Source organism: Rattus norvegicus, chromosome 8 (assembly GCF_021556685.1).
Source record: "Rattus norvegicus strain SHRSP/BbbUtx chromosome 8, alternate assembly SHRSP_T2T, whole genome shotgun sequence".
NCBI classification, from domain to species: Eukaryota; Metazoa; Chordata; class Mammalia; order Rodentia; family Muridae; genus Rattus; species Rattus norvegicus.
Genome location: NC_141541.1, coordinates 100,483,301 through 100,553,531, shown reverse-complemented (window position 1 = coordinate 100,553,531; position 70,231 = coordinate 100,483,301). Strand labels below are relative to the sequence as shown.

Sequence of the window (70,231 nt, the reverse complement as noted above, 5' to 3'; positions counted from 1 at the left end):
CCACATTTTACCAATTCAAGTTCAAAAATATAGTCCCGGGGATTTTTTTCTGAAAAAAAAAAAAGAAATCTATATAAACATTTTTCTGAAAATACATCTGGGATCTTAATTTCGTATTACTTTCTGTAAGATCTTTATAGCTGCACTGTTACCAGATCTAGCACATGCTTGCTCAAGTATAAATTGCACATTTAAATACTTTGGAGTAGACCTGTGCCTGCCTGTCATTCTGTTATATGTATAACTGAAGAAAATGGCTATCTGTTTTAGGTGATATGACTTCTATGACAGCAGATAAAGTATTTCGACTTTCCTCCCCACTTTTCTACTCTCTCTTCTTTCTGTTTGCACCTCTCCCTTCCTTTTCCTGTGTGATACTTTTATGGCTTGGAACTGAATCATGATTTGAAGCTTCTGAAAATAGATCTGGGATCTTAATTTCATATTACTTTCTGTAAGAACTTTATAGCTGTACTGTTACCAGATCTAGCACATACTTGCTCAAGTATAAATTACACATTTTTACTGGAACTCACTGTGTAGACCAGGATATCCTTGAAGTTAGGGATCAGCTGCTCTTCCTAAAGGTCTGAGTCATCACTCTCTGTGTGTTTTATCTATTTACAACCTGACATAAACCAGAATAAAGCTGCTTCATTTCTTGTTAATTATTGTTCATTTCTACGTTTCTGGTGCATTGGGGAGGGCTATACCTGCTCATCTTTAGCAGGTGACCGAGACTCTCTCAAGTTTCAAGTCTCTCAAGTTCCTGTGAGACCCAGCTCAGCACATTAGTATCTGTAGAAGTGCGTTGCAGTACAGGAAGGAGTAAGACAAGAGATGACATCGCTGCTTGTATTGTTAACTTGTAATTACCTGCTTTATCTGAAATGCAAGTCAAAAGAAAAAAAAAAAAAACAAACCCCAGCTAGCTAGGTATCAGCATAGGGATCCCAGAGTGTCCTGAGTCCACTAAAAAGCCTACCCACTGAAGCTTTAGAATGATAAACACAGAGTTTGCATCAAAACTAAATTTCCATTTTCTGCAATATTGTGTAGGTAGCTGCTATTGCTTATTAGACAAAATTTAGACAGACTTTTCTTATAAAACTATATACAGTGACCAAGAAAATGTGTACAAATCACATTTTAACTGGTCTGCAAATGAGGCCTGGACACTGGCATTTAAGAAATCATCTATCCCTGCAATTAAATACTCAAGGGGTTGAAAAATTGCCTGTACAGGAAAGAGTGGATTTCTCTTTTATTTCCCTTTTCCCTTCTGACACCACATCCTGTTCTGGATGGTATATGCGGCCTGGTTTTGTGCTCATACTAGTTTATGATCTTAGGAGCTTACTTTAACATATATTTACTATCAGACCTACTAATGCTGGCTTGATGATTAAACCACAAGAGGGACGAGATCTGACCTGATGCTGGAGTTGCCCATCATTTAGTAAGTATCTCTGAAAGGGATCATGATCCAGTAGCAATGGTTCTCCTGAAGAGACTTCCTGAAAAATTCTCAGGAACGTTAGATTTTTGGTTAAGGTTGTTTAAGTCTTAGTGACAAACAAAAGTCAGCTTTTGGGAGCCTACTTTTAGTTTTTTGCTGGACTTTTTTTGGTTTTTAACATAGAATTTTGCTGCGGTGTTTTGCTTGCCTTGGTATTCACTCACTGTGCATAAAAGGCTGGCCTTGAACTTTTGACAATGTTCCTGCCTCAACCCTTCTCGTCCTGCATCACAGGAGTAAGCCATCACACCCTGTTTCTAAGCCTGATCTTTTTGGTTGCCCTCACTTGTTAGACTCATGCTAGTCACTTTTCGAGGATACCATAAGGAATATATGTGCTTACAGAATTGATTGAAATTGCATTCTGTCTGTTCTGTCAAAGAAGAAACTACAAAACCTTTGTGGTGTGCATCAGACAGTTAGAAAAGTAGTCTGCTTCTCTGTTGATAAGAGAATGAACATCAAGGTTCACTCTCCTACTAACGAAACTTGCATGCTTTCGCAGATTACAGAAGCACAAAGTGAATTACTAACCGAAATGTGCTTTTCCCAGATTCCTCTTGCCTCGCTCCAGTGTGTCCATGATAGTGTGAAGTACTGCTGCCATCTGCAGCACGGAAAGGTTCTTAGAAACATACATTGCCTTTACCTATCTACGTCAGTAGCTTTTAAATATGTGGCATAATTAAAAACCAGAACTGTCTAACTCTTTATACTCCTCTTCTGTATTCTCTATTACTAACATTCAAGGTGTTTAAAGGCATAGCCTAAAATACACCAAGTACTTGTGAATGAATTATAGGTAATAAAATACTCAGATTATATTTGCTGATTATTAGTTAATGCTATATTTATAATATATAACTATAGAATATAGTTACATATCAACTATACAACTAATTATGGTTAATGCTCAATTAATTTTGAAAAGGCAGCAAAATAGTAAATGAATGTAACATTCATAATGAATTGACATCGAGAATTATGTTTTAAGCTTACTACTATTGCCTAAATATAAATAGTTTTCATTTCTAGCAAAGAGGACTTCTCCAGCTTTTGCATTGGCTGCCTCCGTCTTTTTATGGAGGAGTCACTTCAAAGCCTAACAATAATAGACACTGATAGCATCTGATCAGTACAGGGAAGACTCTTAAGTTCGTCACACACACTGCCTTTCCAGATAAGAATGGCAGGTAGTGTTTAAATCTCAGAGAAAGGAAAATGGCCTTTCTCTGCACTTCCAACTCTAATTCTGTGTGTTTAAAAGCCCCCTCTTTCCTCTGTTTTCTATCCACTCACATTCTTATTCTACAATACACAGAGCTGACCAGCTGTGTAAAATGCTGTCACATTACCCAACATCGAGTATTTAGATTGATTTTTTTTCATTCAAGCCTGTAAGCTTATAGTAATGATTTTGTGATCAACACTAAATAAGATAGGAAATATATATTAAAAAGTCTAGTCTTGTGTTCTCTAATGGTCATTAAGACTAGCTTTTATACCTTTATGGAACAGTTTCAGCCTATTTTTGTTTTCTTTTCGGCGAGACAACAAATCTTAACATTTTAAATCTCTTATACATCCAGCGAGGATGACATTTTTAAAGCAGATATTTGTAAACGGAAACTTCCCAGAATGTGAATTCGATATTATTATGGCACTGACAAAAATGGTCAGCCAGAAAACAGTGGCTCAGTAATCAAAACCCACTTTGTTTTCCTCATTTTCTTTGACAAGATTTCAATCAATTTAATTTGAATTCATATCTGAAATGTCTAGACATCACCTTTTTTTGCAAGTGCTGTAGGAGGGTGTATGTATTTTAAGACAGCATTTTTCCGTGTTGCCCTGGTTATGGGTTAAGGGAACCTGTGACTCCAGTGGTTTCATTTTCCTCACTATTTCTCACACTATGTCTCTGTGCTATGTGTTTGTGTTTAAGTGTAATTCCACACATCAGTTGCTGTTAGGAAGATTCACAATACCCATGATTCAGTACAGTCTTGGTTTGATTTCAGTGGCAAAAATAAATGTCATATAATAAGAATTACATAAATTTCTGTAATGATTTAGATGATTTTTACTTAAGAGCATTCTCCTCCTCCTCCTCCTCCTCCTCTTCCTCCTCTTCCTCCTCCTCCTCCTCCTCCTTCTTCTATGATAGGCCATAGAGTCTCAAAACATATTGGGAAATGCCTTGGCCTTACCCTAGAACCTTACTAAAGCAGCCTGCAGAGATGCCCAGGAGTGATAAACATTACTGGTTCTGTTCTGCTTAGCCACCTGCTTCCAAACCTTGCCCAAACATCCACACAGATAGCAGCTCCTTATATGAATAAGACACTTTCATTCTCCCTATGCCTATACCCATGCCATGAAGGGTAACTGCGACAGCCACAAAGGTGGCTCCAGGTAGAAAGACATTCTTGGACCCAACTGAGTCCCATCCTTTCATTCCAAGGCAGACCAAGAAGCTATGTACAAGGTCAATAGGGGTCAGATACCTCAGACCCTTCCTACTGCTTTTCATGGGACCCTGGCCTTGGAGTCCTCATGTGTCCACTAATAATATCACACAAGACCCCTACATTGTATGCCCCCAGAACCTTGCTCAAGCAAGTGTACATGAAGCAAGTAAGACCTCTGGGATTCTATTAGCCCCTGAACTGGAATCACCCTAGCCACTCCACTTACAAAGAACATTGAGTGATGAAAAGACTGAATTTCAAGCACCCCCCAGCTTTTCCAAAGCCAGTCAAGTCAGGGACAAGAAAGAAAGAAAGAGAAAGAGAGAGAGAGAGAGAGAGAGAGAGAGAGAGAGAGAAAGGAAGGAAGGAAAAGAAAAGAAAACTGCTACTCAACACATGTAGGCAAGAAACTCATGCCAAAAGAAACAACAACCTAATTCTAGTTTCCTAGATCCCTTTATAAAACAACAACAAAAACAAAACAACAATAAAACACCCAACAAGAAATATAAAAGAAATACCAAGCCAATACATGCCCACAAAGATGATCAATTCTATAGAAATATTCTTCAACAATGTAGATGAGTTTCAAGATGCATATTTTAAAAATTGTAAACATGTTCAAAGAATTCAAGTTCAAGAAGGACACGGGTAAGCACCTGAGTGAATTTAAAGAGGACAGAATAAACTCTGATTAAATCTAAGTAAACATAAACAAATGGTTATATATACAATAAAGACAATTCAGGATATGAAGAGTATATTAACTAAATAGAAATACAGAAGAAAACATAAACTGAAATGAAAAATTCTGTAAGTCTATGAAAAAATATCAGTGGAATGTTTCACTGACAGAACAGATTATGTAAAAGACAGAATATCATAGATGGAAGGTTAGGGAGACAAACGGGACCCTGCAATTAAAACAGGGCAGTTATGAAAACCATCACTAAGGTCATATGCAGGATCTTTAGGATGATATGAACTACAGGGTTAGAAGGTGAGGGGAAAATCCTCCTCAATTCATACAAGTATCCTCAAAACATTAAGGGAAGAAAATTATCCAAATCTAGGGAGATAGATGCCCTTATTGGCATAAGAAGCACGCAGAACAGCAAATAGGCCCAGGAAAAAATTTCCTAATCATATCATAATGAAAATATTAAATATATAGACCAAAGTATTGAAAGCCATAAGAGGTGTCACAAGTCATGTATCATAGCTATCATAATAACAGTTATTTTTTCCTCAATGAAAACTTTAAAAGAAGAATTTTTAGCAATGCTCTTCAAGTCCTAAGACCATGTATATCAAACTTTACTGTGATACTTGGCCAAACTATCTGTCATAATTGAGAGGAAAAGAAAACTTACTATAATTAAAAACCTTAAGAACTTTATGTCCATAAAAGTACCCCTACAAAGAATACTGAAAGGGATTCTTCAGATTGAACAGGAAGTATAATCATAGACCAGAAGTTACAGAAAGAAAACAAATGATTGTAGTACAATGAGTAGTGTTCAAATTAGGACTAAGAAAACTAACACTGCAAAAGCAATATGATGACAGCAATCAACATAGAACTTTCAATATAGCTTTTAACAATAATGGCTTCAACTCCCTGATCATAAAAGGTAGGCTAACCAATTGGATTTAGAGGCATGATCTACCCTTTATATTGTCTACATGAAGCATATTTTACCCTCAAGGACAGATACTACTTTTGGAGCAAAAGGATGGGGGAAAGTATTCCAAACAAATGGAACGAGGAAACAAACAGGTATTGACTGCAGGACTAGAATCTTAGAAAATAAAACTAAAACCCAAACTAATTAATAGAGACAGAGAAAACCAGCATTTTCTTCTGATCAAATGAACAATCCACCAAAAGGGCATTACATTCTTAAACACGTGAACCAAACCATGTACAACCAGTTTTACAAAACAAATGCTACCATGTAGTAAACTACACATTAACCTCAAAACAGCAACATTAGGTAGCACCAGCAATCTACTTTCACTAACTGACAGGTCACTCAATTAGTCAGAGAAATATCATAATAAAAGTGACATCAGAGATCAAATCTACCTAATGAATACCAATAGTATTATTCTACCCAGACACTACAGAGTACATATTCTTCTAAGTAGTACATGGAAATTTTTCTAAAATAGAACACATATTTGGACATAAAGTCTCAAGAAGTGGAGAAAAATTGAAATTATTCCTTGTATCTATCTAGCCACAATTGAATACATATTAAAGTCAATAGCAAAATAATCTTTAAAAAAAGACACAAGCTTGTGGAGATTCAGTAATACACTATTGAAAGATGAGTGGGTTATCAAAGAAATAAAGTCACTGAGATGAATGATTTCTCCATGTTAGTTATGCTTCACAGTTCTAGAAGGTACCATGAAGGTTGCTTGGGGGAGAAAAGAAGGTTGCTTGGTTGGTTGGGGGTAGTTGTAAACTCTACAAACTACAGCACCTGTCTGCCAGGTAACTTGTGCCCAATTTGCAATAGTGACATGGCTGTTAAGCTCTCTGATTGGAGTCCATTGGAGGAATTCTATATTTGGTACTGCAATTCTAAGAAATCCATGCCCAGAGAATAGCCTACCAATGTTTAGATAAACGGACACAGTGTCAAAATGCCTTTTAATTATTAATATTTATAGACATAGATTAATGTTACTCTCAGATTAAATCTTAAAAGACTCTTTGCAATGAAAGTCAGTGAATGCAAAAACACACATGACTGATCAAGAAGCTGAGAATGAATGAAGGTTGAACACTTTGCCATAAATGAGACATCTATGTCGCCCCTGCTGAGGCTCGAGAAATATTGCTGAGGAAGATGTGGAAAGAATGTAAGAGCTGGAAGAGAGTTCTGAAGATGGACTAGAAAGTACCACGATAGCGCCATTCCTGTATGGAATTCAATCTGTGCTCGTTTTTGTCCTATCTGTGCAAAAGTGGAGCCGACAACTGTCAGTCATGAAGGAGGGAGGGCTGCAGGGTCTCTGCTCACTCTACTAGTGTGCACTGATGGATTCTGGGAAACGCAGAGTAACTGCCATTACATGTATAACTACTGGTAACCCCAACAGGCTCTAATGCACAGCTCCAAACAGTTGTCCAGATGATGCTGGTTATAAATACATCATGCTTCAAAAACAATAACAACCGCATAGATATGGCAAAGGGACTTGTGGAAAGGAGAGGAGATTAATAGGGAGGCAAGCGAGGATAATCCTGGAGAGAAGTCAATACGTTGTGCAAAAATTTTGATAAAATACAAATTTAATAAAAATTTAAGATGTAATAAAAGATGATAAAAATAAAATTTTAGGCTTCTGGGCAAACATGAAGACCTGAGTCCAATTTCTAGTCTTCTATATAAACAAACAAACAAATAAAACAACAGAAAACTGTGCATATTGAAGGCAATTGCAATGCCATTGCTGAGGAAGCAGAGAGAGTTGGGCACTTAGAGCGTACTGGACTGCAAGCTTAGTCTCATTTGTGAGCTCCAGGCCAGTGAGAGACCCTGCATCAAAAAAAAAGTGGAAAGGTCATGAGAAACATCTTAAAAGTTGGCCTTTATCCCCCACCATGGATACCTAAAAACAAACAAACAAAAAATAAAACAAAAGAAAGACCCACAAAACAAAATAAGAAGTTAAATTTTATGGAAAGGAAAAGGCATGTAACTTGAAAAGTCAAAATATTATAAACAATAATTCAAGCCCCTCTGATTTTAACAGAAAAACAATGGCAGGGCCTTTGAGGTAGAAATATCGCTGGATGGCAGAGATGTCTCAGAGGTGGAGAGCACTGGCTGCTCTTCCACAGGACCCGACTGAGTTCAACTTCAAGTACGCACACGGCAACTCACAATAGTGTACAGCTCCAATTCCGGGGAATCTGATGCTCTCTGCTGACCCTCCTGGGAGCCAGGCACTCAAGTGGTACACAGTATATATATATATATATATATGGAAAATGTCAAAGCACATAAAAATACATAAAAATAGCAATGCTGTCAAATTACGAAAATATTCAACATTTGTTATTTGGTAGTAAAGATTACAAATATAAGAATCCATAGGTGTACTGAGGCTCAGGTGAGGCAGAATTTTAGTGAGCTGTGAATGTGTGCTCCCAGCTGTCACCTGGCTTTTCGGACTGTCTAGTAAATGTTCTGACTTCTTTTCTTAATTTTATTCTCAAATTTCAGTGCTAGTGATCATTGCCCACACCCTTGCGTGTGCTAGGGGAGTACTGTATTCACTACGCTACTACGTTCAGAATGTCCGATTGCATTCCACTGTGTGTTATGGTCCCTGCTTAGGTGATTGACACGGCTTGTCTGTGAGTTTTCTATAATATATTTGCTCTAAACTTCAGGTTCTCCTGTTTCCCAAGCACCAAGATTATAGGAACATATCACTGCACCAGTTAAAATGTCTCCTTCCCAGGAAAATACTGGTGGGTCATAGGAAGGTTTTAGATTTTTGCTTCAAGGTTTTATGGGTTACAAAGAGTACTCTGTTTAACCTATTGGCATTGTATCTCCACTTGATGACTCCAGTCCCGGTCTTCCTGTGTTTATCAGACTTGCCCAGCCTGTTTGACTCACAGACTTTGTGCTTTCTCTTTCAATTGGCAAGAATTCTACTTTCTAAATGCTCTTATCTCTTGTTGACTTCTTTTCCTCTATGTTCGAATGGACAGCTCTGTTTATGTATACCGAATTACTTTCCTTCCTGGGTCTGGAAATACAAAACTCTAGCCCTTCTTGGAGAGATCTGATTGATAACTTATCATTTCTGTCGTTAACAATTAAAACCAGCATTAGTTGTATTTAGTCAAGCAAAGGCTGGTTTTTGAATATCAACAAGACAGTGTGACATATCTTTAATAAAATTGTGAAGATCACATACTGCACACTAATTTCAGTCCAATTAAGAAATTTCTTTTGAAGTGGGGGGGGGGAGATGAAGTTGAGATGGGTCATGATTTTGTGTGGTCTTGAATGCAAATGGTGGTTTGGATGAGAATGTCCCCCATAGGTCCGTGTATTTGAACATTTGTTCCCCAGTTCAACCCTGTTTTGGAATGTTCAGGAGGAGAAGCCTGATTGTAGGGCTTTGGAGGCATATGGAAAAGTGGGGTGGGGGGATCAGGAACGCTCCCCAGCATGGTGTCAATTCTCAACTGGCTACATTTACTGTGTGTCCTTACTTCTGCACTGCCATATGGACTCAGGTCTGACTCTCGTGCTTTTGTTTTTGTTTTCAGTTCGAGAATTGTCCATTTATCATTTTGAAGTCTCAGATCCCTTAACTGGCAGAGACTTTCTAGGCGTTAGATAAAATCCTGGCAAAGAAGACTGCTTTCACTAATTTAGAGTCTATCTATACGGCTATTTAAATTTCTGGCATGAATCTGCTCAGTGTTTTAATTAATTGTCTTACGGAATATGATTGTGCCTCTGCTACTTGAACAAATGGAAGCTATTCATCTTCCTCCAGATCTTTACACATATTGTTTACTCAGTCCCCAACTTTGTCACTATACGTAAAATATATTTACTACAATAAGAAAATTAAAGTAGTCTTGGAAATGGGAGACTCTCAGAGACTATGAACAGTGTGTTATAAAATAACATTTATTCTTTAATTCGTTAAGAATACACGAGACTTTTTTTAAAAAAAAAGAAATAAAATTTAAGAAAGTCAAAAGAAGCTACTTTTGAAAAGATATTTTAGAAATCCGAGCCTTTTGATTAGTAACCACCCGTAGTACCAGCAACACTTCAAAGTGTTCTCTAAACACTGAATTCCCATCAGTGATGCTGCATGCCTTAGCTCTCATCTTTCATGCTTACCATTGCAGTGACTTCAAAAGAATAAAAAGAGAATGGTAATCTCTCACAGTAACCTTGGACTCGCGGTGGTAATTGCATATTTAGCTATCGTGCATTCACAACCAGGTAATTGTCTCATTAAACCGTGTTTTAATAAATATAATAATTAACATTTAGTTATAAAAAAATCAAATCATTCAGACCATTCAGAAGTGAAACTCAGAGCCCAAGGGACATCTAGAAGAAAATGAAAAAGAATTAGATAGTGTCAAACACAGACATCTTCAAAGGAAGATCACTTAAACTTGCCTTTTACTTACTGAAATGCGTTTTGCATATTTTATTGTTTTCGCCATCGTGCTTGTTATAATCCAGCAAGCGAATGTTCAAAGAACATAAAATCCTACAAATAAATAAAGTGAATATGAATAAATTTATAAAAGAGGCAACAATTAGGATCAAGAGCTTGGTATGCCAGCTTTGATGATGTGAGGCTACGATGTTCCCAGTGGTGTTTCAGACATGCATGATTTATTGGAATAAGAAAAACTATAATGTTTTAAGGCTCATGATTCTCACATGTTGACTTTTAAGCATGTAATCAACTTAAATCTAAGTAGTCCTAATAGCACCAATCAAAATTTTGGGTTGGGCAAGACAGTAGAATTCAAATGTAAACATTAGAAGGCAGAGGAAGCAGTTGTAACAGGCATCACCTTCAACATGTTTTTAATTTACTTTAGAGATCCATTTGCAAAGCTGTCTCAAAACGTACATTGGGAAAATTGCAAAGGTATGATAAGGTTATGATTTAACAAAATTAATGGGAGTAGTTTCTATTGATAGTTAAGTTTATGAGTCTCATAGTTGCTGGAGTTTAAAAGTTATCTATTCATATAGATTATTCATGTAGATTAGTCTTTGAGTTTATTGAACACAGAGGACTCATTAAATGCCATGTTCAGGCACTGGCTTTGTGTAGCCAGGTAAGAACTAAGAACATACAGGCTTGCGTGCCGTACAGAGATTGTACAACATACTACATATTGAGTGGAAGCTAATCAAACTGCTATAACACATTAATCTCTAAAAGACTGCGAGGCGAAGATGGGAGGCACAGTTGTCAAATCACAAATATTTAGAGGTTTCTCAAAATAACCGAAAAGAAAAACCACAAAAGGTTTAAGATCCAGAAAATAGCTATTGTTCAATAATACCATCTTGGCAGCAACTTGTTGACAAAATGGGTCAGCAGAGAAGATGACAGATGATAATTTTAATATGAGAACTTAGTGAACAGCTTGATCAGAAAGATCGAGTGAACACCCTCGAGACAGGGTACGTGAACGTGTGTTTGTGTGAGAATGTGTTTTCCTATGTGTGTGCATAAGTGTATGCCTCTGTATGTGCTTGCCTTTGTGTATGTGCTTGTTGTCTCTCTGTGAATGTGTGTGAGTGTGCATATATGTGTGAATGTTTGTGTTCATGTCTGTGCATGGAAAGGTTAATGCTGAAGTGTGGAATGACCAAAAATGGATAATGTAAGTAGGAAGGGATGGATTATTATGAATGAAAGAGAATGGAGAATAGAATAAATACTTTGTGTTTATGCTTAACTCTCTGTGTCCTTTAAAGATAAAACTATGGGATTACTTTTAGCTAATTTTTTCTAAGTAGACAAAATGAATAGGGCTGACTTTATTCAAAAGCAGTATAAATTAAATAATTGTTCAGCTTGAGGTCTGAAATCCTGAATAACAGAAGGAAGAGAAAAGATATTGGTTTGCTTGCGAAGACAAAACCTCTGGATTCTGTGAGTTCAAAATGTTCACAATGGGGGAGACCTTAGGTAGGACCTACTCAAGCAGTTTGGCAAAGATGTTACTTGACTCCTGTATTCCTAGCATGAGCAAAACATAAATTCTGATTTCCAAAGGAGGATGATCATATCTTGAAATGCCCCTGTGTATAAAGCAGCCTCAGGAGGTCAAGACTGTGCGGAGGAGGATCCGCTCTATGCAGTCTGGCTTGTAAGGGCAAAACTCACCCACGCAGCTAAGATCAAACTTACAAAGAGAAAGCAAGCACCAATCATGGCTGCTTTGAGTGTCACATCGAGATCTTCAGGAACATGGATCCCAAAGTTGTCAGCATTTGTGAACACGTCGTTGACAAATCCCGACCAGTACTTGGAGATCTTCCCAATTGTAACCTTTTCATCAACAGTTTTCACCTTTGCAAAATTAATAATAATAAAATAATAACAATATAATAATAATAATAATGATATTTGCAGATGAAAAAGATGGTTGACACTTCTTGCTGTTTTTCTCACGATGACTTTGAACCACAGTATTATTCACCACCGCCAAGTGACCGCTCTGTGTTGTTCTCTCCTGTGTGTGGACATTTACCTCCATAGTAGTCAAAAACGTCAGGATATCACAGTTTCTGGACCATTATAATCTGTTTTCATTTTCATTTTCTATGCAGATGGAGTAAATAATTAAGGCCAGACAGCCACAAGATGGCAGCACATGCATCTCTTAGTTATGTAGCTAAGCATGAAGCTAATGTCTTTACCTATATTCAGATTTTAAACCAGAATTTGCCCTTATAAAATATGTATGGAAAGTACATATATTGTATTTGTACATGTGCTCACATGCACAAAGGTATTTTAAAATTATTTGAGTGAATCATTTCTACGTGTAATTAATAAACTTTAAAAACGTATCAATTATGTAATTATTAAAACTTATAAAAATAATACATTGTCAAAGTATATTTTTATGTTATACTCAGACCCTTTTAACTCACTCAGGTCTAACCAGTCCTGAGTATTATATGTCACTTTGAGCTAGTGTATAAACAGGAGACTGATGCTAGTCTGACATTGAAGTCTACCATGCCTATTAAGTGAGAGATCTGCCTCTGACTTATCAATTTGTTTCTTTATCCTGTTTTTCATTCGGACAGTTATTTAATATGGAGCTTCACTTTCTGTGTGGTGACAGAAAATAGAAAATAGGGATGGTTTCTTAGGACACGGCTATAACGTGAATACGAAACCCGAATGTTAAAAACCTACTCAATCATAGTGTTAGGAAGCTGTGTGACATCCTTCCAGAACACTGAGCCTAGGACAAGTCACCTAACAAAGTCTGTATTCTCCAGGTCTGGAGACCCCTTCAGATGTCTTGAAAACAGACATAGGTGGGATATGTTTGAATAATGAAAACAGGTGCTTTAAATGTAAATTCCCCCTGCCTTTGATGTACAGTTAGCATAATCTGTTGCAAAGCATATGCTGTTACAGGCTAAATGTGAAATGGCTCATGTTACTGTTCGGTTCCCTAAACCTACAGTATTTTATGAAAGAAGCTTAGCAAGTCTTACAAACCCAGCTTTATATAGTGACACTCTAGTGAAGTATGCTTCTGAATGAGACTTGAATGGGGTTCAATGTCCATCCAAGCCAACAGAAAGGGCAAAGATAACATTCACATACACTTTGTCCCACCTGTGCCTTAACTCCCCATGAATCAACCTCATCCAACACAGGACTACTGTGATTTTTAACAATCACAATATATGTTATATAAAAATGATGATATTGTGATGATATTGTCTCTCTATTTTATATATATACATATATATATACATATATATATGTGCCTGATGCATAAGACTTAAGTTAAAAATAACAAGAGATTTACTGTTTTAGGTAAGAGATATAGTAGTTTATCACTGTATTTAGCAAATATACCAAGAATTTTAATTTTATAATTCTCATTTTAATTTGTTAATGCTTCTTTTAATAATATGTGCAGTGATCTATGACAAACAAAATGGCTACGGACTAATCTATTGTCATAGCATTAGCTTTGCAAAACCCAATGGACTTAGAATCTCTGGAGTAATGGTTATTACTGTAAGCATGGATACATGATTTATTATACTAATATGCAATTCTCAAAATATATTTAAGGGGTACTTTATGATATCGATGATTTATAAATTGAATTGCCTTGCAAGAATTCAGGACCTAAGCAATTGTCATTCATACCTCAAAGTCCACATCGCCAAAGCAGCCACAGGTTGTACAAGGACCAACGATTTTCAAAATATCTTCTTTGTTTGCATTTTGGATTGTGAATTTGGGCTGAAAGGGGTCCCACTTCTGTGCAACAAAACCAACTATAGTCCCAGGGGGGGCTTGGATTTCTAGCTGTAACAGAAAATAGTAATAAAATCAGATTTTCTACAATTATAATTCCTTAATCACAGAATACCAACATATATCTATACAATATTTGTTAAGAAATAACTGTTGCATTATAAAAGCCATTATACATATACATTTCTAGGATGTAAAACAGTGTTTTCTTCTGACATTTTGTACTAGGGTGCAAAGTGATGTTTTCGGTTGAGATTTTGTATTTTGTCATGGATTGATAAAGTTCATTTCACTGATATATTTAGCATTTTCCATATATATATATATATATATGTATACATGCACGCATGTGCACTCATGCGTACACATGCGTGTGTGTGTGTGTGTGTGTGTGTGTGTATTCTGCAGAATGAAACCACATTTTCCTAGCTCACAGAGAACTCAGATCAAATTGAGTTAGATGTCTACATCAATGACAGTTATTGTTATAATTCTATTAACAATAACAATCCATTCTGTTTCAAAATAAAATAATTGAGTGATGTCACTCTGTTGCATACCATGGGTTTATTAAATGTGCAATGCTCATTATCATTCTGAGAATAATAACACCCAGAGAGGAGTACACAGTAGACAAGGTTAAGTGTCATGGCCTCTCCTGGCATTGGTACTGTCAAAGATGACTGTATTTGTGTAGTGGTGAGAACTGTAGACATTACAATTATTTGGTTAATATACAAGCCAGGAGGCTATGTCTCATTCCTAGGATGCATGAGCTGTTTTTACCATTTAATCTCATGGTAGCTATCATAGTTTCAGGTTACAAATGGAAAACATGCCTCCCCAAATCTTCATGTTTTCCTTACCCTAAAATGAAAGATACAAATTCAAACAACTGTAAGGTTTACTGTCTTGGAGTTCCAGATGAGTGCTACTTAAAGGAATAATCTTAAAAAGAAAAGGTGCCGAGGGGCAGCGACCAACCTCTTGTAGGTAGCAAGGGCACCAGCAGCTGTTACACCTTAGGGGCCTGTTCACTGTAATCACCTCTCGACCCGAGTTGTCTGTGATCCTCAGGGTGCAGGCTCGCAGCGTGGAGCACACATTACGATTAAAACAGATGCTTTCTTCCACTGCAAAGTAAATTCTTTGTCCCGAGCTGTTTTTGATCTCATATTTGTTGGAGGTCTCAGTGCCGAGTATCACTGTCGTGAACACACATCTTGTGAAGACACGCTTTGATTGGTTTCAGCACTTGTCAAAAGTCAAGGAGTACTAACAGAGCATAGTGTCAGGGCAGAGTGACTGAGCTTATAGTCTCAGCTTCAGACACATCTGTCTCCATGTTCTAAACTTTGATGACATAGCCTGAGGAATCAAAGTCTGGGAACAAAACTAACAACTTAACAAATGTTATTCTAGAGCTATGGACAAGCACGTTCTACCCCCTTTCAGCCGAAGAACAAAATGTGCAAGATGGACTCCTTACTCAGATAATAACCCTATTATTTTTTTCTGCAAGTTATTGAGACAATTCACAGTAGCATTTATTACAATATCTACAACTTCTCCTCACATTCACAACCAGTTTCATTCTGATAGCTATTGCAGTAATATAGGACCTTATAAACAGAAAGCCCTCAAGCAATTTGAAATAAAATCAACCATCCTTACACATATTTCCTATTGATGAATTGTGTGCATATTTTGTTGAGTCAATTGGGAAGCAATAAAGCAGTAGCATTTGTGTTGATGAAATTTTAGTATGCCCTCAACTGTGATTTCCCTTGTTAGAATGTTAAGAAATTTTAGTGATTAATATCCATGGGATATTAATTATTGATTGTAATTTTAAGATTAAATTTATTAGAGTTTAAATGTCACCATTACCAAAGACTTATTTTACACTTATACTTTCTTTAAAATTAATAAATTTAGTTTTGTTTTAAAAATAGGTCAAGAAAACATTTGATCTAATTCTATACATTGTTTATAACATTTTAGATGTAAGGAAACTTCTGAACACCAACGCCTTTTCAGAACTTTAAATAAATGCAGAATCTGATGTACTTACTCCCAAGAAGTTCTACCTGCTGATGGATGATTATCAGGTCCAGCTGAAAAGGATGATACAAAGGAAGTGAAAACCATTCCATCACGGCCCTTACTCTGCCACATGAAGCCTGTCAAATTTATTAAAACATTTTGAACACTCACAATGTATAAGGCAAAGACGTTGCCACAGAAACCAAAGCAAACTCCGAGAACAAAATCAACTTACCTTTTATTCTAGGCCAACGAAAAACTACGCACCGTGTTTCAACTAAAGTACAAATTAGATAAGGAAGACTTCATTACTCAAATCATAACCCTATAATTCTTCTATGAGGCCATGTCTTGTTTATAGGATGCATGAGCTGTCTTCATCAAATGTTACTGTTCAACTAATAATTTACAGAACTCTTAAAGTCCCAAGGCAGAAGAGCCGAGAGTAAGAAGAGCAACAGTGTTTATACTATATGATAATGAAAAGGGGAGTGAGACTATAAGATTTTAAAATAAGGTGTGAGCAACAACATTTTAAAATGTCCTCACATCTCTTCTGAAGTCACAGGATGAGTATTGAATATCCAGCTTCTTCCAGTCCCTGTATGTCCACTGACTCAGGTGGCCCCCTGCTTTCAAGGAATAAATATCTGTTTAAGGTGAAAGATGATGTTTTATAAATAGTCCTAATCCTTATTTTCCTCAGATCAGGGACAACAGGAAACATTCAGACACCAACAGAAAGTGAACTGAAGTAGAGAAAGTGTTCTGCTGTCCAATATCGGCCACAACCTTGGGCCTAGGTAATTAAAAAGGAAGCATGCGGCTCAATTCCAGTTTAGGGATTTATGGGCTATCGTTGGGTGTGTTTGTGCACACAATGTGTGCTGCACGTACCACAGGGCCCATGTCATAGTTAGAGGACACATTTTAGGGGTTGCTTCTGTTCTTCATGTGGACTCTGGGGTTCATGCTGCTAGGCTTACAGTGATGATCATTACCTTCAAGGCATCTGACCAGCCCACATATTACCTTTGCAAATGAAGTATAAAATATTTGTTTTAGAGAAGCCTCATTTGTTTGTATTTGTAGTTTAATCCTCCCCACGCCTAGCTCCATGAAAGCCAAATCGTGAGCCTTTACTGAATTGCTGATCACTGAGTTCTAATGCTTAATTTAAATCCCATCTTGAAGTTGTTTTCCCTGTATTCTCTAGTCATATATGTAAACTCAACAGGAATCTTGAAGACAAGGCAATTTTGGTAACGTATGGTGTTGATTATTAATCCATGACTCCAGGAAATTGGAGGTTGTGGGTTTTTTTTTTCTTTCATTTTCCTTGTATATCACAAGGTAGAACATTTCCTCTTACTGTCTTATCAGAGATGAAAGAATACAATGTGGCCTCTTTTAAAAAGGCAAATATTTCTCCTAGAATTCGTTTATGGTTTGAGACACTCTAAAACCATGTGAACAATAACAAAAAAGGATCTTTAAGTGGAGTACATTTTGACCATACGGCAGTAGTTCTGTTTCCTTGCAGGAAATGGAGTGATGTGAGGAAAGCTGAGGAAAGAAACTTCAGAAAGAATATGGTCATTAGCTCTGAGAAGAATCAAATTAGCAATGGAACCCCAGGGGTCAGGGTTAGTGTCTGAGTTATGGTAAGTACCTTAACTTGGCCACATCTTGGGTGACCAAGAACCTGAGATACATAGCCCAGGGACCGAAGGTAAAACCAAATGCTACTGTTGTTAAATTTAAAAAAGCACACAGCAACAAAGTGACTCATAATGTTGTTCTGCTTCGTTCAGATCAGTTCTTTAACCAGCCATCATTAGAGATGTTTCTTCCTGCAGCAAGTGGGAACGAATATAGCAGAGACCCAGACATGGAGAAAACAAAAGACCTTGGAATACTCCGCCCTAAATGGGATCTCTCCATTAAATCCCTCTGCTCAGGGCTCAGGGATCCCTAAGGAGGAGGAAGCAGAAAGAGTGTAAGAGCCCGAGGAGATGGATGACGCCAAGACACAAGGCCCCTAAATCAATGCGTTTGAGACACATATGAACTCAGAGACCGAAGCAGTGTGCACAGGACCTGCACGGGCCTGCCCAGGTGGTGTCCTAGAGCTCAAAGGAGATTTAAACACATTTCCCCATCCCTAACCTAGCCTAGAAGCATTCTCCAATTGATAACCACTTGCAAATGAAAATCTACTTTTCTCCAAGGGAGTCTCACTGAGGAAACATACTCCTCTCTTAAGGGTGGGCTGCATGCCCAGCAGTAGATGGTCAACAGGAAATGAACTCAGTGACATCTCTGGCGGTTCCTTGTCTAATATGTCATATCAGGGATTTTCCCCCTTTAAAAAGATTTTATCACACACACACACACACACACACACACACACACACACACACTTTGTGTATATACTATGGCTTCCAGTTTAATGTTTGTTATGGGATTCCTGAGTGTGCAAATGTATGAGTGGGTCTCTGTTTCTTGTGCTTTCTCTTAGGCTGTTTACTATTTGTTTTTTTTAAATTCCTATGTATTTTGTTTTTTTATCATATCATATAACATATCATATTATATTATAATCCTTTAGAATGCCATTAGTCTTCTAATGAAGGATATAAACAGGGTAGATATGGAAGGGAGGGGGAATGGAATGGAACTTGGAGGAGTAGAGGGTGGGAAAACCATAACCAGGATATATTTTTGTGAGGAAAAATTATATTCTCAATAGAAATGTTAACACAAAGTCATTTAACAAAATAAGTAAGTTATACCCATTAGAAGTAAAATATTAACAATTTAAGGAATGTTGTGTTTTCTGAAAAATATTAGCAAGGGTATGTTTTAAGAAAATGTACTGCATTTAGAACAGGAGCTCCTGAGGACTTAAGTCTATTTATTGAACGTTAGGACACATATTCATGTCAAGCATCTGGCCAGGGTGTGTCATCCTTCATGGGTGGATGAAGAGTATGTGGTGGCCATATGTGATCATCAAACCCCAGCCCTCTGGCGCTGGTATATCACTTTTATATCTGGCAAAATCTTGTCTGACAACAGTCCCAAACAGCTTGCAGCAGTTAATCAACTCTAGTCAGCTATTACAGCTGATCCTTTTTGCAGATGGAGGATGGTAGGTTAGCTTTTCCAGCTCCGTTTCCTAGCTTCCTGCGCTCACCAGTCTCTATAGAACATTTGTCTGCCAGTGGGTTTCTGGAGAAGGCATCTGCAATTATAAACATTTTCCAAGCAACATATGCTACATGCAGCTTAAACCCTATCAGGCATAACAGAAATCTCTTGTACCTTAAGGGAATTAACACAGAGATTTGATTTTGATAAAAGAGATAGACTTTATGTTTGAAGGAATGCCAAACGGGCAAGTATGGTGGCATATGTGCTGACATTTCAATATTAGTGTAGCAGTCTTTTCAATCTTGAGTAGGAAAATCTGCTAAAACAACAATGTACCCATCTATGAACAGCAATGGCGACTTATTTGCCACGTGACGGAGATATTACAAGGCTCGAAGCACTGTCCATTCTGCTAACGCTACAACAGCAGCTATACTTACTACTGATATGATCATTAAAGCAGGTTGGCCTGGAGATTCACAAACATCAGAAGACAGTAACTCGCTGTCCCTTCAACTTTCGCACTACTTTTGAGATTTGCTGAAAAGTCTCTTTTCAGAAGCCTCCACCACTGCCTTCCCCTGTAGACATGTGTGTTTTCCTGGCGTTGGTATACTGCTTTGCACTTTAAAAATCAACATTCTTTTTTTTTATTTTCTGTTTGTTGGATCACTAACTTACAAAATGTTTGAGTGACAGGGGATAGATGTAATGCTTCTTACGCGCCTTGACCACAGCAACTGTGTAATAAATGTTTAATTTTATAGCCGTTCCTGGTTTGTCTGATAATTCCTTGAGCATATCTATCTCCACACCTTGAGCCATGAACAGAAGGCAGATAAACGTGTGACATGACAAAGTCAAGACTGTTTAGTCTTGTCACTCTGTCAAGTAAACAAGGAGAGGTGGACTAAAACTCTTTCAAAACAATAGAAATCACTAAGTACTTTAGAACTTCACGATTTGCCATGCACTCTGGACTCCATTAAGTTACTGGTTGAACAACAAGAAACTGAGTTTGATTTGCTTTTAAGGAAAACACTCTAGTAGAAACGGGAAGCATGCAAACCTGGCTTAGATACTCTAGACCAGGAGGGAGAATGGCTGTTGGCAGGAAACTGCTTGGCTGAGAGACATGGGGCTGCTGCCTTGTTTGTTTCCCGGGATTGGAAGAAGCCTCTTGAGAGTTTTGATCTGGGTTTGTAGCTCGAGGAAGAAAACCAGGCAGACTTCTAGGCTTTTGGTTCTGGGAATCTGCAAGAGAAAACAAATAACTTGATGTGTGTTTAAAATTTGGCTTGCTTTTGCTTTATGTAATCTCTTTTCTTTCTTTTTCTTTTTCTTTTTTTTTAAATTTGATTTCGATGTCAGTTTGTCCCTTGATTGACATTTTGTTCCATTTTCTTCTATTTTCGCTATTCAATGCTCTCAGTCAGGGAAGAAGGAACACAGAAGAATGCTGCGATTGCTAGGAGAAAAAGTTGAATAACTTGGCTTAAATAATTGACCTGCAGATACATTGTACAAGTAGCATTTAAAAAAAAATGAAGAATCATAGCTCACAAAAGTAAAATAAATGGTAACAGGCCTTTGTTATTCTCTACTCATAAAAACATAGCCTTAGATTTGAATTTTTCTTTTCAATTTTGACTACCAATTTTGACTACATAGTTTCCTTTCTTTGGATATTATGGGGCCGCCTTTTATTTTATGAAGACATGTTCTCTAATTTTTTAGTCTCACTTTGAATGGCACACTTCATCTTTCCATCAGGACCACCTGAAGGACCTATTAAATAGGCATGGGGCCTCTCTCCAGTTATCGATTCAGAAATTAGGGAGGGAGGTTTGCAAAATTGCATCTGGATAAGACCCTAGGTAAAGCTAATAGTCTGAATGGTATAAGGAAAACTCACCGCTAAACTGTTTAAGTTTGAGGAAGCTCACAAATTCTCTGTGTTTTAGCATAGTTATAGAATTGCATGAAGGTCACTTTGTTAGTTTAGAAATATCAACCTATATTAATATATATTAATATTGCTGCCAGTAGATGGGCTTCAATTTTAGTCATTTCACATTGAGACCTGTAAGTTTCCTATTTATTGCGCGTTCGTCAACGTAATATTATGCGTAAGCCCAGAGAGGCAGAATCTGTATCTAAAACTATAAATGATAGCTTTCTATGACTGTTTCCTTGGTTCTTTTTTTTTTTTTTTTTCGGAGCTGGGGACCGAACCCAGGGCCTTGCGCTTCCTAGGTAAGCGCTCTACCACTGAGCTAAATCCCCAGCCCCCTATGACTGTTTCCTTATACAGTTCTCATGAATATCATTTTCTTATTTCCCTCATTAGTACTATACATTTTCCACAGACCAGTGTTTCCCGTTCTCATCCTCACAGAGTGTCAAGGTTTTATAAATGTAAGTGGTTCATCAACATGGTGTTCTTTAAACTTAGCTGTTGGTTCACTGCAAAGTGAGTGACCAAGTTTTTCTTTTTCTTTTCAAATACAATAGGGTTCATCATGAAAGTAAGTACAGTTAAACTTCATGTTGCTTAACAATATGAAAAATTTTGAGAATATATCCATCATTAGGAGTTTCCACTGCTATGGGAAGGTCATGGAGTGTTTTTTAAAAGCTAAATAGACTGCATTATTAGGCAACAACATTTTATGAACCATGGTCAATGTGGTTCATCGCCAATAGAAATAATGTTAGTTCACATGTACATGAACGAGATAAAGGAATTAGATTTGGATACCAAGACTACATTTATAACAGCAGTATAAGATTTGAGTAAGTGTTCTTGATGAACATAGTAAAGTTGGGGTGCCATATAAATACTTAGTAATAAATTATAATAGTCTTATTTCAGCAATGGTGCCAGACTTATGAAATTTTCTGATTTTGAGGTACTTTTGTGCATCTTTAAATCACAAATACAGTTTTAAAATGTACTGGGATTCTTTCTGAGATAATCAATTCCCATCATTAAGAAAACCCAAGCATAGTCTGTACAAGGATGAAGGAACACAGACACCAGACGAACGGCCCTTTGGACAAAGGAATAAATTGATTCTAGTAATGACAAGCTTGTTAAGCTTGTGCATACAGGAAGTGTTAATGAGGGGCAATTGCCAGCTGACTCATTTATTTATTTGCCCCTAAGGTTATAGGAGCTGACTGGGCTTATATTAATATTGATGTCGAGTTGCTAAGTTTGCATTTCTCTGTGGCATTTGAGATCTGTACAGGACTTGCTTGAGGATTAAACAAATGAAGAAACTTGTCCTTTGGCTCCACTGTAATAGAGCTTGTAAGTTATAAGGCAGCAGCAGTTGGCTTCCCACAAGGATCCCCACAGCCCTGACCTCTGGGACAGACACAAAGGGAGGGGATAACACATCTTATTCTTAGGGAAAGAGCCTGGGAGGGAATTCCAAAGGGGAATGCAAGACCAGGAAGATTATGTAAAACTATCTGGAAAGCAGAGGGGAATTTGGGTATTTGGGCTGGAGTCTCACCTGTGTCCCTGGTTACTGCTGACCTTCTGAGATGCTGTAGGGTGTGGGAGGTTATTGATCTCATAGCAGGGGGTTGGGGTGGGGGTAGGAGAGGGGTGGAAGGGGGGACCAAGGCTTGACACTATTACTTTGCTATGATGTGCTTACAGACAGGCACCTAGGATGGCTGTCCTCTGAGAGGCCCTATCAGCAGCTGACTGAGGCAGAAACAGATACTTAAACCATTGGACTGAAGGCAGGGACCTCTATGGTTGAATTAGGGGAAGGATTGAAGAAGCTGAAAGGGAGAGAGACCCCATAGGAAGACCAGCAGTTTTAACTAACCAGGACCCTACAAAGCTCCCAGAGACCGAGCCACCAACCAGGCAGCATACATGAGCTGGTCCAAGGCCCCCAGCAGACATATAGCAGAGGACTGCCTGGTTTGGCCCCAGTGAAAGAAGATGCACCTACTCTTTGAAAGACTTAAAGCCCCAGTGAAGAGGGAGGCCTGGTGGTGGGAGGGAGCACCCTCTCAGAGGTCAGAGGAAAGAGGAATGGGTCTCAACAACTGGAATGCCAATAAAGAAAATAAAAAGAAAATCATAGGGGAACTAATGATATATATATATGTATATATATGTATGTATATATATACATATGTATGTGTGTGTGTGTGTATATATATATATATATATATACACACAAACATCTTGTCCAGCATCAGTGCCAATAGCAACTGTCATCATTTTGCAAAACACAAAACCGAAAACAAACCAGTGGCAAAATCCTGTTCTACAAAAGACACATTTACACATACAATGTGCCTGTGTAGGTCATGTGGAGATGGATGTAGATGCATGAGTATTAGCCAAAAGGGGAACACTGTCAGCTGCGAGGAGCGTTCCCTTTCTTTTTTTTTTTGGTTCTTTTTTTTCAGAGCTGGGGACGAACCCAGGGCCTTGCGCTTCCTAGGTAAGCGCTCTACCACTGAGCTAAATCCCCAGCCCCGAGCGTTCCCTTTCTTGATGTTGGTGGTTGCATAACAGAATCCTCATTTAGCAAATCATGGGACTTACATTACTTCTTGTGAACATGTGAAAATCCCACAATTATATACATTGCTGAAATATTATGTTACCTATTACTGACACTTTCTTTTATAAAAGATCAGTAAATAACTCCACGTTTATCTTGTAAACTATGCCGCTTCAATACAGCACAGTACATGACTCAATGTCTGGAAGGGGACTGTGTATTCCTGACCTGAGCTACTAGGTTTCTGACCTAACAGCGGCCCAGCGGATGCCATTCAGTATATGTATCTTTACCAAGTGAAGAGGTTCCAGATGACACACATTGCTTTGAATCTGCTGGCCTCCAGGTCCGACTGTCTTAGGCTTGTTTCTAAGATGCCTTGTTACTCTGTAGTGTCTGAGGTGATGCTACCCGATAATTCAGTTTCATAGGTCAGATATCATTAGTAAGGCATGGTCATATTGTTAAATATTTTTGAAAAACATACCCTCAGATATATTTTAAGTAACAATGAAGATAAGGCAATTGTCCAAACAAAATTTCCTGTTTAAATGACACCTTCTTGTCACTTTGAGTCTGTAATAAATGTTCTATCCAAGCCACAGACCTAACAATTTTAGCTGGCCATAAGATGTTCATTTTTATCCTGAAGTTTGTCTCTGGGTTTAGTATTAAGTTTTTTTCATTACAGAACATCACTTCTTTTTAGCAGATTAATCATAATATTGCTTTCCAGTCACATTTTCTTCAAAGACTCCGATCACCAGATGAATAAGAAACTCCTTTGAATTGCTATCTGGCTTTGAATTTCTATCTACTCTTTTAAAAATGTATAACTAACCATAAATATTTTACAGACGCTGCAACTCTTTCCCTTACAGGCCACTCTGTTGCTGCTCTCAATTTATAAAATGAGAGGCATCTGGACAGAGCTAATGCCAGTGTTCAAGAAATGTTTGTCAAGGTTTGTGTTTGTTTGTCTTCAAGTAGAGACCCTTATGCACACATACATTAAAATTCAATATTTCTCTCTCTGATAGATTTTATAATTGCTTTATAAGCTTTTTCTAGGATTCTCAGGGATTCACCTGAGAATAAGCATGCAAAACGCAGAGATTACTTAATTTGTTGAGTAGATTTCAGTCAGAGATATGTTTTTATGAAGCAAGGAGGAGTGCATATACATTACATGGATTGAATCATCTCTTTAAATCTTGTAGGATAAGTGTACATTTGTAGAATCATTTTTTTGCATGACTAGTTTTAAATGCTTCCCTCAGTTCTCAAATCAAACTTCTTCATTCTGAAACTTTGTTATAGTAGAGATATTAATAATGATTTCTTTTAACAATTGAATAAAATAGATTATAATTTCAGGTTTGAGAAATATTTTACTGCGATTGTGACTTAGTACCTCAGACAGAACCGTATCTCTTTCTTTTGAAAACTGCTTCATTAAAACATTTCAATACTTTCAGAGTTGAGTAAAGCTGTACCTTTAACCCCCAATATACCTAATTGATCTGCTCACTTAAATTGCATATTGTGACCATTTTGATTGTTTTTTTATATTGAATTCATTACTGAAATGTTTTTGAAATACTTTAAATTTGTAAGCAAAATATTGGTTCTAGTGTATCAAGTCGAGGCTGCTCTGAGATGTTCTGCTCTTCACTGGGCTGTGTATCACATGGTTTTGAATATCAGACGGGCAATTAAAATGTTTAAATAACATTTTAAAATGTTTATGTGGAATTTAATCCCATTGCTGTGTTTAAACTAAATGTCCCCACTCTAATTTTGCTTTACAACATTTCTTCTAAGTTTACCTTCCCTGCAATTAAAACACATTTTATGCCTGAACCTTCACTTTTTGTTGTTGTTGTTGTTGTTGTTTTTTGTTTGTTTTGTTTTGTTTTGTTTTGGACTAACACATATGTGTGCATGTGTTTTAAGTCAGGACAAAATAAATCTTGAGGTAAAATAATTTAAATTCCAGTGTTAAGGGCAATACAAAACAGCTTTTAAAGGACCAGCCTCGCTGATTGTACCCCATTAGTCATGCACTAGTATTTATAGCATAAAGGAGGGCAAATTTAGTTGCTGCCTAGTCGTACCCTTACCTTTAGAAGCCATGGCAGTCTGAGTAGCTCTTCAAAGGCAGCCAGGTGAAAAGGCTTTTCCTGTTGAGACCAGAATGAACAAAACTCCCGATACTTGCTGGCGGCCTCATGTCAGCTTACAGACAGCAGAAACACAGTGCCTTGCGGTTCTAGAGTGTTTGATTTTATCTGTTTGGACAATAGGGGGAGATAAAGCCATCGTGAAACACCTACTTGGAAAAAGTCACATAACTTGGTGGCTGAGAGAGGTCTTTGAAAGTAACACAGAGATAGGTAAGCACGGCATTTATGTTGTCATATTACCATTTAGGTGTGCGATATGTTCTGGAATCTGATGTGGACTGTTAAGTTCTCAGTGTAAATCAACCTATCACTGGCGAGACTGCCATGGCTGTAAACACAATTCTTTTTATGTTCAAATGTTCGAACAACAATCTTCCTTATTTTGCCATGTGATTTCTGTCCAACATACACTCCACAAAACAAGCAAGTAAGCAAGCAAACAAACAAAAGCAAAGGAGGGCTCATTCCAAACCATTTATACACGCAAATCACTTTTTTATTTTATTTTATTTATTTATTTATTTATTTATTTATTTATTTATTTATTTATTTTTTGGTTCTTTTTTTTTCGGAGATGGGGACCGAACCCAGGGCCTTGGGCTTCCTAGGCAAGCGCTCTACCACTGAGCTAAATCCCCAACCCCCACTTTTTCATTTTTATGTGTAAATTAAATGTGATTGATTGATCACAGAAATTGGGAAGCACAAAATCTTGGTAGCTTCAAGAAGCTAATCAAAGCCTGTAGATATTTAATTCATCCTGTACTGAAAATGGAATTTTATCCTTAAAGTGTCAGCTGTGGTTGGGGACACAGCTTCCTATGGGAATGCTGGTGGGATTGCAAACTGGTACAGCCGCTCTGAAAATCAATCTGGAGGTTCCTGAGAAAATTGGAAATAGATCTACCTAAAGTCCCAGGAATACCACTCTTAGGAATATACCCAAAAGATGCCCTACCATGCCAGAGGCACACATGTTCCACTATGTTTATAGCAGCCTTATTTGTGATAACTAGAAGCTAGAAACCACCCAGATGTCCTAGGACAGAAGAATGGATACTGAAAATGTGGTTCATTTACACAGTGGAGTACTACTCAGCTATTAAGAACGAGGACATCCTGAGTCTTGCAGGCAAATAGATGGAACTAGAAAATGTCATGCTGAGTGACGTAACTCAGACCCAAAAGGACATGCATGCCATGTTCTCAATAATAAGTGGGTATTAGCCAAAAAAAAAAAGTACAGAATACCCAAGATACAGTCCATAGAACTCGAAATGGTCAAAGCTGAAGGGCCCAAGTGAGGACTCCTCAGTCCCACTTGGGAGGGAGAAGAAAGCAACCACAAATTGGGGGAACAGGGGAGGGAAAAGGCATGGGGTTTGGGGAGATGGGAGCATGAGCTGGTATTGGGGTAGGAGGCGGACTGAAGCCCTGAGGACCAGCAGAAAGAAAGGAAGCAGGCGACCTTGGGAGGAAGGAGGTTGGGAGGACGCTCTAGAATGTACCAGAGACCTGGGAAGTGAGAAACTCTCAGGACTCAAGGGAGGGGTGGGGGTAGCTAGATAAAATTCCCTACAGAGGGGAGAGGGAACTTACTGAATCCACCTGGACCAGAAAGACAGGGCATCAAGTGAGGGAGGGTGTTGCCATCCCACAGTCAAAGCTCTGACCCGTATTGTCTTGTCTGAAGGACGTGCAGGGATGGAAATGGAGAGCAGCCTGAGGAAAAGAAGGTCCAGCAACAGGCCCAAAGCGGGATCCAGCTCAAAGGGAAGTCCCAACACCTGACACCATTACTGAGGGTATGGGGCATTCACAAAATGGAGATCTATCATGACTGCCCGCCTTCAAGAGACCCAACAAACAGCTGAAAGAGTCCGATGTAGATATGTGCCCCCAACCAATCAACAGAAGCTGCTGACCCCTCTGGTTGAATCAGGGAACAGCTGGAGGAAGCTGAGGAGGAGGGCGACCCTGTAGGAGGACCAGTAGTCTCAATTAACCTGGACCCCTGAGATCTCTCAGGCACTGGGTCACCAAACAGGCAGCATACACCAGCTGAGATGAGGCCTCCAGCACATACACAGCAGAGGTCTCCTGGGTCTGGGTTCAGTCAGAGAAGATGCACCTAACCCTCAAGAGACTGGAGGTCCCAGGAAGTTTAGTGTTCTGGTGGGGTGGCTGGGGTGGAGACATCCTTGTGGAGTCTAGGGGAGGGAGGTGAGTGGGGCGGTATGGGATGTGGAACAGTTGGGGGATGGACTGGGAAAGGAATCAAATCTGGAGGGTAAAAAAAAAAAGAAGTCATGCACAAAGAAGAAGAAGTTAGGTATCCTGACAGCAAAGATCAAACTTGCCTTAAGGAAGTCAGTGCTACTAATCAGCAGAAAGTAGTCTAACGATGTTACCTGCTTCTGAGCCCTGATGTTATCCACGAATCTTTTTCCTTTTCTCTCCATCCTTTCTATCTCCTATCTACTGTTGGGGTGTTAAAAGGGTGAAAGAAAAATTGTGGAGAGGGGTGGAAGAAAGAAGAACCCACAATGTAGAAAAAGGCAACTACAATTATGTTTATTCAATAATAAATCCTCTCGTGAGACACTGCTTGTTATTTAATGGTGAGATACTTGGAATTCATTTTCATCAATGAAATGAGGGACTCGTCAAAATAGTCTCTTTTTACACCAGGGGAGATAATTCATTTAAATCTACATAGTAACAGAGAACAAATACTAGGCGTTAGAAAAATAGAACAACAAGGAAATGCCTCTAATGTTCTCCAAATCATATAGGAAAAAGATGGGAAGTAGAGTTGTACAAAAGACTACAGATTTGGAACATAAACAAGGCTTGGAAGAGATGGCTGTTGTAATTCTTCAGCAGGTTGGCTTTTTTTCCTCTGGTATTCCTGTGAAATCATGTGCTCTTAAGAATTATGTATGTACACATAAACTGGTATTTATATGTATACCTCTATACAAATACTTATAAACACACATGCATACATACAATCTAAATTTATATCAAGAGTCACTTATTTTTCTTACTTTTAAGAATGTTATTTTTCTATGTAATTTTGAACTAATTTATTTTGGCTATTGTCCTTTTCATGGATAGTAATGTCTCCATTATGCAAACAGTGGTTCTACACACATGTCATGCATGCTTTCGTGTTAGCAGACGTAGAAATGGAATTGTTAGTATGGAATATAGAAATCTAGATCTTTAAAAGAAGTACTTCTGGCTGTTTCCACACATTCTTTTCAATATATACATGTTCAGTGTAGTGGACTATTCACTAGGAGATTTACAAATGTTAACCTATGAGCACATAGCATGCAAACATTTTAGCTATAGAATCTTAGAAACATAAGTGCATTCATATGTACCCCTTCTCTCGTCTTCTCTGACCACACTGTCATGTGATAATAATTGATGACTAATTTTCTGACTTTCTGGTAATGACCAGACATGAGAATCTCTATGTAGAAGGACTTACAAGTTATCAATAGAAAAATCTCATTTTAATTTTGCTCACAGCATGATTTTCTATAATGTGAAACCATGGAAGCATCATCCCATCAGTAGGACCTGAAGCATGCCTTTCTACTCATAAGTTAAGTCTTCAATGTCTTTCCATATCCACAAACACAGTCTGGAACCAGACAGGAGATATGTTGCTGTTTGCCAGAGCTGTAAGATACATAGCTATGTGTGAAATAGGAGAAAAGTAACTTTTCAATGTAAACCGAGGCTTCATATCATTAACACTACTATTCATCTAGACAGTTGTGACGAAGACCACACCTACGTGCACTTATTTACTGTCTACTCAAACCTCCTCTTTTGAGATGGCATTTCATGAATGTATGCATTTGAAGACACTCATTAATTTTTCAGTGTTCATAGCATCGTGGAATATACCAACATCTGAGGACATGGCTCCACTCTGGGGAACGTGTACCTCAGTGCAACATCACAACAGAACTCAATAATCTGCTCATTTTTGAAGATTAAACATCAGTTTCCACCTTCTGAAAGTTATATGACAAAACGCATTCTCTTTTGAAAAAAAAAAAAACAATTTGACTAGTATCAACAACGTGTCCTCAAATGAGATGGACGATAAATTGTCTCACACATGCACGTTACATTTCCCCCTTTTCCTGTTACTTTCCAACAGGAGAGTAATGGCTATTGCAATATTCATTTGTGAGTAATGAGAATAGTAAATTGTATCATGCTTGTTTGCTGGCAGTAAGAAACGTTTCAATCTGCTTTCTTTCTGACAGAAATACAAACGGTAATAAGTTAGAGAATGGGAAAGAGAGGAAAAGAGCCCTAGACATCTAGCAGAACATGCCTGACGTGGTACCTCAGCGCGTTTATCTAGAGCCCTCACTGACCCGGATGAAGTAGAAAAGACTGTATTGGAAGCTTGGTGCTCAGTGGCTCCGTTTGTCCATTGGATAAATCATCTCCAGTTGGTAGATTGCACAGCCCATGGAAGAAGTAAATGAACATTTACCTGGCCTATTGTTCTCCCGTTCCTTCACTCTCTCTCACATTTACTTCAGTAAGACTCAGGTGGAATGGTGTTTAGACATAAATCTGTCTGCATGGCCTCGTTCTGCCACTATCTGTCTGCTAGGAACAATAAAACCGTTAGAATCTCTGATGCTGTTTTTCTGAGAGCCTAGGAGGAAAAAAAATAACATTTCGAGACCTTCTTCTGGCTTACATGAATTTTCCAGAAAGAGAAAGAGTGAGGGATGGTAGTGCCTGGAGACGGGAAGCGAACCAAAGGAGAAGCTAGCAAGATATTCACAATCTTCAGAGACCTCACCCTAACCCAAGAAGTACTCCTTTGCCCCTTTAAAAGTTTTTCTTTTGGTCATTATTCGAGTTATATTTACCTTGTGCCTTGCTCACTGAGGCTGCATTTTCCTCTCAACGTATGGTTGCATCTTCACAAATATCACCAAAATACTGCAACGAGTGCTTCGGTCACTGCAGCCTCCAGCCCAGCATCTCTGCACACTGCTATCTTCACTGACTGAAGCTGTACCACGCAGAGCCAGGGCAGCTGCAGCTCAGAGGCAGCTAGCTAGAAACAGTGGTTTTGTGCAGCCCATTTTCTTCCCTTTTCTAGCATTAAAAAGAGCTTTCTTGAGTTCCAATCCCCCAGGAGCAAAGCTCCCATGAAAATGAGATAATTATTGTAATAAATATACATTAAATATAAAGGCAAAACACATTAGAGTCAATTTACATTTAACGGTGCATGTGTATTTATTTTTTTCTACTTCGCGTGCTATTTATAGGTTAAATCGTTGAGAAAAGCACACTTGAAAAGCATGCTTTGTTAAGCAATAGCTAAGAATGAGATGAATCAATCGCCATAAACCACAGAGCTGGGGGTAGTTTTTGCCAAATTGACGCAAACCTAGATGTACCTGAGCATAGGAATCTCAGTTAAGGAATCTCCTTCATCAAAGCGTCCTATGGGCGTGCCTGTGGGGGAATATCATTAACAGATAATTGATGGAAGAAGGCTCAGCCTACTGTGAGGGATGCCGTCCCTGGGCAGATGAGTGTAGGCTGCATAGCGATGCTATCTCAGTAAGTCTGGGAGAACAAACCAGTAAGCAGTGTTCCGCCCTGGTCTCGACTTCATGTTGGGTTTTCTCGACAATGATGCAACCAGTCAGCTAAATAATCCATTTCTTCGCCGCGTTGTTGTTTTCGGTTGCAGTGTTTATTGCAGCCAAGAAAGCAAACCGGGACAACCATATTGACTGATGCCTCGCTAAATAGACCGCCAAGCTTTTTGGGAAAATAAAGGTTTACGTTTGCTTTTGTTTATTTCATTTGCTCATGTTTTTAATTTCATTAAAAATGCTAATACCTTTATTGGCTCACACTTACCTTTCGTGACCTGTGCACCAGAATCAATGAAGTCGTTTCCACAATAGCTTTACTTACGGTTTGGGTCTTCCTCCCTCAGTTATAAGCAAATTCGCGAAAATAGATGAAAACTGATACTTATCCTTACTTTAAATCATAATTAACTATTGCCTTAAAGCAGTTATAAACAAGTGAGTTTGGTTTGTCTACTGTGTTTTTTTGTAAAATGTATTATTGAGGTATTCTTTATAAAATTAAAAAAATCTCTAGTGGTTTATTAAAAAGTTAGGCATGGGGGCTTCTAATTAACAATTCATATTCTGGTGATACTTAGCGTCTTACTCAACGCAGGTGAGTTTTGTGACATGTCACCGTGATCCATAGGCTCTGAAGGAGTAGTCACCAAATGTCAATCCAGACATGCTTAGTCCTTTATGTGCACCAATACTAACCCTTGGTCTAGGCTGAAACAGAACAGTACTGTAGAGAAACTACCTGGGCAGAGCTCTATGGTGCAATACGTGTGATGATTATAACTCCTGGAGATGGTGAACTTCTATAACCGTGTCCTGCTCAACCTTGTTTCTGCTTAGAGTACTTCTGTACGGTGGAAAAAGAAAGGCAGAGTATTATAGATGAGTGAGGATATTGCGAAGACTATGACCATGCAACTGTGGCAGGCTTGGTGTCTGAAGTAACTATATATTTTTTTATTTAAGAAATGATTTACAAATCCTTTCTTCTGTTTCTGTGAAGAAAGACTTTTCTATCTAAGTGTAATTAAAGGCCTTCTAGAGAGCATAGTTAACATACTTTTCAACAGATGAAATTAATTTAAAATATTTTATGTTTTCGATGTAGTACCATGCAGTCCCTACTACTATCTATAGCTTTGTAATATAATCTGAGCTCAGGTATGGTGATTTATATCTCTCACTGTTTTATTTTCAGAATGGTTTGGGCTTGCCTGGACTTGTGATTCCATATGAAATTTGAGACGATTTCCCCCCAATTTTTGTGAATTGCATTAGAAGTTTGATGGGGACTGCATGATCTCTTTAAATTGCCTTTGGTAGAATAACCATTTTTTTCTCCATCTTTATTAAATTGGGTATTTCTTATTTACATTTCAATTGTTATTCCCTTTCCCGGTTTCCAGGCCAACATCCCTCTAACCCCTCCTCCTCCCCTTCTCTATGGGTCCTCCCCTCCTCATCCTCCCCCCAATATCGCCCTCCCCCCAACAATCCCATTCACTGGGGGATTCAGTCTTGGCAGGACCAAGGGCTTCCCCTTCCACTGGTGATCTTACTAGGCTATTCATTGCTACCTATGGGGTCAGAGTCCAGGGTCAGTCCATGTATAGTCTTTGGGTAGTGGCTTAGTCCCTGGAGAATAGCCTTTTTTCTTTTTTTTTCAGAATATTGGTCCTCCCAATCCATGACCAATGGTGAACTTTTCATGTTCTAATACCTTCCTCAATTATCTTCTTTGCTGTCTCAAAATTGTCATGGTAGAAACCTTTCCCTTCCTCAGCTTGAATTGTTCCAGTATTTTATTGGGAAAAAGTGACTTGAATGGTTTCCATGATTCTGTGCTCAGTATGGTTTTTGCTAGTCTATAGGAGGATATCTGATTTGTGTGCATTAATTTTGTATCCTGTTACTTTGCTGCACGGATTTAAATTTAAACACTGTATATGTGTTGAAATTGAAATACCCATAGGAGGCAGGAAATGGGTAAGGAGCTATGGGGTTGTGGCCTCAATGGAATGAGAGAGATGGTATAAAGGGAAGTAGGAAAATAATGGAAAGAGTGCAGGGAGGCTAAATGGAGTAGGGTTTGGGAGGGCAGGATAGAGAAGTGAGTATGGGAAGGAAGAAATAACAGTAAGGACCATTTCAATGTGTTGCATTGAAATGTACTACTGTAGAATCTTCATAAAGTGTACATGTATGCATGTACAAAAGGAGTTCAAATAGAGTTACCCAATACTAGGGAACCACTCCCCACCCAGATACCATAGGCTATCAAATAAATACCTCGCTGCCAATGGGCTACATTTTTTTTTGATTAGTGGTCAGTGAGAGTCAGTAGACACCCATTTCAAGTTATTGCAATTCCTCTAGTTTATCTTATAGAACTTGAGAGCAAGACCCTCTTTCTGAAGATATCACGTTTGAGAGATTAAAAACTAGAAAAATCAAGCTAGTACATCCTGGAATCTTCATTCCTTTTGGCTAGCTTTCTTGTTTCTAGAAAGTAATATGCATGGTGCGGAGGGAGAAGAATAATGAACCGTCTTTCTCAGATGTCAACCCTGCATGTTATAGTCACAACCAGTCTGGAAAAACCTAGCCATTAGTTCAACAATATCACCGATATCACAAGAGTTATCAATCACTACCTCGTTGTGTTTAATGCCTTCTATGCAAGATGGAACCCATGCCTGGCATTGATAACTCAATCATGGTTGGCATGAATGAGAATGACCTCAACAGGCTCACATATTTGAATGCTTGGTCCCACAGCTGTGAGATCATAAATATAAAAGTGAAGTCAGCAAGCCTCATTCTGTATGCATTGTACATGTTTCCGTGAAGTCATGGATGAGAAAAAAGCCAGGATTAATGGGATTTTTGTTTCTTTTCTTTCCTTTTTCTTTCTTACCTTTATGTTTCATCAGATACTGAGAATTAAGAAATATGCATATAATGGAATGGGGTTATATGAATCAATCAAGGGGGTGAATAACATTGATAGTGGGATTGAAGGCCTTTGTAGATCAAAATGTAATGTGGATACATCAGAAAGAGAGATACAGAAGTGGAGAGGGAAGAGAGGAACATGGCAAATCAACCTGAAATTACAGAAAGACTGCATTAACAAGTCATAGACAGCCTCTAAGGTGCAGGTTAACATGCAGCTAAGGCATGAGTAAATACCTTCTTTTAAAAGCTAGGCTAACTTAGAATAGTAAACATGATCACTGGAGAAAGCAAGGGAATCTGAAATTATTTTGATCATTTTGAGAGTTTTGATTTTTTCAGAGGTGAAGGTCTCATTAGATTTTCTTAACCTTATTTTCATATTATTTCCTTTTTAAATTTTAAATGAAAAAACTGAGTAATATTCTGTATTCTGATCACACTTTCCCCCTTCTCTAACTCCTCCCTGATTTTCACACCCACCCAACTCCATCCATTCTCTCTCTATCTCTCCTCTCTCTCTCTCTCTCTCTCTCTCTCTCTCTCTCTTCAAAAAGAATTCCAAAGAAGCACACACACACACACACACACACACACACACACACACACACACACACACACACACCACAAAGATACAAAAATTAAAACCAACCACAACAAAAACAAAAAAAAATTGGGTTTGTTTTGTGTTGTCTAACTACTCATGGGCATGGAGGCTTGAAGCCTGACTAATATCCCTGTGAGACTAAAATAAAGAAACTAATTTCTCCTTTGCCAATGATAAGATAGCTACTTTGTTATGGGTGGGACTGAGAACTCACCTGTCATAAACCTATACAGGCCCTGCGCGTGCATTTTCTGTGAATTCCTATGTGCCGCAGTCCTGCTGTGTTGGGAAGACACTGGTTCATTTGTGCCGTCCACCTCCTCTTGCTCTTATAATTGTTCCACCTCCTCTTTCTCACAGATTCCTGAGGCCTGGGGACATGCATCCGATGAAGCCACACCATTTAGTACTGACTACGCTGAAGTTTTTCACATTCCACACACTGTCCAGTTTGCAGATCTCTGTTTAGTTCCCATCTATGGCTAAAGGAAGATTCTCTGATGATGGCTGGAGAGACTCTCACCTGAGTATCGCAGAATGTCATTAGAAGAGCTGATAGGATGCCAGAATATAAAGTAACTAAGAAGTCATAACAAATGTCAGGAGAGTTGGCAGCTAAACAGATTTGTCCCGTCACTTTGTCACTACCTAGGTCTATGCATCGACTTTTCATGTGTGTACTATTTAAGAGTATTGTCTAAATACTATTTTAGACTGACAGCCCACCATAGATTTCTCCTACTCATTTCCACTCAGTGATGTGGACCCTTGTTCAAAAATTTACAACTGCAAATACATTTAAATTAAACTTATGCAATCCCCAAATAAATTCTAATCATCTATGAGCTAAATTTTTTTGCTCGATCAATTTACCAATTTTTCTGTCCCATCTTCAGCAATTTACCAGAATAATGAACAATCTTACCCAAAGGTGGATGCTGCACGTTACAATCACAACCACCTTGGAAAAATTTAGCCATTGGTTCAACAATGTCACAAATGCTATAAGAGTTACCAACCACTTTCTGGCTGCATTTAAGGCCTCCTATGCAAGATGGATCTCCTGCCTGGTATTGTTATCTAAGACAAAACTCATGGTTAGCGTTCCCTGGTGTTTACCAGGATTTCTATACCCGATATGGCAGCCAATAGTCACATGTGCCTCCTGAGAACTTCAAATTTACACAATGTCACAGGTTGACATTATATTCGCAAAATAGTTGGATTTTTTTTTTTGCTGTTTTAGAATTTCATAGCTGAATCTAACATACTTTGATCAGACTCATGACCAAATGACCACTTTCTAGTGTCACTCCTATCTATACTGACGCTGTGTCTTCCTAACTTCATGTGCTTTTGTATTTCTAAACTTTGCTGAGGCTACTCAGTGCTAGGATTATGGAGATAGGTAGGCCTATCTGAAGTATGAACAACTTACCAGGGTCCACCGCCCTTAAGGAAACTGGCTATCTCCCCTTCAACAGCCATTAATGGACAATATATCCTGAGCTTGGGGTAAGCCTTTTTTGCGAGCGTTCCAAGTGAATGCTGGAATTAGAAAGAGCTCATTATCGTGCAGGTCATTTGCATACAATCACAGTTGCTGTGAGCTCTCATGTACAGCTCCTGCCATGCCTTAAAAGTAATGTCTCTCAATAGTCCTCCGCTACTACCCTCAGCTATTTCTGTGCCCTCTTTGGCAATGATCTCCAGCTGTGGAACTCTTTGGGAAGCATCAGGAGGGTTGACCTTGTGGGAGCTGTGTTACTCGAGATGGAGATTCCTTTTACATGCTCTCCTGCATGACTGTTTCAAGCTTTTCCTCTCAGCAAGCACTGTGCTTCTTGCCTTATCTTTTACTTTGTTTCTTACTTCACTGAGTAATAAAAATGCTGAGATAATGGACACATTTTCAGTATAATATTTACTTACCTGACACAGAAAACATTTGCATATGGCCCGCCATCCTGCCTCTCCCCCATTCCCAGTTTTGAGTCCCTCCTTTCTGTGTGGAGTAGCTCTCTCACTGGCTCACTTACACGCAAAAACATTTGACCAAAAATATCATGGCTGACAGTGTCCAGCTTGTTAGTGCACACTTTGAAGTTATTTCTTTTGTAAACATTGATTTTTTCCTTGATTTATTTTCAGCCATGTTTGTGATATTCTGTGTTGTAAATCTCTGCAAAAGAGGTTTCTGCACATGCAGCCTCTGGCTGTCTTTCTAATATGCTGTCTTGAATACTCATTCAAGTATCATAAGACACTGTGCTATAAAACCTGCATTTTATAAGGTTAGTGATAATATTCCTACTATATGCTCTAATGATGCATAATGACTCTCTTCTTATCCTACTGATAGTATTTCCTACTGTGTCACTCACCTTCCTCGATAGGCTTTTAGCACACCACAGTTGTAGATGTCTGCTGGTAATAACTCTTCTTTCCATTTTAGACTGCTTCAGATTTTAAACCCTAGTCTCTCTCCTCTCTCTCTAGTCATTCACTTTCTAGATGGTCTTCCTGTGTTTCGTCTCCTTAAATATACTATGTGTGTTTACTGCTCCAAAAACACATCTAGAATTTAAGCATTCCCTTTGAATTCTCTGCGTGCTGTTTCACAAGGTTCAAAACAAACTTTACAATTTTTATCTACACATGGCAATCCATCTTTATTGGGTGAAATTGTAAATCCATTTTTAGCTATGTATCTTATACATGAATCATACTTGAATCCATTGTCTATCAGCCATTACTCAACTCTTACTGTTACCTATCCTAGACAGATAGAAACCTCATGCGTGGATTATTATACTAGTCTCATAAGTATATTCCTTACCTCCATTCTACTTATTCTCTAGGCAAAAGCCAACTTACAGAAATAGAAAGCCAGCTTTGACTTTTCTATGCAACCTAGATTGAGTCAGAAGGGTCTTATACTACCTGGTCACTTAGTCACATCTTCTTCTATCCTTGTAACTCCATGTCATTTGCTCTAGCATCTCTGTTATGGCTTATTCATCCTTGGAATTCTTCCACTTTTGACATATGTTTGAAGTGACCCCTGTATCAAGAGGGTTGTTCTTTTTAAAATGATGTTTATAGGTAAACTCCCTCACCTCAATGACGATTTTATCCAAGTACCATCATCCAAATAGTCTATTCTAACCACACTGCTTAGTATACATATGCAATCTTACTTCAAAGTTTACTTATCCCTTCTTGTCTTAAATTATTCCTTTTCTTATGCTTGATCACTTTCCAAAATACTATATACTTACTATAACTCTTATAACTATCACATACAGTCTATCTCTTCTGCATGACTATAACAAAGAAATTTTTGGCTTTAATTTCATATCATTCTATTTTCAACCTCCTAGACATCAATATGTGTCAGTTTCATATAGAGGCCCTCTATAGATGCTTAGAAACGGAATGTATATGGAATAATATGAAATTATTATGGGTTATATAACTGAATATAAACATTTAAAATATAGTACATAAAAACATATATAAAGATTTTTATAAATATATAAGTCCAAAGATGTGTATCAAACATATTAGTGTAAATATGCTTACAAATAAAAGTAGGTATGGATCAAGAAGTGTTGAAATAAATGTGTTTGTGATTTACTTAGTTTATAGAATATGAGCCTAAGAAAGAGAAGAAAACAAAATGAGTCTAGTTCATTAAAAAATGCTATGGATTAGACGTGGCATTTCTTTGAAATAGAATTGATCGCTTAAATACAGTTAAGAAGCAGCAAGAAGTAGGAATGGAAAAAGTCACAGAATCTCTATTACAGATAATGTGATTATACATATCAAACTCTAAAGACTCTACTCAAAACTCATAGAGCTGATAAGCAAAGTCAGGCAAAGTAGCAGGATATAACTTGCACACAAAATTTGATAGCTTTCCTATATAAAAATAACAAACATAAGGAAAAAATATCAGAAACACGAATTCTTAAACAAAAAATCTAGGAATAAAACTTATCCAAATTAAAAATGCATACAAGGTTGACAGGGAGATGTGATGTCGTTGGGTTCTTGGGAGAGCTGGACATGGTGAGTAAGGGATGGGATGATCATAATGTATATAGGTATATGTGCATGTGCATATATATTACATATATTTCATGTATATGAAAAAGTCAATGCATAAATAGTAATAATTTAAAACTCCTACTTTTATAAAACTAAACCTTATATATTTGAGTTCTTATATGTTGAGTATGTTTATATAATAAACACTCAATTTTTTTTAATTCCAGGGCTGCTGGCAGGTGCCAAAAAAATACATATGCATTAACATTATTTTTGATAATCATGCATATTAGTAACATGTAGTAGAGGTCTTGTATATTTCACATGTAGGATTAGTCCTGGAGTTACAGTTTTACCATATCACAAACTGTCATAATGTTGTATTTCAAAAGAAATGTATGTGTGTGTGTGTGTGTGTGTGTGTGTGTGTGTGTGTGTGTGTGTGTGTGTGTTTACTACAGGCCGGCCCTATCTGATAACTCATGTTCTTTAAGGTACCTGTCACACTGACTGGGCAAAGTACTCGAGGATAGCATTTTATTTGTCTTTAGATCATTGTAGAATCTATTCCTTTTTTTTGTGGTTTTGCTTTTTTTAAAAGATTTATTTATTTATCTTATGTATGTGAGTACCCTGTCATTGTCTTCAGACACACCAGAAGAGGACATGGGATCCCATTACAGATGGTTGTGAGCCACCATGTGGTTACTGGGATTTGAACTCAGGACCTCTGGAAGAGTAGTCAGTGCTCTTTACCGCTGAGCCATCTCTCCAGTCTGAATCTGTTCTTATTGACTTTGGATATTTATTATGGTGTGTATGATGGCTGTTCTTGGTCGTCAACTTGACTACAACTGGAATTAATTAAAAACTCAAGCAGCTGGGTATACCTGTGAGGGATTTTTTTTTCCAATTAAATCTTTGAAGTTACTCAGATCCATTGAGGTGAGAAGATCCTCTTTAATCTAGGCTAAACCTTGTGTTGGTAACATATGTAAAGGACATGGAAGAAGGAATCTTGTTCTTTTTGCTTGCCTACTCTCACTTTGCTAGCAAGTCCATTCCTTCACTGACATTTGAGCCTACTTCGCCAGAATTTATGAATATATGGGAGAGCAGCTGAGACATCCTGCCTGTGGACTGAACATCTAATGGATCCTTGCATTGATAGCCAGTGTTGAACTAGCTGGACCACAGCTTGTAATGCATTCTAATAAACTCCCTCTATCTATACACAAATTCATTTTGAAAGTTCTGTTTATCTAGAGGACTGAATAATATAGTATGCACTCCCTGATCATCAATATCTTGACTTCCTTGCTTATCTGCCTGACAAAGTTCTTTATTACCTGGTTATTTATAGTATTTTTTTTCAAATGTTATCCCTACTCCCAGTTTCCCCTTGACAAACCCCCATCCTTTCCCCCAGTCTCTGCCTCTATGGGAGTGCTTCTTCACCTGCCCATCCACTCCTGCCTCAGTGCTCTAGCATTCCCCCTTTGCTGAGTCATTGAGCCTCCACAGGACCAAAGGCCTCCCTTTCCATTGATGCCAGATAAGGTCATCCTCTGCTACATATGCATCTGGACACTGTGATTGGTGGTTTAGTCCAGCTCTGAGTGGGGTCTGATTGGTTGATTTTGTTGTTCTTCCTATAGTTTTTTTTTAAGTTTTATTTACTTTTATGTGCATTGATATTTTTTGGCTGCACACATGTCTCTGTGAGGGTGCCAGATCCTCTGGAACTGGTGTTACAGACAGTTTTGAGCGGCAGTCTAGGAGCTGGGAATTAAAACCAAGTCCTCTGGAAGAGCAGCTCTTAACTGCTAAGCCATCTCTCTAGCCTCTGTCTATAGTATTTTCTAAAAGGATATACATTTTTATTTATCTAGTCATTTCTTTCTTTTGAAATAAAACCTTCCTTGACTTTGTTTTCTATTGCACGTGTTGTATCTGAGTAACCTCTGTTAACATTCACAGACCTGTGGCTATTAGCCCATCCAGGCTCGCTCTCAGAACTTGTGGTTTCCCAGTGCATTGTTGTTACCCATTTGGCCTTGCAGGTGGAAGTAGTTACTTCTGGATAAACATTTCTTTCTATTAATCACTCTTCTTTCTGGCAAAATGTGAATAGAGTATCTTGGACGCTTTCCATTTTTTCCCACAGCTTCTGAAACTGATGTATTGAATAGGACACAGATATCGATAGTTGATGTCCTGAATTTGGCTATCTTGTTTAATATAAGGAACATATTTTAAAATAATAGCATAAAAGGTATAGAGAGGAACTTTAAAGTGAGGTGTGAAGGATAAAAAGCTGGTGCAGCAGTTAAGACTGCTGACCGCTCTTCCAGAGAACCCCAGATCAATTCCTAGCACCCATGTGGCAGCTCGCAACTGTCTGTAACTTCAATCCTACTCACCCAATGCCCTGCTCTGGCCTCCACTAGAAGCAGACATAGATGTGGCACTCAGATATTGACGCAGGCAAGACATCCACACACCTAAAATAAATACATCAACAAACAAACAAAATAAAATTATGTGTTTTAGGTAATGCAGATGCCTACAGGTTGGATCAACTGATGATTTTTTTTGAAATTTATGTAAAAATGGTGGGAAATTCATTTTTTTTAAAGATGAAATTCAGCACTCCCCACGGGGCAGTGATACAATGCTTTACACATAATGATGGTCTAAGGCATCTTTCAGCAACTCCTTGCCAGCCATGGATACTCTGAAATATGGCATGTTGTTATTTATTGGTAGGTTAGAAATGCATTTTAAATATAAGATATTTTCATCATCAATCAGGGATTTGCAGCTCAGTAACTTAGGTAGCTATTTGGAATCAGTGTTATTTTTACACCGAGTATCAGTAGCTACGTCTTTAAAAAGGAAGCCAAGTAGCAAATAAGCAAGCAAAATTATATAGCTACATATATTCAAATAGCTAAAGAAATAGCCCCATAGCTATAGATTTCTCAATATTATACTTTACTGTGTTTTTCAATTTGTTGATTTATTTTGCCTACCAAATTTCACAAAACAATATGGAGACATCAAAAATATTCAGTTTAATCCCACCAAGCCCCATCTCAAAAAATTTTTTAATTTTTATTTACACTTTTCATCCACGAATAGATTTTTAAGCCAATTAAAAAAGCATATTATAGACAATCTAATGTACTCTGGCTAGTTAATCAGAAGCAGGGGGTTCAGTCTGTGAATTCACGCTGCTATAGATTGAGATATTCCACCCATTTTTTTTATGAAAGAGCAAAAGGAGGTTTCATTAAATTTCAAAGGCCTGTCTTGTGTCCAGCCATCAATGTGCTATTATTACACTTAATGTCTCATTCCTCACAAGGGAATTTTTTTTTCTCTTTTTAAATCCCTTGTCACTTTCCAAATCATCATTTTCAGAATCTACCAATCAAAGGAAATTGTGATTCTTTGAGCCTCTCAGCTGTACTCTTTGTAACCATGGAAACCAGCCAAACTGTTGCCAAGGTTACCTTCCTGAAGCTATCATTGCCTTCTCATTATCACTTTTTTTCTAAGATTAATAAACCCATTGATGCTTTAAAATAACTAATGCTCTAATTTTGTATAATTTATAGACTATAAGATGATTTCTTTATTTTCTTCCATTTAAAATTAAACATAACTGTGTGTGTAGCTCAAAATGAAGGAACAGGCACTCATGGGGTGACATTTTGAGCAATTGATTGTCTGACAAGAGAATTAATTAGACCCTGGTGCCGAGAATGGTTTCCCTTTAGTGAACAATTTAGAGCTTAAGGTTATTTGTCCTTTATTTTCTTTTCCTTCACACGACTTCATTTTGCAGTATTATATGTCATCATACTATAAATCTTTTATTGGTTTTCAATTTTTAAATTAATGTATGGCTAGGACACAGAAGATTTTCTTTAGATAAACAATAAAAGATGTATTTTTACAAACCATAAAGTCATAAAAAGTAATTGTATATTTTTATATATTTTAAAATGTGGGCACATAAAATATGATATCATGATGTCTTACATGGATAAACTAATGCTACTGAGCTAATATGTACTATTTAAACAAATGTACAATCAAATTACAGCCAAATTGTAAATATTTTCAGGTACTTATAATATTTACATATAAAAATTTTATAATATCTTTGATCTCCTAACCAGGCATATAGTTTAAAATATCTTTAAATATACTGTTATCTACCCAAGGAATATAGACAATGATTCAGTGTTGGCGTCGAGATATGACTTAGTTTTGTAGTGTTTCTATGGTTAGACATGATGTCTTGAGCAGTTAGAACAAACTTCAAATCACCATTTCTGTTCTTTTCCATTTGGGAGAGCTGTTTTTCAAAGCAAAGAGAAGGTACAGGGTTGATTCTCTCTCCTAATTGAAGACGAACAGAAACACATTGATGACTTTTTTTGTGAGGGTTTTCTTCCCCAAATATTCTTCCCTTCAGATGGACCAATTGCTCCCTTTGTCTTTTGAGGGAGGTATACAACAGTGAAACAGAGACCACGAATAGGAAACCTAAGCCCTGGAAAAGAAATTTGGTGCCATGCCTGGTAGATATACTTAGACCTGCCTACAGCACTCAGGGAAAACTGGGGATGCTTATTACAAAGTGGTTGCTTATAAACAGGGGATTTCTGAAGCCAGAAGGATTAGCTCACAGCCCACAAGTCAGCATCTTAGCAAAGAGAATGTAAATTACCATGCCATGCGATGCAGAAGAAGAGGTGATTGGCTTCTTGGAGAGGGTAAAGGGGGTAAGGGTCACTAGAGACAGTATACACAGTTACTGTGTCCCATTGTTTTCCACTTCCTGTCTCCTAGTACCTGTAAATTGATGGAAGAAGTCCTAGAACATGAAGGAAAGGAGGTAACTTGTCTGGGAGCTGAGGAGGGGTATATTGGTTTTAGGGACAGAGAAGACATTGTTCTGTCTTTTTTTATTTTCATTATTTTGTGTGTATGGTGTGTGTGTGTGTGTGTGTGTGTGTGAAAGTAGTTATGATGCATGTGTGTGTGCACTTTTATATGTGTAAATGCTAGCACATGCTGTAGGTCAGAGGATGGCTTCAAGGACTTTGAAGTTGGTCCCTTGGCATCAGTCTTCACTTTCCACCTTTTTGGAGACACTCACTTGTCCTGGAGGATCTATGTATTCCTCTGTCCCTGAGTCCCACCTTTCTGTAGGAGCACTGCGGTTACAGGTGTTTGCTCTACACAGGACCATACCAGGCATCTTCATGGGGTCTGAAGGTTCAAACTTAGGTCCTTATATTGTATGGCCAATGCTTTACACATAGAGCCACCTGCTTGTGCTCTGGTAAACTTTTCTGATGTTATCAGAACTAAAAAATTTCAACTGTCAAAAAATCACCATGATTAACATGCAAATCAGCCTCATCCACAGCAGGACTAAAGCCCCTCCCCCCTTATTCATGACAACACTGGGCAGTATATAGCCTGAAAGGCCTGCCTCAAGCATGACCCAGATTCTGAAACTACCTGGATATGTCTGTGTTGTCTCTTACTTAGATGCTGTGTTGAAGAGCAAAATGAAAGTTCTGTGGACTTAGATCTCACTTCTTTGGAAGCATATTGATAGAATTCAGAAGGTGGGAACTGATCCCAAAGGGAGCTGCAAGTCTCCAGACCATTATTAGATTTTTTTTTTTTGAAGCTCCCCTTTGGGATTTGTAAATACCTAGCTGAGAATGCATAAGAAAAGTAGTCTTGTGGCAAGTCTAAGACTTTTAAGTAAAAACTTTTTTTTTCTTGTGACACAAGCCAAGAAATAGCTGTCAGGTGTTGTGATTGGAGGCAGACACACAGGAAGGAAGACCATTTACAGACCTGACTATTTTGCATCAGATTTTACTGCATTAAGGGATTAGCATTCCATTTATCTCGATTTAGCTAATAATAGCAAAATAAGGTACCTTTTCTCTATTTTATGAATAATGTGTATTATTTTCCATAAGATTTGGTAGCAACCATGTCTGTTGGAAACTATTTAGTAGAAAATAACACAAGTTAGGAGAGAAAAGAAATATGGAGACCCAGCGGATGTACTTCCAAATGTGTCCTGTTAAGTCTCCTGCGCCAAGAAAAACCCGGGAGGTCTGTGCTCTAGCAACAAAGCAAGAACGGAGGTCCGAGTGAGGCTCAGCTGCTGGGGCTGGGGACTTTGCGTTTTTCAGATAAGAGAAAGTTGATTTCATCGGCTTTAAGTGTGTTCCTAAGACAAGTGTCCTGAAAGACTGAAAGTCGCACGATCCATTTCTCAGGATTCATTCAGGGTTTCTCCTAAACGGTCAGTGGCACAGAGCTTTCTGACTTTACAGCTACGCAGACAGGACTAAGCAATCAGCTTGTTCCTCAGAGAAGACCTAGAGTCATTTATTAACTTGTTCACAGCCAGAAAATTAAGCAAATTGGTGACGGGATACAAGCTGTTCTTTAGGAGAGTGAAAGGGAGAAAAAGCTGGTGGTCTCCAAAGCCAGAGAACATCCTCATACTTCTTCAGGCTTGCCATCTCCGTCTTCTGAAAACCGTTGTTGGCTCATCCATTCTGCTCATCAAGAGAACGGCATTGAGGGACTTATAAGCAATTATAATCTCTCCACATCCAACATGGATACTCGTTTTGAAGTAGATGCCGTGTTAATACTCATTCTGTATTTCTACAAGACCCTGGCAGTGAGAAACCTGACTATTCAATTACAGGAAAAGCCTGGGCCCACTCTGCCCCCCAAACTTTGAAAGAGCAAGGGCAATACACCTCAAACCAGCTTTAGCTTTTGTGCATAACTAAAGTGTTTTTAAGAACGTGGCTTCCAGGGGATCTGATAGAGCGCACCGTGTCCCACCTCAATTCTGTTGGTTTAGGGAGAAAAAAAACCCACCAGAGACTTCTCAGTTTTAAAAATTACTATACATAGCAAACACATGGATTTTTATCCAAGTTTCATTTGTGGCATTAACATAGTTAGCGTTGCATGAAGTAGCAGACGAGAGAACAAAGAAAATAATAGCAAGGGTTAAAAACGGTGGAAACCGAAGTAGATGTTGGCACCAAATATTTCTAGGTAAGAAAATTTGGAATGGGAGTTTATATTATGACCAGTGTTTAATTTTTCCTTCATGTCGTTATTTTATCGAAGAAGGATTTTCAAAGAGCTCACTAGCCCTCCTGATAGGCTTCTCAGAATGGTAGTTTAAGTAAAAATCAACAAACGTGGCAGCTGCTGTGGGATCGAAAGGGGGCACTTCGATTCATCTCCTCACCTTCAAGGTTCTTTAACGGAGAATTTGATGAATGTAGCCGGGAGGAGAGTCTACAAAGAACATGTAGTGATCTGTTGTAATGTTTAATTGACTTCCCCTTCTGGAGAGGAAGTTCTTAAATCTATGTGAAAGGCTTTGTGCAGGAATTTTAGTATCACTTGAAAGAAAACGTGAAGCACAGTCTTTTGCCTTTGTGTCCCTGTCCCAACCCCTTTGTCTCTTTCATTTCAAAAGCAGCTTCCTAAAATATATGTCAATATTTGCCTTTTCTGCCTCCGTCCCCGCCCGCCACCCATTCACTCTGTAGAGTAGTGACCTCAGGCTTCCACTCAGCAATTCCAAGGCCTATCCTTCTCACTTGGCTGTTTCCAAGGTAACAGAATCCTCTGCTTGCCAAAACCGAATGTGCTTTGAAATCCTGATTCATGTGGCCTCTCCCCGCCCTTGACTGTAGACAAGTCCTTTGTTTTCAAACAGTTTCTTTCTTTGGCATATTTGACATTGTTTCCTCCTGGTTTTCCTTTCCTGACTTCTAATTGTGATGTTTCTTGTGTTTCATCTTTGATGTCCTTTTTCTGTCAATAAATATTCTCTCCCTGAAGAGCCTAATCTACATGCTAGCTTTAATTTTGATCCACCTCCAAGTCATAATATGAATTTATAACCCTTCATTTTGAGATTTGAATAAAATGCTTATTAAAATGAATAAATAATTACCCATATCAATCATTAATACTTTATAAATTTCAGGCATACAAAACACCTCCCCAGTGTACATTAGCATCCTCAACAGTAGCACAATTTCATGATAAATTGTATTTTTAAGTCATATTAATCTCTGTTCTGTTCCTGTCTAAGGGTCAGGTGTAAATCTTGTCAGATATCTTAGGCTCTAGCGCAGAACATTCACAGACTTCTAGGATGCTCTACAAGGGATTTCTCACACAGATTCCCCTTTGTCTGGTTTGTAATGTTTGTATGTGTGGGTGTGTGTGTGCTGTGTATATGTGTATGTACGCTATGTGTTGTGTATGTGGTATGTGTATATATGTGTGTTCTGTAGTATAGGTATATGGTATGATATGTGTGTGATGTTGTATGCATATGTGGTGGATATGTGTGTAGTATATGAATGTATATATATGTGTGTGTGTGTATGTGTGTGTGTGATATGTTTGTATGTGTGCATATGTATATGTGGTATGTTTGTGTATCTGTGTATCTGTGTGTATTATGTGGGATATGGGGTGCATGTGTCCTGTGTGTGTTGTATATGGTGTCTATGTGTGTGTGTGTGTGTGTGTGTGTGTGTGTGTGTGGTGTTATGTGTGGCATGGGATATCTGTGCACTGTGTATCTTATGTGGTGTATGTGTGTGTGTGTTGTGGGGATGTATGTATGTGTGTATATGGGTGTGATGTATGAATGGATATGCATGTGGTGGGGATTATATGTGTATTGTATGTGTGGTATATGGTACTTGTAATGTGCTTGTATGTGGATATTTGTATATATATGTGTATGATGCACATGGTTTGTGTGTGATATGTGGTGTGTGTGGTAAGGAGATAGTGTGGTGTACTATGTGTGGTGTGGTGTGGTGTGGTATGCACCATTCTGTTCAGGATATGAAAGAAGTAATATAGAGTTTATTAAAGGTGAGAAATTCTTCATGTACACATTTACTAGTCCAATATTATGATAAATCATTTATTTGGTAATATTACCCTATGTAAGTATACCAGTTTAGTTACTGATTATATTGAATACAATTTTTATTTGTGCCAAGATGCAGGTATGTGTCTGTGATGTTTTATACAGATTAAATTTAAGATAGAACCTGTAGTTTTTTATCAGACTTTCAAAAAGGCCTGCCGAATAAAAATGTTGAGAACTGTAGAGTTAGTGTTCCTTAGTCTGCATTACACTTTACAATATGAGTTAAAAAGAAAAACATTGGCATAAAAGCAAGAAGAAAATATTTGGTTCTGAAATTCACATTGCATTGAAATGCAAGTTTTCTCACACTGACCCAGAAAGGCATTCCTATTTGTGTTTGAGTAGGCTTTTCCAGCTTTAGAGAGTAGCTATGGCCCATGACAGTGCAGTCCACAAAATGCTAGATATTGCTAATTAGGGTGCAAATTGTGGTGGTATTTCTGGGGACCTGGACATGTGCTCAGTAGATGGAGAAACGAGCTCCTCAACTCATTTCAGAGAGGCCAGGAAACATCTGCCAGGCGGTTACAGCTTTCAGCAACGATTAAACTGGATTGCTGTTGAACAAATGACTTACATACGTATCTGAAAACATACCCGGAGATGAATCTGAATGAAAAACCACATTAAGCCACCTCACGCATTGTAACTGATCTGAAGTGGGAAATTTCTTCTCACTTCTTAAAAATGGCTTTGTCTATTTTCACTTGATGCTGACACAACAACTGGGAAATTTATTGATATAAGACCGTCTGTTAGGACGCCAAATTAATTTCAATTCCCCGAGGTATCCTATTTTAATTAACAAATCTATGCTTCTGTTCTATTAATTAGTATGCAGAAAGAGTAAGCCTGAGATGAGTTTATTTCTAACAAAGCATTTATCTTCCACAATAACAAAAAGGGCATCAGCAGTCCCAATCAAATTTTCTTTATACATTTAATAATAGTCATGAAATTCTACCCAGAAATGCAGTGTTAGCACTGTCATTTTAATGAACAGCTTAATTCTGGGCGTGCTGGATTCCAAATGCTTCATTATTAGGGTCCTGGATATCTAATGCTCATTTTTGAAGATCATTGATGAGCACAAGTTCTTTTTCTATGTTACATTTGCAGACTTTCTGTTGGTTATAAAGCTTATCCACATCTCTACCTTTCCCTGATATATCAGCTAATGTAACTAGAAGGCAACATGGCAGCACTTGCAAACACCTCTCAATTCTGACACAACCTGCAAGTTTTGCACAGCTGCGTATTTTTCCTGAGACTGCCACTAGTGGGGCGCTTTCTCTTACATTTTCCATCTTAAATACACTTTAAATATTCTGGGAGGAGCTAGCAAGATGTCTCAGCATATAAAAATGCTTGCCACCAGATCTGATCATCGGAGTTCTACTCCCTGGACCCACATGCAGTGGACGGGGAGATCTGACTCCTGAAAGATTTTCCATTGACAGCTATGGGACACATGTGTATGAGCACATACATGTGCACACAATAGATATACAGTAAATGGTGATTAAAGTATTTTAAGCAATAACATAGGTAACAAACTAGATTAACGTTAGGTCAACTGATATATTGAAAGTATTCGTACAGTGGAAAATGTCCAGCAATTTCAAGTAATGTTGCCTTGTATCTAGCCACAAAAAATATACAGTTGGGTGGATATTAAAGGAGGCATTATTTGTTTACCCTAAGGGACATCGTCCCAACATTCCCAATGGGAATTTTGCCATTGACCATTTGTTGGCAGCATGCTTATGATTAAAAGCACAGTAGAATTATCCTTAAAACACTGCTAGACAGTTGGTATCAAAACAGAAATATTACAAATCTGTGTATGGTTCCTTGCTTAGAGTCTATCTTATGGCGGACCTGTACTGTGACCTAACGATAGACAAGAGAGGCAGCTAATTCATGTTTTAGGTTTTTCCAGGTGAGAGATAATCAAGACTATTATGGAGGTCTTTATAGGACTGGCTAGAGAACGTATTTCCACAAATATTACTGACATAATTAGAAATAATAAGAGACGGAGTTGTGTTGGGTCATATGGGCATACTCAATGAGAAGAATGGGATGTTCCAGAAGTAATGTCACACCAGCCAAGGTTGAAAGCAACTATTCCCAGCTGCCAGAACCAATGGCAAGCAGCCATCTGTCAATGCTGATGTGCCGTGGGATAGTGCATATTTCATTTTGAATATGACTTTTCTTCACAGAGAGGACCTGTCAAGCACTGACACTACACCAGAGCATGTGGAAGGCACCTGTAGAATTGTAAGCTCCTCAGCTGCCTGCCTTCCCCCACACCATTATGTTTCAGCTGGTTCCCTCCCCTTGAAAAGCAGGTGCAATGCCTCATTCCCACTCACAGGCAGTAGAAAGGTTGAAACTGTTTCAGCTAGAAAGTATAACAGCCCCTAGAAAATTGTTTGAGGATGAAAATAACCCCTCATCTTAACTTTTGACAGCCCAGGAAGTAACTAGAGTGGATTGACAGTCCTTGATCTTGAACCATATTCATTTGCATCAACATGCTTTTCAATAGTATACCTTTTAGATGTAAATAGCATTAACCTTATAATGTTAGGTCAAATTAATGTGAAAGAACATGGACTTGCTTATAGGGAGAGATGATCTCCAAGGTATTCAGTATTTAAAGAAGAGAGCAAGCACGATTCTTCTTGATCACAAAACTTCAGTTTTTGCATTGACCTCAAAACGAGTGTATTCAAGTAGCGTCATTGCTAAGTTTTCAGGAAATCCAATGATGGGAGAAGAATGTTCATTCAGAGACTTGAATCACAGAGATTCAACATAGAGAAACTAGTTATTTTATAATAGGGAATAAACCTCTATCTTTTCCCCAGAAGGAAACCTGTTCTTTCCCCAGGAAGACAACCTATTAGATCTACTTACAATAAAATCTCTAATAAAGAGAGTTCTGGATGCTGAGGATTTCACTCATTAGCAAAGCACTGAGCTATTATACAGAAGGTCATGGGTTCAAACTCAACCACACACAAATGTTAGACAGACAGAGAGACAGACAGACACACACACACACTCACAAATCACATGTACATGTACACACATATACAACTAAACAAAAGCCACCAGTTCTACTGACAATAAAATGCTCAAATATGTTAAAGAAATCTGAAATATTATTTTTCAATAGTCAGTCAGCCATGCATTCTTAATTGTGCCTTCAACGATGAAAGGGAAGATGCCAATGAAGACACGTGCTGATGTTCATTGCTTATCTTTTGGCTTTTTAGTTGCTCAGAATCCTTTCTACGATGCATAGTTTCTGGTGGATATTAAAATCTGTTTAAAAGTGCACATATTCTCTACACTTCATATAACTAGAACTGTGAGTTTCTTTCACACTTGTTTGTCTTTAAATTCTTTCTTGTGTCCTGGCTGTTACATACCAGCAAGTCTTCACATAGTTTCCTTCTGCATGCTTCATCCACACAAGTAGATGAACTGATGCCACAGGGGAGAATTCTTTTCTTTTCAAGACTGCTAATGAATGAGTCTTCATTGTAGTCATTCACTCTTTACCATTGGTTTACATGGAATTACTCATTTCTCAGCTATATTCTTGCTTTACCTTCTCTGCCAGATATATATATATATATATATATATATATATATATATATATGCACTCTGTACAGAATTCTCAACTTCATATGGGAAAAACAATAAAACCCAGAATAGCAAAAAGTATTCACAACAAGAAAAGAACTTCTGGGGGAATCACCATCCCTGAATTCAAGCTGTACTACAGAATAATAGTGATAAAAACAGCATAGTATTAGTACAAGTTAATCAATGGAAAAGAATTTAAGACCCAGAAATAAACCCACATTCCTATGGACATGTAATCTTTGACAAAGAAGCAAAAACCATACAAAGGAAAAAGAAAGATCTTCAACAAATGGTGCTGGTCTAACTGGTGGTATGTATGTTCAAGAATGCAAATTGAACCATATTTATCACCCTGCCCAAAGTTTAAGTCCAATTTGATCAAAGACCTCAACATAAAACCAGATACAATGAATCTACTAGAAGAAAACAGGAGAAAGAGTATTGAATATATTGGTACAGGAGATTTCCTGAACAGAACACCAATTGCTCAGGCTCTATGATCAACAATTGGGGCCTTCTGAAAAGCTTCTGTAAGGTAAAGGATACTGGCAATAGAACAAAATGGCAGCCTACAGAATGGGAAAGATCTTTACCAATCCTACATTTGATAAAGGGCTAATATCCAAAATGTATAAAGAACTCAAGAAGTTAGATTCCAAAAAACCAAATAACCCAATTAAAAAGTGGGGTACAGAGTTAAACAGAGAATTCTCAATAGAGAAGTCTCAAATGACCGAGAAACACTTAAAGAAATGTTCAATGTCCTGCAATAATTATTAATAAACTTGGATTCTATTTTGATTGCTCCCATGACAGCATATGTTTTCAGTTTTCATTTGCATAAATCAATGAGTTAAAACTTAAAATCAACTTCAGGTTGACCTTGCTGAAGATGAATATCAGGCAAGCAGCTGGGAAGAATAACATCCCCTGGTACTCTGAACCCCTATGATGCAAACACAATAATATCTCTAGGCTTCTTTTAATGCTAATGTGAGATCCCCTAAGAACAAATATTATTCTTATTTGACTCATTAATATAAAAATTTCTGAATCTTGTGTTTTTGTGGATTCAAGGCCAATTTTCTGAAGACACACTTCGGTATAAGGATTTTGTTCATCACTTGAGATTTCCATCTGATTTATTTTGAATCTATTTTTTCTTTACCACAAATCCTCCAAAATATCTTCCATCATCTTTCTTATCTACCCATTTCTCCTTGTCTTACTTAAAGTACACACACACACACACACACACACACACACACACACACATCCATTGATGAGAGTTGATTTTACCCCTCCAAGCAATCCCCACATCTCATCCTTCTGCTCAAATTTTTGTCTTTCTTGTATGTGTAATGATTTTGTACATGCTGCTATATTCTCTGTGAGTTCATTTGTACATCTACACTGCTATGTCTTGAATAGCTTTTCTCTGGCACTCCCTCTTAAGCTATTATAGTCCTTCTCTACCATCATGTGCAAAGAACTCTGGGCCTTGATGTGGTGGTGTGATATAGAAATCTCATTTAAGGCTAAACACTTCAAAGTCTCATTCTCTCTACCATGTCCAGGTGTGGGTCTCTATATTGATTACTAGTCAACAACACCTCAAAAAGATGTGATTCTTTCCTGGTACTGAGAGTTTTGGGTAGCATATGATATCTAGTTGGTATACTGTTTCTGCATTTTATGGTTAGCCCACAGAAATTCATGTTATATACATATATTTTATGAAGCTACTACAATATGGTCTTCCATATAACATTTCAAAAAGTCTTGAGATCTTGTTATCCCTCTCCATGTTTCTTCTTCTACTGTCCTTTCACATGTACCCAAGTTAATTCTCCTGTTCTAATTTTCCATTTAACCTTTATAATGCATTATTCTATTTCCCTTCCTTTGGAATTTCCCTCCACCACTTACTGGTGTTCTAAATAAAACACATCTAAACAATAAAAGTTATCATTTACAAATAAGAGAAAACATACAGTGTTTGTAGTTAAGGGTCTGGGTTACCTTAATCAGGAGATTGTTTTTAACTCCATCCATTTACTTGCAGTAAAATATATCACATTTTCATTTTCCACCCATCACTTGAATAATACCTAGAATGTTTCCATTTCTGCTATTCTGAAAAGAGCAGTAATGACCATGGATAAGCATTTATCTCTGTACTAAGATGTAGAGTCCTTTGGGTGTATGCCCAAGAGTTGTATATCAGATCTTGTGGTAGATTTATTTTCAGCTTTTTGGAAACTCCACACTAATTTCCATAGTGGCTGTACCAGTTTGCACTCCCACCAGCAATAATTTCATGTCCCTCTTTCCCAACATCCTTGCTAGCATCTGCTGTCATTTGTTTCATTCATCTTGGACATTCTGACTAGATAAGATGAACTATGACTTTTGAGGCCTCTGTGTTTAGTTCCGTGTCCCATATTTAATTGGATTAACTGTTTTCCAGATCAATTTTTTGAGTTCTTTAAATATTCTAGATATTATCCCACTGTCAGATATAGAATTGGCAAATATATTTTCCCATTCTGTGGGCTGCTTCTTCACTCAAATGAAGGTGTCATTTGCTATAAAGAAGCCTTTTACTTTTAAAATGACCCGTATATCATTTTTTTAGTCTTAATATCTACGCTATCAGGCCCTGTTTAGAATTTTTTTCTCATTTTCTTGTGCCTCTTGAGTTTGCACATAGTCTCAATTTTCATTTCTGTAAGGAATAGAGTGACCTTCCATGAGTGTAGATTGCTAATATTAATATTCTAAAAATAGCCACTATATTTAAAAACCACATATAATTCAATGCAACCAACAAGATGATTATTATAAGAAATTGAAAAAAAACTTCATATGGAAACACAAAAGGCCTAGGATAGCTAAAACAATCTTAAACAGTAAAAGAACTTCTGGAGGTGTCAGCATTCCTGTTTTTAATCTGTACTACAGATGTATAGTAATGATACAATATGGCACTGGAAGATTAATGAACATGATGATCAATGGAATAGAGATGAAGACCTGAACACAAGTCCACACATCTATGAATAACTGATTTTTGATAAAGAGCAAAAAGTGTATGCCAGGGGAAAAGATAGTTTCTTCAACAATTATGTTGGTCAAACTTGATAGCTTCTTGTAGAAGAATTTAAAGTAGATTCATATTTTCCAACCTGCATAACACTTGACTCCAAATGGCTCAAATACCTTAATGCATGACCTAGTATTCAATATACTTCTAATGTTTGAGTGAGATCGACAGAATCAGGTATATTGTACAGAGGAATCCACCTTCCAGCATAAAGTGGGTAGACTGAAGAGTAGAAAACTTTTGCAATGTAGTAATTTAATAATCCCTCTAAAACTACAACGTTATATATGACATCATCTATCAGCAGACCTTTGGCTTTGTTTATAAACAAATCATTCAGGGAGTTCAGGAGGTAACAACTGTTGACAAGGCTGTCAGTATGGCTCAGAGCATGGGTGGAGGAGCTTCACTACCAGAAAAAAATGCTTCTTGCAGTTTTACATGAAAAGTGTTGGTGCTTCTGGTTCCTATCTGTCCTTGTGTCTGATAGGTCATCATCATCGTCTCTCCAGCAGGTAGGCATCTACCACTGTCAGATTGCTGACTTGGTTTTCCTGGATTCCTTGTCATCTTGGGAAGTGTGGGGTGGAAGACTGAGCAGTCATTGCACATTTTCTTGGTTCATCAAGTATTGAAGAATTTCAGTCTCTCTGATGCAAGTAAACAGCTTTCAAACTTCCCTATCAATGGTTAAAATCTGCCACAACTGACAGACTCCTCAGGTAAGGTTCACACAACTTCAGATGGTGGGGTCTGAAAGGCCATGCCTGGCTGTCGTCTGCCTGAGCAACATCTTCAACCCGGGTCTGTGTGATTGTCCAGCCTTGTTTATTCTCTTTTCAGCATTATGGGTAGACTCCACATCTGCCTTAAGAACTTCCCATTTTTTCTTACCTCCCTCTGTCCCTGACTTGGAAGATTTCTACAAGGAAATTAATGAAGATAGTTGCCATCACCTTGGTACTCGAGCAACTTTATTTCCCAGTGTTCAATGCTCACTTCTCATGTCTTGTCCGGGAGAGGCTCCAGCAGCACAGAGCAGGACATACACCGAGCAGTGGAACCCAACTGACCATAGAATGACTACAGGTGAAAGTGACAATGCTATGAAGGAGACAAAAGAAAAGAAGCCCTGTGTGTGGTCAGGGAAATTAATGCAACTATTCTAAAACAGCATTTACTTAAAAAATAAAAAAAAATCCTAGACATGAGTCAACTATATAATCAGTGTATGCATCCAAAAGAAAGGGGACACACAGAAGAGATGTGTGAAGGCACACGGATGTCGATTCCTATACTATTTCCAGTTCGGCTGTAGAATAACTCTGTATCATTCGACAGATGAATTGATAAAGAAAATATTACACACATACACAATGAAATATTACTTACCAAGAAAAGAGTATAATTCTGTCCTTTAAAGAAGAATGGATATGACTGGAGGACACGCTAAAGTAAGGTAGAAGGAAGGAGACAACTATCATGTGTTTTCTATGTAAAAAAATAATAAAAGAAGCATAAATAAATAAATAAATAAATAAACGGACTTCAAAGTAGAATACAGATTACTATGGTGTTAGGTGGCTTCCTAGGGAGACATAAACAAACATTCATTTGCTCCAGATAGGGCACCAATCATAGACAAAAGACATGCTTCTACACAGGTACAGCTGCGTGAGTTGTTCAGCACATTGAAGTTACTTGCGTCTGGGTGAGGGGTTTATTTATAGGGGAATTGTGACTACATGTGCAGCTGTACCAACCAAAAGTCTACCCCAAAGGAAATTCAGGAACTTCCAGCAACTTGAACGTATTGACTTCCTGAGCCTTGTAAGTTTTCCTAACTTTCTGAGTCTTAAGGACACTTCCCCTAGATGTAATGTTCCAATTTCTGAGGAAATTTCTACACAAGCCAGGGGCTGAGGATGTCTCAAGTGGAAGAATGCCTGGATGTAGTTGATCTAAATTGTATAGTTGCATGAAAATATCATAACAAATTCCATTAATCTGCACAAGAAGGAAATACTAAAAGCCATCTAGATGTTTTTATACCTACATTTAAGAAAAGCTATCTCTCAGCTACAAATAAGTTCACTTTACCTTCCAACACCCATACATTTCTCATCTATTCATAGTGACTATATAGGTAATAACATTATACTGAGTCCCAGACTAGAGCCTTTACAGACCACAGGAAGAATTACTCTCCTTTCTCTATCTGTGATATAGTCATTTACCTTTAGTGGACACATTTTCCTGGTGACTCTTACTAACCCAAACAGCCCGATTAGTTCAACAGAACAGAATTTTGTTCAACAGAAATGTTTTACCTCTCTTTTGTAGCTTTGGACAAGAAAATACATGGCCTTGATTGTAAAAAGACCTATGTTAAAAACCTGTGCAGTTTGAAACTTGTGTCTATTACAACTGTTCACTTCTAAACAAAGAGATGAAGGTCCTTAAATCAGTTCAAACAAAACACTCCCTTTGGACAGAAAAATACTTCATTTTCATTTAGAGCCCGTTGAATCGACTTCTATGTGGTAAGTGGCCAACACTTATCTTTGAGACATGCATTGTAGACCTTCCTAGAAAGGGGAAATAAAATAAATTTTGTGGGTGGACTGGGGGTCGGTGTGACCCTGAGCAGGATGGGGTGGTGAGGGGTGGAGTGAGAGTGTAGGGGGAGACACGGCTCTAACTGGGGAGCGCTGAGCATGTGCTATGGAAATCTACTGCAGTGGAAACATCAGGACTCCATGATGGTAACCCTAGGGAGGACAGAAGATACAGAGTCTGAGCTGGTCGTCTTTTGTCGCCAGGCAAGGCTTCCACTGGAGGGACTGGGCTGCATTTGGTTGAGTTGTTGGCTTAAGAGTCCCATGGAGATTTCTTAAGGACCTAGTATACAAGGTCACTCCCTGAAAACTGACAAGGCTATTGCCATCCACCGTTATTAAATATAGCGAGGTTGAGCTGGTACCTTCATGGAATCTTGACCCAATGTTCTAACCTCTTTAGCAGAAGAAGGTACTCTGCGGCTTAATCAGAAAGATATGGACACCAGGCACGAGGATCTTGACCTACACTCACCTTTCCTTCAAGATGTCCTGAGGCAATGGACCAGAAAATGGGGGTGTGGCCAAAAAATGTTTGGTTTAACTTAAGGCTTAGAGGGCAAGAGAAAACTCGTGCCCGACACTGCTGGGATGCCCAGGAACTGGAGCCGCAATGGCCCAGAGGCCTTGGATTGGTGCCCTATACAGTTCTCATCAGAAAGGCTTCTTCCCCATCACACGGAAGTGTGCGCAAAGACCCTCCTCAGTCAGACATCATGCAGAGTCTAAATTGGAGGTCTCCATTGGGTTCTTCCTTTCAGAGGCTGGGAAACCCTATGGAAGAGGGGGAAATATTGCAGGAGTTACAGAGAATGGAAGATATCAGGGAAACATGGCCTACTGAATCAACTAAGCAGGGCTCCTATGGGCTGACAGAGACTGAAGCAGCAAGTGTGAGTGGGACTGAAATTGGTATGTACAGGTCGTCTGCGTATATTCTATGGCTGTTAGTTTTGTGTTCTTGTGGGACTCTTCACAGTTGGAGAGAGGGTATCTCTGAGTCTTTTGCCTGCTCCTGAGACCTCCCCCCGCCAAACACACTTCATTTGGATTATCTTGTCCAGCCTCCATTATGTGGGCTTTTGTCTTGTTTTAGTGTATCCTGTTTTGTTTTGTTTGGTTTTCGTTTCTTAGAGGCCTGCTCTTTCCTGGAAAAGGAGGGTGAGTGTATCTGAAGGTGATGGGAGGAAGGGAGTTGGAAGGAGTGGAGGGAGAGGAAACTATGGTTGGGATGTGCTCTATGAGAAAAAAAAATCTATTTTCAATAAAAATAAAATTAAAAAAAAGAAAAATAAATTGTGTTACACATATTTGAGGTTCTCAAAATCCATTTGTGAGATAACAGTAGACAAAGAGATAGTTAGCATAATGAAGTGAACTCTAGGAAAGGTTGATTAACTGCTATGAAATACTTGCAAGAATAATTAAGTAACCCTTGTTATAATACACTAAACCCAATTATGCTAAATTAATGAGTTATTTGTTTACATGCTTATTTTAATTTTTAATATTTACACTGACTAGAACTACTAAAATAAATTACTTAACTCAATGCAATACCTCAGTATAAATATGTGTTCATAAATATTCATAAATTAAGAAGAGAGATTTTTCATAGTATAGCCTCATAGTGCTCAAAGTTTGTAATGAAGACAAAAGTTTACTATGTTTGGAGATTTTAGAGTTTTATGGATGAATATATGAGGTGATATGTTATATTCAATATGAATAAAGTTATAATATTATACTAATATATTATATGTATATTATATGTGAGACATACTTTTGTCCTTCTCACACTATCTCTGTATATTACATTACTAAATGGTATAAACACCAAGTCCTGGGTCTATATAATTTTGATGGATGTAGAATAAATTTTGCTGCACAAAACTTTTATGATTCTCTACCCACTGATTGGTGGAAAGTACACACACACACACACACACACACACACACACACACACACACACACGCAGAGAGAGAGAGTTTTTGTTTGCTTTTTTTTTTTTTTTTGAGACAGGATTTCTTTTGTGTACCCTTGTCTGTCTCAGAACTTACTCTATATAACGGTGGCCTTGAACTCCCAAAGATCTGCCTGTCTCTGACTCCTAAGTGCTGGGATCAAAGGCTTCCTTTGTCCAGTGGAAGTATATATATTAAATTTTAATATTTCATGGTGCAGTTGTCCTACATGAAAGTTGGTTGTGTTGATATCCTTGTTCTTTTCTGACCAATGAAACAACACTATTAAGTTTTCATAAAGTTCTTTAATTTTTTTACATTTATTCAATTATCAGTGTGTGTAGATGGTGCTCTGTCTAGAGTGTGGAGGTTTTAAAACAATTTGTGGAGACAGTTCTGGTCTTTACATGTTATGGGTCCTTAGTATCAAACTGAGGTGATTAGGCTTGGAGGACCAAGGCATTAGCCACTGAGCCATCTCACAGATCTATCAAGAAATTCTTTATTGGGTCTAGGTTTTAAAAATAACACAAAAAAACAAAAACCAAACTACTAGTACAAAACATATTTTTGAAATAATTTGATTTTTTGTAATCCTCTATGACATTCGTACAACAGAAAATACCTTCAATTTTTTTTAACATTTTATAGAGGCTTATCACAATGTCCAAACACTACTTCGTTCCAACTGTTTGATTTGTTTGGATGCTTTTTGTTTTATGTTTGGCTTAGTGTTGAGATCTGACACATAAGTTGGATGAATACCAGAGCATCTATAAATAATTGACTCTGTTTTCTTTTCTCACCTGCGCTCACATAGTGAGATTCTTTGGACTATGATGTTTGTGGAAGCCACTTTGCTTACTAGGTGGCTTGTCACCAATATACATATTTGATAGCCTTTTCAATCCACATCACTAACATTGTCAACTGTTAGCACCCACATTGTAATTTTTGTTCTAGTGATAAACTTTCCTTTTTACATTCAGTAGTTTCCCATTATTGTCTTCAACTAAACTTTTCATTTAAGCATTCAAACATCATATTTATACAATTTTCATTCATCCCTGTGCCCCCTCCACCTCCTCCCATGTCTCCTCTATGCTTTATGGAGTTCAAATCCTATTCTTCCATTATTATTCTCACACACAATCTACAGAGTCTATATAGTGTTGCCCTTATAAAAAGGTAGGAATGACCACTTTTGATTGAATAACTTATTTAGGGGCTTTTCCCAAGGGAAAAGTAACGATTTTCCCTTTTCCAGTCACGAATTATCTGTAGCTCTCATCTAGAGGTGGGTGCCGGCCTTGTGAAATATCTCCCATCATGTTGGCATGTCAACTGGTGTAGTCAATGTGCTAACCACCTTTAGACAAGCATATGATTATATGGAGAATTTCTGCCATGTCTTGAAGACACTACCTTGTATTGGAAGTCTATCGGAACCCTCTCTTTTACAACAACTTGGAGAGAGATTGTTGCAGTAAATCTCTAACCCCAATAAGCTCATGCCAGGAACACACAACTCAGTTATAATACACATAAGCTGTATGCCTAGACTGGACAGATATACCACTACACTACTCTATTCCCCAGCTATGAGATCCCTTATTACTTTTGGCTTCTCCAGACCATGTGGTTTTACTCCATCTTCCTTCCCCCTCATCTTCCTTTGCTTTCCTCTGTCTCCTCCATCTCCTCATCAGCCTCTCTCCTATCTTCTCCCTCTCCAGCTCTCCCCACCCCCATCTCTTCCACTGCCCAATCACAGGCTCTAGCCTTTATTTGACCAGTTAAAATGGGGAGAGGTTCATATGATTCACCTGAGTAGATGATGCATATCTCCTCATGGCAGCCCTCTTGAGAACGTGAAATTAACATCAGAATACAAACAATGCCAGGGAAATCGGCTGCAGGAGGGTATTTTTTGTTTGTTTGTTCGTTCATTTATGATTCATGGGAAAAAGCAGTTGTCAACCTGTGCAATGGCATAACTTCACTTTGATTATATATATATATATATATATATATATACATATATATATGTATGAACACACATTTATATACTAAGTGATATATAACGTGTATTTTTAGTAAGCTAATAAAATAATGTGTTCAAACACCTTAGTGTTTTTTAACTCCATTTCCCTCCTTCTCCCTCTGGATTTCTTCCCCTATCCCCTCCCTAGGTAAGTCCTCTTACCTTCCCCCTTTCATTTCACCTGTGTCCTTCTCTCCTCCCTCCCAGAGCTCCTTCCTCATGCTACCCACCATCTTGCCTTTCCAATTTCCTGGCTCCTGGAGTTCTATACTGTATACTCAAGCCTAATAGTTCAGAATTAAAAGAGAACATGCAGTGCTTGTATTTCTGGGTTTGGGTTGCTTCATTCTGCATATTTTGTAGCTTCATCAATTTACCTCAAAGTTTCATGACTTCATTTTTTCTTTATATCTGAATATGGGTCCATTCTCTGCACGATGTCATCTTTTAAATGATCTACTAACTGGTTGAAGAATAGCTAGGCTGCTTCCATTTTCTACCTATTGCTACCAGAACAACCATCAGCATAGCCAAGTAAGTACGTTTGTTAAAAAGATCAAGTTTTTGGAGTATCAAGGAATGGTATAACTGGACAGTATGTTAGATCTGCGTTTAGGCTTGTTCTTGTCTTTGTTACTTTGAGAATTCTCCATACTAATTTATATAGTACTTCAAGCAATTTGCAATCCAGTAAAAATTAGTTAACGAGGGTTACAGTTTCTCCTTAGTCTAGCTAAAATTTTCTGTCAGTTTTTTTTTTTTTTAATTTTAGTCATTCTGACTGTGGTAAAACCAAATACCAAAGTAGTTTTCATTTGTATTTCTTTAATTGCTAAAGTGTTGAAAAAAACCCTAAAGATATTTCTCAGCCCTTTTTATTTCTTCTGAGAACTCTCTGTTTAGAACTATGATGTATGTTTTTTTTTTTTATTGGATCATTTGCTTCATTGAGTTGGTTTTTCAGTTCTTTGTGTATACTCTATGATATTCCTCTAACAGAAGGATAGCCAGCAAAGATTCTTTTCAATTCTGGAGGCTCCCTTCTTGGTCAATAGATTGTTTCTTCTGTTGTACCACATTTTTAAGGTTTGTGTGGTCACATTTGTTGGGCTTAACTTTTGAGTGAGTGAAGTGCTATTCAGGAAATTCTTGCCTGCATCTATATCTTGTGGGCCACCTACTATATTTTATTCTACAAGTTGCAATGTTTTAAATGATAGATTGAGGTATTTTATCAGTTTAGATTGGTTATTTATTGATTGATTGTGCAAGGTGATAGTTACAGGTGTAATTTCATTCTTTTACATTTGGATATCTGCTTTCTCAACACCATTTGCGGCAGATGCTGTCTTTTTTTAGTGTATATCTTGGATTACTTTGTCAAATATCAAATATATTATATACACATAATAATATATTATTATGGGGGCAATTCTATTTTGTTCCATTGATCTATATGTATGCTTTTGTGTCAGTACTGTGTTTGTTTGCCCTTTGTTTTTGTTGTGTTTAGTTGTTTGGATTGTTTTCAAACTATAGCTCTGTAATAAATATAAATATGATACGGTTATTTCTACAGCATTGCTATTTTTAGTCTATATTTTATTCTACATTTTTAAAAATATAGATTCTTTTTGTTTAAGATTGCTTTCAACCCTCAGGCTCTTTTGAACTTTTATATAAACTTTACAATAGATTTTTCTATTTCTGCAAAAAATATCATGGGAATTTTGATTGGGATTTCTTTTGTTGTTGTTATTCTGTGTTTATCTGATTGAGGATTAAAGTAGTGCTGGCTTTATAGGACTTTGGGAATACATCTGTTTCTATTTTTTGGGAATGACTTGATTAATTGGTTGTAGTTGTTTTTGGAAAATCTGGTAGAATTCCATTTTAAATCCATTTTGACTGGAGATTTTTTTCCACACTGTAAGACTTTCCTTTCTTGTTCTAACATCCTTGTTTGTTATGAGTGAGCTTAAGCTGTAGGCATCTTCTTGATTTGCTCTGGTGATTTGGGTGCATCAAGGAACTTGTCATTTGTTTTTAGATTTTTTAATAAAGATTTTAAACATTCCCTTGCAGCATCCAAAATTTCTTTGGTGTTTGTTGTAATGTTTCCTCGTCCCTCTGTGCTTTTATCAGTTTGTATTTTCTTGCTGTTTTTAATGGCTAATTTAGCCAATTTCGTTTTTATTTTATTGATTTCTGCCTTTTTTTCTTCCTGTTGCTTGCTTGTTTTTCCTCTCAACTAACTCATTGCTTTCGTTTTTCCAAACTCTTGAGTTACTCGATTAAGTTGCTTATCTGTACTTTCTAATTTTAAGAGTAGGGTTTAGTGCCATACATTTACCTCTTAAGAGTGTGTTCAATGGGTTTGATGTGTTGTTTTTTGTTTTTTTGTTTTTTTTTTTTTCTCGCCCCTGCCCTAGTATTAAACGATTTTTTTCTTGAACTTTTCTTGGAGCCATTTTGTTACTTGGCACTGAGCTCTTTAATCCCCACGACTTTGTATAATTTCTAGGGATTCTGTTTTTATTTTAAGCTTCTTTTGCATCATACTGATACAGGATATGTGTAGTTACCAGTTTTCTTATATTTTTGAGATTTGTTTTGTGTCTCAATATATGCTCTATTTTAGAGAAATGTTCATGGGCTGCTGAGTAGAATGGTTTGTTTGTTTGTTTTCTGGTCTTTGGGTGAAACACTTTGTAGATAATTGTTAAATTCCCTTTGATGTATGATTTCACTTAATACAATGTATCTCTTTTTATTATCTATTCAGAGGACCTTTCTATTAGAGGGTGTAAAATACTGAAATCACTTACTATTATAGAATAGAAGTTAATCTGTGTATCGTAGTCCTTTTATATGCTTTTGATAAAACTGGTTGTGCTACAGCAGTAGGGGGTCTCAACCCTCTTGTGGTTGGTTTGGTGGGTGTAGTTTTTTTTTAATTTGAGGCTAATATTTCTTTTATAGTTGAGGTACAAAATTTTATTAAAATCTTAGATTCAAAGTTAAATAACTACATGAAACTTGGCCGAGTAAAATGCATTTTGTCTAAGTAGTATGTTCTGTAGTCTGTGAACTTGTTATTTCTTTTGTGAAGTTTGTATTGACTCTTTATGAGTTTCACATCATGAACCCCAATCCAACTCATCTCTCTATCCCTTTGTATTCACCCTCTGCTTTTGCAACCTCTCCACCCCCTGAAACCACTGCAACCAGATCCAGCTATATTGTGCCTCTCCATCGAGGTAATGCTACCCACTCTCCAACCAGGCTTGGTCATCTTAGGTGTGCTCTGTTGCCCAGGCCATGGGACATCTGCTGGGGCTCCTCTTGGTCGACATAGTTTTGTTTTTTTTTTATTCTATCTTTATCATGGAATCTTTCTTTCTTTCTTTCCTTCTTGCTTTCTTCCTTTCTTTTTTTCAGTTAAGGTGGATAGTTTTGCTGGGTAAAATAGTCTAGATTGTCTTATGTGTTCTTTTCGATCTCATAGGATATTGCTTTAGCCTCTTCTGGCATTTAAAGCTACCATTGAGAATTCAGCTATTATTCTGACTGGGTTTCCTTTGTCTGAGGCTATGGTTTTCTTTTGCAACTCTGATTACCCATTCTTTCTTCTTTATATTGAGGTTTAGCCATCATATTACACAGGGAGTTACTTTTTTGGTCTTGTGTCGCGCGCCCAACGTCTCGCCAGCAAGAATGACGCGCGGACACCAGGATCCTTCTGCAGCAAAGCGTTTATTGCATCTTGAAGAGGGGAGACCTGGGACCCAGAAAGGCGCTGCTTATAAAACCCTAGCACGGCGCGTCCACGCCTGATTGGTCGCTTACCCATGATCTCATTGGCACACCCCGGGGTGGGCAAAGACTTGGCACGAACACACTCTTGCACATGCGCACACAGCTAGTTTCCTGAAAGGAAGTCGGGCTGGCGCAGCGGAAGCCAGCACCATCTTGTAATGGCGAATGCTATCACGGCTTTCCACAGTCTTGTCTATTTGGTGTTCTGTGTGCATCTTCCATTTTTATGGATAGATCTTTTCTTAATTTGGGGATGTTTTCTAATCCTGTTGCAGATATAGTCTACACTTGATCTTAGCCAAAAGGCCGAGAAGCGATGCAGATATAGTCTAGCCCATTACCTTAGGATTCTTCTTCAACCATGCTTGTAATTTTTCAGATTCATCCTTTCATGTCCCACAATTCTTCCTATTCATAGAACATGTTTTAAATATTTATCATAATCTTTAGTTGAGTGGTTCAATTATTCCTATTTTCAATTTCTGATGATATTCTGTGTAGCGGTAAATCTAAAAAAAAGAATCTCTACCATCCTGAGCTATCCGGCTCCAGTGGCCTATATGGCATCTGCCGGGTATTTTCATCTCACTCAGCAAAGCCTCTCACCTGCTAAGCTCCCAATCTCCATCCCACACTGCTGCCTGCTACTGTCTGAGCCTGGCAGCAGTCACCCTCTTGCAACTCTCTTGCTGAGGACTCTGTTCACATTCCCAGCATCCACCCCCTGTGGTTATAGTCACAATTTCCAGTTACCCATGCAAATCAAAACTCAATAAGCTTGTAATTTAGCCATCAGATTTGTATCCTAAAATCTCAATCCACAAAATGTCCGCATAATAAACTCACAACCAATGATGTGATATAAACTGCCCACCTAGATAAGGCAAATTGTCCTATAAAAATCCATCCCTTAAGAAATATTCATAACTACCTGTGGCCATTTAAGGCCAGACCTATCTGGGTCATCCTTCTCTGTCTCCATCTTGGTTCTGTTCTTTCTTCACCTCTCTGCCTCCTTACAAAAACTCTATACCTGCCTTACTTTTTCACTGCCCAATCACAGGCCTTGCCTTATCATGTGCCAGCTCTCACCTACATAAGGACAACAATCTACAATTCTGTCTTTTCCTGGATGCACTCTACTGTGAAGACTTATTATGCGTCTTCTAATTAGGAATTTAACATTTTTCAATCCCATCTTCATTTCATCTTGAATTGTCTTTGATATTTCTATCTCTTTAGTGAATTTATGTTTTAGCATCATGAATTTGCCTTCTTGGTTTTTTTTTCCCCCTGTATTTGGCTTGTTGGACTTCAATCATGAATTTATTACTATCCTTTTCTTGTTCATTCCAGTGTTCTGGTGTTCATTCCTCTTGTCTTTAAGCTCCTTGAATTCTTTGATGTTTTAAAATAATTATTGTTTTAAATTCTTTGTACTGGGGTTAGCCTTGGCAATTCTCATTGAAGAATATTTTATAGGATTACTGGGGGGATTTAATTGCTTGACTGTTAGAAATATTACTCACAACGATTTTTCTTGTGAAACCTGCCCCAGTTGCCAGGAGAAAGTCTTATTTGTCCCTTAAAGGTGTTTCTATGCAAGCACAATTAGATCTCTACCGACCCTAGAGTGATTTGCAATCTCAGGGATATGAACAGCTGTGGGGTCCAGAAGGCATGCAGGAGAATTATCCCACAAAGACAGTGTTTGGGGAAATTGTTATGTGTGATGTCAATTTAGTTTTAATCTGGAAAGAATGCACCTTGCTGTATTCAGATTGCATTCAGCAGTATACAACGGTACCAAGAGCTAGTTAATTGCACCTACTGGAGTTTTCAATTGACTGTCAAAATGTACAAAAAAAAGCACCCCCCCCCCACACACACACAATCTTTCATGCACACTAAATGGTGTATCTTAATTGGTATAATTAGTCATAAAATAAATTGATATGTGGGAAGTTTTGCTAATAGTCACTTTCTTACAGGTAGGGAGAAAAGCATTTGTTTTGTATTTGGGAATTTTGTTTAAGTGGGGGGAAACACTCTCTAGTGCGGGCTTATTTGCATTTTAATGGTGGAATGTCTCCATCTTGTGGCCAGATGGACTATTACACCTTTGTTTTATAGTGTAATTTTGACCTTTTAATTCGGTGTGTGTATAGTGGGGGTGTGGCTTCTATCCAGGTAGATATTTAATGAAATAACAAATATTTAAGTTCATTAATTTATAGTAGACCTTGAATAAATTTACATTGGGGGGCACAGTTTGATTTTAATCTTTGTCTTCTGGAGGTCTGAATTTCTCCCTTTATTAAACAAATTATTCAAGGAACATTAGCTTTTTAAAAAGTTAGTAGGGTTTGAGCATGTGTGAGTCTGTGAATGTCTGTTCTCAGAAAGACTACAAATAACAACGCCCACTTATTTATATGCAATTCAGGGATTATTTCTAATGCATGACCCCATTTTAAACAATAGGTGGCATTAAGATGTCACGTTTTGTGTTTTCCCATAAGGCATGTATTTTGCTTCATAGTTCCAAAACTTTGGTTTCTTTTCTTCAAAAGAATACTTCTTGCTATTCAAAACCACATCTGCTTCATTCTGACAGGACTGGTATCTTTCAGTAAGTAGTAAGAAAAGCTTCTTGAAGGAACAAAGCTATTTTATCACTATTTGAATATGTGCATATATTACAAACGTGATAAAAATCTAAATGTATTTATATTAATTCAAACGTTATTTCAGAGATACGCTGCTGGTCTTCTCACTGAAATAAATTTTTGTTCCAATTTTCAAGCATTTTAAGCCGTCTTTACACTTTGTTCTTCCAGGAATGCTTTTCAGAATTAAACCTCAGACATTTAATTAAAATGTAGCTTAATTCAAAATCAGGTAACCATGTGCTGCCTTTAAAATATAAGGATTTTTCAACTGTAAACAACTTTAAACAGCAATAGAACTCGTCATTTTTTTTTTTTAGTTCCCAAATATCCTGAAATTAGAATTCCTCCAATGTACAGCACTTTGATACTTTCTACTTTCAAGATTTCCACGAGGTTTAGATTTTTAGATAGTTCGTGGAGTAAAATTAACTTTCACAAATTATTTGTAGGTAAATGGAAAGTGACTATTGAAGTAATGAAATATATTGGTAGGTCTTAAGGCCTGCATTAGTCAGGTAATGATCATCCTGTACTTTCGAGGCCACGTAAAGAAACTGAAATTCCTGGTGAAAGGGATGTCAAGCTCCTCAAACTTGGGCATCTTTTGTTTGTTTGTATAAGAACTTGTCACTAGTGTGCTCTCCTGGTTGCTCTTGGGCTAGAGAAAGCCTTCTTGGACAAGTCAGTCCTATTCGTTGCAAGATGCTCAGCGTCCTAGGACCTGGACACTTAGAACCCACAGTGAACACTTCCCACGGACCCGGTAAGGACAGCCAGCAGGCTCCCAGTGTTTCCATTGGTGTAGCTGCAAAGGCTGCCATCTCTGTGAGGGCTGACTAGGTGATAAACTTTCAGTTTTAGAAAGGATAACTTTGAGGTTGTGTACAGAAGTGTTCACGAATTGTGAGTTGCGTTTGGACAAAGTAATTGAAATCAAATGAGAAAGGCATTTACGTAGCTGTCTTCTGGGCTGAACAGTGTGGTTACTCCGTCCGTGCACAGGATGTCAGAAGACAGAAAACAAGGAAGCCAATTGGGGAACTGTAGGGAGTGACTTGTTTGGCTCACCAGTAGCAGTTGTTTTTCTTCAATAACGTGACATTGATGTCTAGTAGGTCAGTGACGCCTACCATCAAATTCAATAGCCACGTAGGACAGGTAGCAGCGGAAAAGAAGCAAGCATGATGGAGGAGCTGGGTTTGCTTTGTTCTTGTTGTTGTTTGCTTTTGTTTTTGTCTTTGTTTTGGTTAAGACCCGGTTTCTCTGTGTAGCCCTGGCTGTCCTGGAATTTGCTCTGTAGACCAGGCTCGCCTCAAACTCAGAGATCTGTCTACCTCATCCTCCCAAGTACTTGGGATTAAATACATGTGCCACCACTGCCAGGCAAGGAGATGTGTGTGGGTCTGGTCTGGTCTGGTCTGGTCTGGTCTGGTCTGTCTGTCTCTCTCTCTCTCTCTCTCTCTCTCTCTCTCTCTCTCTCTCTCTCTCTCTCTCCCTGTCTCTGTCTCTGTCTCTCTGTCTCTCTCTCGGGTGTGCGTGTGTGCGCATGCGTGCGCGCACACGCATGCGTGTTCAGGAGTGCATCTGTGCCACAGTACAATATGAAGGCACCTTGTTTGAGGGAGCATCTCTTGTTCTTGTTCTTTGTTCTTGCGCATATCAGTCGTAGTGTCTGAGAGCTTCTGTGAGCTTTCTGTCACCACCTGCCTCTCATCTTACCACCGGAAGTTCTTGGATTATAGACAGGTGTTCCTGTCTTCAGCCTTGGGGTTTGTTTCCCTGTACCACAAACCGTTTACCCACTAAGTAATCTCCCCAGGCCAAAGAAGTAAATTTCTATTTAAAGTGTGATACACTACAGAGTAAACGGGATGGATTTTAAAAATGTACTCCAAATTCAACTAAAATGAAAAAAATGTTTCATTATAAATTGTGTCAATAACACCTTGAAAATAGTTTAAATATATAGTCAGATAAAATATAATATATTGAATGCAATTTATTATTTTTACATATTCTTAGAATGCTTAAAATCAAA

General features: G+C 37.9%; 1 protein-coding gene across 1 annotated transcript; it reads right to left on the bottom strand.

Annotated features, from left to right (window-relative positions):
• Positions 1-9,686: 9,686 nt before the first annotated feature.
• Plscr5 (phospholipid scramblase family, member 5) lies at positions 9,687-31,034 on the bottom strand. The gene is given in 9 exon segments (NM_001191999.2): positions 9,687-10,103; positions 10,187-10,269; positions 11,938-12,099; positions 13,936-14,097; positions 15,031-15,251; positions 16,121-16,163; positions 20,318-20,502; positions 25,913-26,080; positions 30,895-31,034. Coding segments are annotated over 7 exon segments (825 nt in total). The 5' UTR covers positions 25,926-26,080; positions 30,895-31,034; the 3' UTR covers positions 9,687-10,103; positions 10,187-10,230.
• Positions 31,035-70,231: the final 39,197 nt, after the last annotated feature.